The following is a 72,089-nucleotide window of genomic DNA, read 5'->3' as shown; positions in this document are numbered from 1 at the left end:
AATGTGATCAATAAAGAATAAATAAATAAAATGGATTCTATTAAAAAAAAAAAAAAAAAACTAAATTATCCAATGCGGTCATTTCATACAAAATCCCCTACGGGTAGATTCCATTCCATCATCAAACAGAACGGAGAGTAAAAAAAAAAAAGTACAAAACTATGATTGACACAAACCAGAGACTAATTCATGTAATACATCAGCCGGCGATGCGGTGCCCCCTAACTTATACTTTGCTAAGCTATACTTAACCGCAATTCCGAGTTAAGTGACGGTCATTACTGTTCCGGAGCTGAGGTCTTAAGTAAAAATACTTAAGTTTACCACAGGCCAGTCTCTAATCATGTAATTCCAGTTATTACTGGCTTTCGATTGAAAACAGATACGGATTTTGATCCGCAAAACATATTATTGTAATATATATTTTTTTTATACAACTTAGAATGGCAAACAAGCTGACGGCCCACCTGATGGAAAGTAGTCCCCCTTCTTTTCTTTCCCATATAAGTCCCTTATTTCTCTCATTTACTAATTTCCTTTACGCTTTTCAAACGTTCCCTACCTCTTTTTCTTCAATCCTTTTCTCCAAACCGTAGGTGGCGGAAACCACCAACAAATGCATTCCCAAAGAGATCTTTTATTTACTTTACTGAACAATTGATAAATATTTGCAGAGACATGCTTGCTTGTTCAAGCGCCGAACGGAAGAGAGAGAGAGAGTATCATACACAATCCTAGTTACATTTTCTTACTAGATCACAGACTATCAGAAACTGAGATCCCGCATAAATTATGACTAATTTTGAACTGAATATAAATATGAGATTTATACATGTAGCTTTCTAATATTGTATAAACTTCAGCCCAATACTAACAAATCAAGGATTTGAATGAAATTTGGTACACAGGTAGGTTATATACATTTTCCAATTAGCGTACATAGGCTACGGTGATCCCGGCATAGAATAGGCTACCCCTTCTTTTCTCGTGAAATGTCGTGAGAGGCGACTAACGGAATATAATTTATTGGTCGAGTAGCCAGCAGTGTCCCTCTTAAAACCTCACCAAAGCCTAACTGCGGTTGCTAACCCGCCTGCCAATTATGGCAACTATGTTGTAAATAGCAGGATGCAGCAATAAAACATATATGTATTTGAGATATAAAATAATAAGTTTAGTGAAAAAAATACGAGACATAAAAAATCTGACATAGAACAAATATAAAAATAATACATTGTTCTAAAAAACCTCAGTGTCAACAGCCAGTATTAAAACTCCAACAAACTAATGGTAAAATCCACCAGAGAGGAGGCCTATATTCAGCAGTGGACAGTTTGTGGCTGATAAGGTGATGTGAAGATATAAACAAATTTCTAAATTATTTAAATTATTATTTATGAAAAAAAAAATAGTAGTATTGCCCAGCCAGCCCTGTCTTCTGAAATAATGATTCGACGTAACCCTCAATAATATAATGACGCATCGACCAACTAGGCGCCAACATTCGGCTTTCGGCTGAGCCAAATAACATATAATTTACTGAAACCACAGCAGGCAGACAATCGCAGCGGTACCATTTTGTAATTTTTCGGCTAAAACGTACAAATTACATCTAGTTGTATAAATTATGTGTAACCCATTTATTAAGGTGCGAATTTGCCATATTTGTATGTCAAACGTTTGAATAATGGTTGTGTGGTGATTTCTTTGGCGGCCAGCTTTGGCGCCAATACTTTATTACCTGTTCCTTTTTTAAATTACAAAAAAAAAATATTTTATCTATGGGTGGGCTTCGTGAATGAGCCCTTTTTATGACTTTTTTTCTCTGGATCTGATTAGTATGAGTAATATTTAATTATTTTACGACTATCCTACATTATTATCGTCAGCTTGGATACCTCTGTCCCATTCGTGTTTCTGCCGTGAAGCAGTTGTGTTTATATGGCATTGTTTTCGGTTTTGAAATGTGGAATATGACAATAAAATTACAGGGTAAAGAGACATAACACCTTAGTCCTCAGAAATGGTAACGCATGAATGGTATCATGGACGACACAGTATAGGAACTCTGTTATTCCTATGGTACTGTTCATGTCTATAGGTGACGACTACCACTTTTCATCAGAAAGGTTGTAATTTTGTTTGCTATTCTAAATTACATAAAAAAAGTATCTAAGTGAACTGCTGTCACATAAACTTAGACTCTATTTCCTATTAAGTCTTACTTTCCCTTACTAATATAATAAATTTTAAAGTAACTTTTATAGCTTGATGGACTTAATGACTTAAACAATCCTCTTGAAATTTAACATAATACCTACAATTTTTTTTTTATAACACAGGAGGCAAACGAGCATGCGGCTCACCTGATAGTGACTACCGCTGCCCATGATCACCCACAACACCAAAGGCATTGCATTGCTGCCGGTCTTTTAAAAAGGAATATGCTCTTTTCTTGAAAATTATGATGTCGTATCGTTTCGGAAATACTTTAAAAGAAGAGAGGGTTCATCCCAACCACCTGGACGAGTGGCGGTCCTCCACCGTGCGGTTTTCAAGGCACTTTCTCCCACGCACAACCACTCTTTGGAATCAACATCCAGCAGCAGTATTTCCGAACTGATACGACAACATAACCTTCAAGAAAAGAGCATATTGCTTTTTAAAAGGCCGGCAGCACACCTACAATGTCGCTGGTGTTGTGGGTGATCATGGGCGGCGGTAGTCACTTACCATCAGATGAGCCGCATGCTCGTTTGCCCCCTGTGTTGTAAACAAAACCCCTCTCACAACCCCTCTTTGTAAGTTAGATTTGTCAGTATTCATATATAATAATATCAATATAATAATTTATATCGAGATTCCAAACAGTATTCAGACAATGGTATTCATTAAACCTGGCAGCCATGGAATCCCGATTCGCAGTCATACACACACGTAGGTGGACAGTCACATCGATGCGTCACAAAGAGCGTCGGGACCCCGCTAAACCATTAGAATTTCAAACGGATCGCTGGAAATCAAACGAGCCGCATTCGTGACTCGACCAATCAGCGGATCCATCGCTTTTTACGGTGACAAGTGTCCAATTATCCCTGATTGAAATAATAATAGAAGAGCTCGAGCGAAGCGCTTGCAGCATTCGAAATCAGAATTGTTGCGGCGGTGGACTTTGGAGCATGCCACTTTTTGCTGCACCTCACCCGTGAAGATTTTCATTTTGCCGGACCGCGTTTAATTTTTGGACGTGCCCTCCTCAGCGGAATTCCAATGCTTGCTGTTTTGCCTTATTATTTATTCAGTCGGCGTGTCTTTCATCAATTCTAAGGAATTATGGATGTTCAAGATAAAAAAGTGGAAGTGCTTAAGGCGAAACGGACAGTTTTGTTGGGCATACGATGTCAACGGGCAAATTTATATCCGACTGTTATTGGAGGCCTACGATTCTATGCGAAGAATTCAGTTTGAGTCACAGCCAAAGTATTTATAACTAGCCATCCGCCCCGGCTTTGCATGGGTGTGATGTAGAAAAAATATAGTGTTAGTGTGGAGTGATTAATAATATTATTACTGTATTCATCTAAAAGCTTTCCGAACTCCACATAATTGACTGGCAGTGAATTTATATGGTACAGAGGAATAACACCTGAGCCCTCAGGAATGGCAACGCACGGGGGGGATATTATGGGCGAAACAGTATACTCTGTTATGTCCATGGTACTGCTCATGTCTATAGGCGACGGTTGCCACTTTCCATCAGGTGGGCCGTTAGCTTGTTTGTCATTCTAAGTTGCATTAAAAAAAGAAAATTGTATATTTTTTTTTAAATATTAAAATAGTTATAGAAATCTATCTGTATAATACAGAATGACAATACTAACTTTTTTATAGTCCAAATAAAGATAATTCCATCAAACATTATTTTGTTACATTTCAGCATTTTTGACGAAAACTCTAAATGTCAAATTGATTTCTTCCGACATTTTGAACAATGATCGAGGTTTCCCCTAGAGACTAAGATTAAAGGTATCCAGACACGATCAACTTAAAGTGAACATGTTATATAATTTTTGGGAATGTTATGATGGAAATTTCCACCGTTATGCAAAGAAAGGTTATTCACTGTAGTATATTATGTTCACGTACTGGCCACTAGTAATATTGTAAAGTAAGTAATATTGTAAATTCAATAAAAGGCACTTCAAGACGCCGTAAACTGAATAGTTTGTAAACAAGTTTTAAATAGTCAAACGACGCGTAGAAATGTCAAATCAGAAGCTCGTAATACGAAATAACCGGCCAAAATACGGGCAGATGTCGTATAACTGTCACGTGACCGCTGACTGGCTGGTTTGTAGCGTTCCTAATATGAATTAGCAAGGCAGTTCAATTTACGCCGTAATCTGCTTGGAAATAAGAGTTCGTAATACGACTGCTGGCCGGTAACAAATTGTTGCATTTCTTTCAACGAACAAATCTTCGTTTAACCAACTTGCTCGCGTAACTACATTCACAGCTCAAGCGGACGCGAGTAATGTGAATAGAATACTGTATATTCATCAGCTGCAACGAATGCAAATCGTCTCCATGCATATTTCATACAGCCGCTGGATTCGAACCGAGCACTCTAATTAGGCGACCACCCACATCGCAGTTCAGCCTAACTGTGCTAATTCTATGAATGTGACAAAATTGATGACGTACAGTAAAAAAAAAAATTAAAAAAAAATTGTTTATATCCCCTGATAGAATGTTTTTTTTTTTTCTAAAACATAAGTGAAATGTTAGCCCCACTTGCGTTACTGGTATATAATAGTGGAGCACCAGTGAAGGATGATAGGTGGCGATAAAATCAGACCAGTTGTCCCATCATGACCAATTCAACAAGATAGTGAAATCCGTTATGCATATTTTTTCTTTTATTTTAATTCTTTTTTCAAATTAAATGTAAAACTTAAATATAGACTGTAGGTATATTAAGATGTTATTTTTCTTTTTTTTTTTTTATACAATTTAGAATATCAAACAAGCTGCCGGCCCACCTGATGGAAAGTGGTAGCCGTCGCCTATAGACATGAGCAGTATCATGGACATAACAGAGTATACTGTTTCGCCTATGATACCCCCATGCGTTGCCATTCCTGAGGACTCAAGTGTTATTCCTCTGTACCCAGTAAATTCATGCCATATCCCACCCTTCAAACCGAAACACAGCTATGCAAACACAACTGCTTCACGGTTGAAACACGAATGCGACAGAGGTACCCAAGCAATAGACTTTTGTACAAAGTCTCCCTCTGGTAAGTTTATTAATTAAATTATTTTCCATAGCATACTCATACATAATATTCTCTACAAAAAAAAGTTCCTGCATGACGGTATTTTTAATTTTGGAAGTTTATAAATGTTCATTGATTTTTAATGCCGACTGTACCATGGATATTTTTTTATTATTCATTAATTAAAAACTCTTTCCTTGTCTTCCCTAGTGAGTATGTGTATTCAAGTTTTTTTTTAATATCAATTCGACCTCTTAAAAATACATCGTTACCAATACAAAAAATTATACAACATATACATCAAGAGACGTAAAAAGTTAGCAAACGCGCTGTAGCTTTTCATTATGTGCAAATTAAATAGCATTTGTACCTATGCGTTCATTAAAAAATAAAACTTAACACTTAATCCATAAAGAGTAATTTCGTTAGAACTCCACAATGTGTAGTCACTCCAAAATTTGTGAAAGAAACATGGACTTTATTAAAACGCGCTAAGGTCGTTATAACACATATACGGCTATTTGCAATTGACAGTCGCAAACACTAATGTGGTGGCGAGTGAAAAAGTGATATCAATCATCTTTGACGATGATAGATCACATGTCGGGGAATAGGGTTGGCACAAACTTGTTGAACGTACAGTTAAGTCTCTCTGTGTCTATTTATAATAACAATGAATATAATTCATTGTCCTTAATTGCATTTTACGTATGTGACAGTTTCGTTAACATAAAAACGTAAGTGTTTCAATATTTTTTTTACAATTTAGGTTTAAATTGGCATTGATGCTCCTTTCCACTTTTAGTTTGCTGGATGACAACTTATTTAGATTTAAACTCGCCTTTGTTGATTTGCGTACCTCTTTCATATTTTTATCTTATTAGTAAAGTATAAATAAATAAATAAAATCTATAAAAAATTGTCCCGAAATATTTACACTTATAATTTATTTATTTATTATTTGTTGCACAATAAAATTTTGTACAAATGGCGAGCTTAATGCCATATGGCATGGCATATAATCTTATATTATATATATAAGAGAAAGCTAAGTAAATGACTTACTGATCCATATATCAACGTACAGCCAAAACCGCTGAATTTAGAATCTAGAATTTTACATATAGTTTTTTTTTTATATAACGTAGGTGAACGATAAGAAAGGAATTTTGGAAATTCAACCGCAAAGGAGGTAAAATTTTGAAAATCACACTTTCAGAGTCTGATACTCTGACTGAAATAAAAAAATACATATATATGTGAAATAAAAAAAAGGAATAAGATGAAACATTATCTTAAAATATGCCATTGGGCATGGCAATATTAATTTGTAGTAAAATTCCAAGATTTTTCTTAATCTATAAGATAAAACTCGAAAAATAACAAGTAATTTTTTTCCAAAAAAAAAAAACATCACAAAAGACCGCCAACAAAAAACACCATGTGTCGGCAAATCGATAAAATTTAAGTAACATTCAAACTTTTGATAAAATAAGACGGCGGTAGTTAAAACGCATTGCGAGGAGCTAACTCAATCTATCTTATCTTGAGTTTGAAAGCTTCACGTATTTGTAATCTGTTAGGGTGTCATTGATTTTAATCTCAGAACGAGATATGTGAATTGTTGACCTTCTTCCTGCGGCACCAACATCTACGCTAAAAGAATTGGGCATTACTATTAGACTCTTAGCCATCTGTCAGAGAATCCTTACATATTTTATTCACATTGCTAAGAAAACAGATAATAGTGTAGAAAAAAATATTATTAGTGGTAAAATAGATGACATAAAACACTCATAACGCAGTCTGACACGTTAACCTGATCAAACATGTAATAGCCTTTCTTTCAATGTACATAACGATTCGAATCTAATACAGAAAGATAGAAACATAAAGTTCAACCTAAACTATACATACAACAAAGACGTTGAACATTTCATATTCTTATTTTAACTATTAAACTGTTTTGTCTCTTTCTTTCATGCTAAATTTCCAATTTGAATAAAAGTGCTAAAATAGTGTAATAATTATAACTAAGATTGTGATCCACAAAAAAAAAACTGTCTTCAAATATAACAAAACCAATTATTTTGATCTAAAATGTAAAATATTCAATCGATTTTGACAAAATTTCTATAAGACTAATTTGGAAGTATATATTTTCAAATAAAATAAATCGGAATTCCGAATACCTAGTTATAGAATAGTTAGGAGGTAACAAATATAAAAAAAAATAGTAACAAAATGAGAACATCTATTTTTTGAAGTCGGTTGAAAATAGATTTATAGAAATTTTTAGTTATTATATAAGGGGATAAATCTATCCAACACATACATCAATAGTAAATTTTCATTACTCATCACTTGCAAAAATAACCTTGAAGTCCGAACTTCTGTAAATCGGTTAGTCACCCTACTTAGTGAGACATGTTCCACTACAAAATGGATGCCGAATATCGTTTTCAAAGAGTACGAGTAATTAAGTCGTTTTATGTTGAAAAGCTGTTTAAAATGTTGTAAATTACGATAATTTATCGTGCCTCTGTAAATTTTCAACACGAATAAGTGATTTTGTATGAGAAACATTTGTTCGTGTTTGTGTGAAGTGCTTTTTGTGGTTTCTTAATGGGAGTTACTTTGTAAAAAAGTTTAAACTGTTATTCGTTAAGATTTAAAGGTCGTTCCACTGCAAAATGTTCCCAGTTTCCTGGTGTATTTAAACTATGCATATAAATAAAATGGAAGTGTCTGTTTGTAATATTGAAATAACCGTTTTTTACTACATGTATATGAATATATATACAGTACATACACCAAAATACCATTTTTTACAATTTTTGTCTGTCTCTCTGTTTGTTCCGGATAATCTCTGAAATGGCTGGACCGATTTTGACGGGACTTTTACTTGCAGATAGCTGATGTAATAAGGAATAACTTAGGCTACGTTTATTTTAAAAAATCTTTTATTTTAGAAAAATAAAGTAATGTTGCAACGCCCAAGTACTGTCCAGTACTGCGCGCAGCTCACGCGCATGCCACAGCTATTGTCAATAAAAATAACTTTTGTTTATTTTTATTTGGAATAAGTAAAAATAAAATGAATTTAAGTAGGTGTCATAATAAAAAAAAACTAAAAAAATTAAAGAATCGACTGTAAGGCGGAACGAAATCCGCCGGGTCAGCTAGTTACGTAATAAAGGATAAATTTAATAAATTGTTTAATAAAAAAAATAATAAAAACTATTGTTTAGTAAAAAAAATGTACCGCTAAATAGTTTTTATATTAAGATTTTAAGCTAAAATAGTATTTAAATATTTTTATACAAGCTTTTACTCACAATTTTTTTTAATGCGTGACAATGAAATGGAAACCCCACCCGCGCTATCGGTATACGCTGGCGGGGCACCAGTAAAGGACGATAGGTGAGAATGAAGCAGGTCAGTTAGCCCATCGTGACGAATTCAACGAGAATTGTTCACGATGGTTTCCAGGGGGAACCACGTGGAGGTCGACCTAATAAGGCGTATTGATAGCAATAGGGCTGTCAAACTCCATTGCTAACAATCGTTAGCTTGGACACCATAATGCAGATGGCTCAGGACCGTTCCTTTTGGTGGTCTATGAGAGAGGCCTCCGTTCATCAGTGGACGGAGGACGACTGATATAATGTGAATGTGAATGTGAAAGGGACTCCATTTTCCGCACTTAGCCTCTCATTTGGGCCATTGTGCGTATGAGTCGTGGCTAGTGCAGCCAACCTAGCTCCGTCCAGAAGCGCAGAAGCTTCCTGGGTTCTTCACAGGCCTCACGGAGCGACCTCACCGTTCCGAGGATTTCTAAACGTTGATGGGCCACAGCCTCACATTCCAGGATTACGTGAGCTGCCGTTTCTTCGGCGTCGAAACAACCTCGACATAGAGGGCTGTCTGTGGCTCCTATTGTGTATAGATGTTTGTTTAATGGACAATGACCCGTTATTGTCCCTATCATTGTTTTGAGGTTTTTTCTGTCTAGATGTAATAAACGTTTTGATAGTCGTTGATTCAACATAGGTACGGCCAATTTTGATTGTCTGCAATCAGTAGCCTGTATCCATCTTTGGACTGATATAACGATGACAGCATTATTTAATTATTAAAAAGACTTGAGTTAAAATCTACTGAATACTTTTAGTTTGTAAGAGACAAATATTTATGAGTAAAAATTTTTTTGTTTTATTTTTTTAAATTTTTTTTACAACTTAGAATGGCAAACAAGCTGACGGCCCACCTGATGGAAAGTGGTAACCGTCGCCTATAGACAAGAGCAGTGCCATGGACATAACAGAGTACACTGTTTCGTCCATGATACCCCCCATGTGTTGCCATTCCTGAGGACTCAGATGTTATTCCTCCGTACCCAGTAAATTCACGCCATATCTCACCCTTCAAACCGAAACACAGCCATGCAAACACAACTGATTCACGGTTGAAACACGAATGGGACAGAGGTACCCAAGCAATCGACTTTTGTACAAAGTCTCTCTCTGGTTTTCATAGTAAAAAAAAAAAATGAAAAAAATAATAATATAGTTCTGCCAAATTATTATAACACAGATAACAAAAGTACTTTACACTATTTGCCTAAGGTATTGTTTCATCAAACAAAACCCCACATAGCACACCTAAGAAAACATTTTCAACACAAACGATGGAAATAAAATGAACTCTATCGATATGGGGCATAAAGCTGATTTTGCAATAGCGCCATATTCAAAATTTGAGTGTTGTTTAAATTTTAGACGGTGCTGCATTCACATCTGAGGCCAAATACAAACAGTAGCCAGGCCACCCGTGGATTTAGAAATGTCGATATCAAGTGTTGATTCTGTAAACACGATTAACTAGTGGGTCTCGCTACCATCATCCATAATACAAAACTGTACTTAGTATTGAGTGTTTGTGTAGGTTATGGTATAGAGATGTTCTAAATGAAATTAAATGAAATGAAATTTGCCAGAAACATTGTAGATAAGTTTGCATTTGTTAAGTTTACAAGATGTCCATTATGTTTCGCCACATCAAATGGCATGCAAATATTAACTATTAAATTTACCTATAGATAGGTTATTTTATATAGGTAAATTATATATTTATTTAATTTTCAATTACTTGTTACATTATACAATACACAAATCACTGCTGGTACCAAGTGCATACTTTTATCATGCATTATAAGCAGTCAATAAAGATATTATAAATAATAAAAATGTTAGAAATGTCAAATAAAAATAAAATTACAATCTAAATTTCAAACTAAATCAATGTCACAACACTAATATATACGTTTATAGTTTACAAAAATTCATTTAAATTGTTAAAATTAATAATAATACTAATTCCTTATTCGATGAATCGATCGACTAACTTTATTAAAACAGTGGTTTTAAACCTATTAGAACCTAGCCTAGTTAGAACTGTTTTAATAATAATGATTATTCTTTATTTAGACAACATAAGGTCCATTTTGTTAGTTATACATTTACTTAACCTATGTTAGTAAATGAGCGTTCCTAACGCTCGTGCATTGATAACCTGTCCCAACCAATATTTTAGGATGGGACAGTCCATTTCACCGGCAATTGTCTTCAGGACACTGTTTTAGCTAACACGTATCCTACCCAACAGCGAAACAATTCGTTTGCGCCGTATTACGTAAAAATCATCCGTACGTTTCACTCATTTATTTAAATAACAAATAAATTAACAGTTAAATGCATTTTAAAGCAGCTATTGTTGAAATCTGCAATTTTAGTAACGCATTATGAAAGTCTAATTTTTATAGATTTTTTTTATATTTCAGTTTTTTTTTTATACAACTTAGAATGGCAAACAAGCTGACGGCCCACCTGATGGAAAGTGGTAACCGTCGCCTATAGACATGAGCAGTACCATGGACATAACAGAGTATACTGTTTTGCCCATGATACCCCCATGCGTTGCCATTCCTGAGGACTCAGGTGTAATTGCTCTGTGCCCACCCTTCAAACCGAAACACAGTTTTAACTAAACTTGTGAAAGTATTTTTTATGATGTAGATATAAATGTAATAAACACAAAATATAAGTAAGAAAGGTAATTGCAGTTTTATTACATCAATTCATTTTTTTTTTGTATCATTTAAAATATCATCTATAAAAGGTAAATCGGCTTTTCTTAGCTTCAACTAGATGGCGCTGTGTCTAATGTCTAGTATCGTACTTATAATTAAAAAAAAAACAATAAATATTTTTTCGAGATGTAACATTTAAAGTTCACTGCCCATCACTAGCCTATCCACACCGACAATGCTCACAATTATCCCGTTGCTCTCGAGGCGTAGTTTGCTCAGCAGCCTGTCAAAACACACGAGCGCTACCGTGACGCGCCAGTCGACTCGCTTGAGCACTCGCCCGCAGTGCAAACAAGCCTCCGAGTGTTTGACTAGTCGGTGTGTTGATGTAATAATTTGAAATATTGAATGTTGGATTGTTTTATTGACAATTGTGAAGTTCGCTAAAGTTAATTACTGTTTTTTTTTTTTTTTTTTAATGGATGATAATGGAATGGTAACACCACCCGCGCTATCGGTATACACCGGCGGGGCACCAATGAAGGATGATAGGTGAGGATGAAGTAGGTCAGTTAGCCCATCGTGACGAATTCAACAAGAATTGTTCACGATGGTTTCCAAGGGGAACCACGTGGAGGTTGACCTAGGAAGGCATATTGCTAGCAATGGGGCTGTCAAACTCCATTGCTAACAATCCCTTTCCCTCCAGTTAATTACTGTTCGTAGTTTGAAGTATGTAAAAGTTTGAATAGTACATTCATTGTTGTTTACAAGCCTTTCCCCGCGACTTCGTCTGCGTGTCAAAATATCCATTGGCCAGAATAAAAAGTAGACTATGTTCATAGTATATAACTATATGACGTACTGTATAATAATATATAACCTAAGATTACATAGATAGAGCAAGAAAAACAAACTCACTTTCACAATATTGTAAAAAGGACCTGTTTTTTTTTTTTATACAACTTAGAATGGCAAACAAGCTGACGGCCCACCTGATGGAAAGTGGTAACCGTCGCCTATAGACATGAGCAGTACCATGGATACAACATAGTATACTGTTTCGCCAATGATACCCCCCATGCATTACCATTCCTGAGGACATGGGTGTTATTCCTCTGTACCCAGTAAATTCACGCCATATCCCACCCTTCATACCGAAACACAGCCATGCAAACACAACTGCTTCACGGTTGAAACACGAATGGGACAGAGGTACCCAAGCAATCGACTTTTGTACAAATTCGCCCTCTGGTAAAATAGAATACATATATATTATCACCTGTAAAATATTATCCTCATTACCATAGTAGCCGGAAAACCCCATAAATATTAAACCTGTTACAAACAAGTATTGAATACTTCAAAGTTGTTTACACAGGTGTGGTGCACATTCAATTCCCCATTGTCCATCTGGTAAGGTAATTGTTAATTAGTGAAAGCTCTTAACCTAATTTAGTTGCGATGACCACATTATCCGGTTTAACTTTTTAGTTACTATCTGCACGTTAAACTAGCAGTACGCGTTAATATTTGCATCTAAATGGAGTGAGTAATCTATTTTATTTCTTATTTAACAGCTGCGCTCTTGTCAGTGGAGCTCTTGCCAATCAGTACGAATTTCAGCGAGTCCCTTTTACCTCTTGATACGACACGACCAACTTTTCCCTTGATCTGCCTGATGTAACTATGTCTTGGTTGGGGGGAAAGGGATTGTTAGTAATGGAGACTGAGAATCCCATTGCTAGCAATATACCCAACCAGGTCGACCTCCTCGTGCTTCTTCCTGGAAACTATCATGGTTAATTCCTGATGAATTCATCATGATGGGCTAACTGACCTGTTTTCATTCTCAGCTATCACCCTTCACTGGTGCCCCGCCAGCGTATCCCGTTAGGGCAGGCGGGGTTACCATACTATTTTCACCTATCAAAAAAAAAACTATGTCTTGGTCTCTCTCTTCTCCTCCTTCCTTCTATCTTACCTTCTATTATAATGTTCATAACTTCGTCGTGTCGTATCAAGTGTCCTAACATTTTTTCCCTTCTGACCTCAATCGTTTTTACAATTTGTCTCTTTTCTTAATCCTAAGTAGGACCTAATTCAAATTCAAATTCAAATTTCAAATTCAAAAATCATTTATTTATGTAGGACATTTTAGCCGCTTATGAACGTCAAATTTTTACATTATAATTTTATTTTTTTCCCTACCGTCCAGTTCGGTATATAGATCCAACTGAGAAGAACTGGCAAGAAACTCAATTGAATTACTTTTTTTTTTTTAAAAGCCAATTTACAATGTATATTTATATAGGTTTATATTAAATGAAAATTCAGTGCATGAACAACTATTGCCATGCACACTCGTCATTCAAGTAATCGTTTAGTGAGTAATAGGCTTTGCTCAGTAAATATGATTTAACAGATGTTTTGAATTTATTTAAGGGTAATTTCAATATATCCTTTGGTATCTTATTGTAAATTTTTATACCTATTCCCATAAAAGACCTATTAACTTTTTCTAAACGATACTTGGGGACAGCAAGTTTGTCTTTAAATCTAGTATTAATATTATGAATATTGCTGTTTTTGGAAATAAGTCAAGATTTTTATGAACATATAGGATATTTGAATATATAAATTGAGAAGCAACGGTGAGAATATTTGCCTCTTTGAATCTCTCTTAATGAGTCACGACTCTTCATAGGACAACGGCACGTTTTTGTAATATGAATATATTCTTAATATCTGCCGCTTTTCCCCATAGTAATATTCCATAAGAGAGTAAACTATGAAAATAACTAAAATAGACTAATCTAGCAGTATCAGTATCAGTGTACTGTCTAACTTTACGCACGGCAAAAGCTGCTGAACTTAGTTTCGCTGCAAGGCTTTGAATTTGTGCACCCCATTGTGTTTTATTATCTAGTGTGATTCCTAGAAAGACAGTAGATTCTATAAATTCGAGAGATTCGTCATTTAATTTAATATTGCAATTAGTATTAAAACTTTTAGACAGAGAGAAATTAACACATTTTGTTTTTTTAGCGTTTAACATAAGATTGTTAGTTGTAAACCAGTGCAGGAGACGCCGCAAAGCACTATTTACATCGTCATAATTATTAGTCATTCTATTAACTTTAAAAATCAATGAAGTATCGTCTGCAAACAATACTATGCCGCATCTATCCTGCATGGCATATGGGAGATCATTAATGTAAACTAGGAATAAAAATGGACCGAGAATAGATCCTTGAGGTACACCCATTTGCACAAGTGACCCGTCAGACGTAGCGTTGCTAATCTTCACTTTCTGTATTCTATCAGATAGATAAGATTTTATTAAATTTAAAGCATTGTCTTTGACGCCATAAAAAGCAAGTTTTTTAAGCAATGTATTATGATCAACGCAATCAAAAGCCTTAGAAAGGTCACAAAAAACACCTATCACATCCATTTTAGTTTCCCATGCAGCAAATACGTGTCTAAGCAACTCTGCACCTGCGTCTGTAGTTGAACGACCTTTGGAAAAACCGAATTGACTATTGTGGATTAAATTATTTAAATTGAAATAACTGACAAGTTGCATAAGGATTATTTTTTCAAAAATTTTACTGAGTGCTGGGAGTATGGATATAGGTCTATAATTTATTGGGTCACTCCTATCTCCAGATTTAAAAAGCGGTATGATTTTACTAATTTTCATTATGTTAGGAAATTTACCTTCATCTATACATTTATTGAAAATAAAAGCAAGAGAGGGCGCAATAATTTCCATTATACTATCCAGTATTTTAACAGATATACCCCATAGATCCTCTGTTTTTTTATTATTAAGCTGTTTGAATATTTTCATTATTTCTACTGATGATGTATGTCTAAAGTTAAATACAGCTGATGACTTGCTAACATTGTCTGTTAGTAAAGTTTCAGCAGCAGACGGGGAAGATTTTAGAGCCTGTGTCGTAATTAATGGAATATTAGTAAAATAAGATTCGAATGTATGCGCGACCTCTGTGTCGGAATTTACCAATTTGTTATTAATATTTAAAGCTATTTTGCTATTTTGAAAATTAACTTTTCCAGTTTCGCTATTTATTACTTTCCAAGTGGCTTTTATTTTATCTTTAGATTTAGTTATTATTTTACCTAAATAGAGAGACTTAGCTGTATGACAAACCTTTTTAAATATTTTCGAATAAGATTTTACATGTTCATGAAATAAGGGATCGGATATATAGCTTCGTTTTTCGTAAAGTTCGTAAAGATTAGCCCTAGACTTATAAATACCAAACGTGGCCCAGTCACAAAACTTTGATTTTACACTAGTTGAAAATGTTTTTGTTTTAAATTCACTGCTAGCTTCATGTTCAATTAAATTAAAAATATGTTCACATACAATGTCCGGGTCATATTGAGGTACTATGACACTAGATATTTTATGTTCAATTTTATTTTTAAAACGTGCCAAATTCTTTTGTGTTATTTGTCTGCATGTAATTGTTTGAGTCCCTTTGGATCCCTTAGTTTCAATTATAACTTTTTGTCCGTAATGATCAGATCCAAGACAGTCGAAATTCATTTTCACCTTTACTTCACAATTACAAAAAACATTATCTATACAAGTGGCAGAATTTCCTGCGACCCTAGTGGGTTCTAAAAAAAGATTGTGCAAATTAAATGATTTAAATAAGTTAATCAATCTTAAGCTTATTGAGCATTCCGATAATAAATCAACATTAAAATCGCCACATACAAATAATGTTTTATTCCTCCGTGCGACTCGTCTCAATGCTTCCTCCATAGCCAGTTCAAAAGAATCAAAACAAGCCGATGGCGGACGATAAACGCAAATTATTATACAAGTAACTAATTCTACGCAAGATAGTTCAATTGTTTGCTCAATAGAAATATTTACAATGTCTTGACGGTTTTTATATTCTACATCATTTTTTAAAATAATAATTGACCCGCCATGAATGGCATTGTTCCTAGCAAAAAAACTAGCTATATTATAATGTTCAAAAGGACAAATTATTTCATATTGTTTAAGCCAATGTTCTGTCAGACATAACACCCGTACATTGTTAGATTCTAAGAAAAGACTTAATTCAAATTCTTTGCTGGAGAAGCCACGAATATTTTGATGAATAATGACCATATCCTGTGGCTTAACCAATGTCGTAGATGTTAGTTTAAATTAACACATGTCACATTATTAGTATAATTACTAATATTACTAATTAAACCCGTTATACTACTTATAATGGGATCATAAATGTTATACGCTAGTAAACTAGCAATAGTCTTTTTTTGTTTTTTAGGAAGATAAAAATTACCTCCCGTCATATAATAATTTGTAACAAATTTGTTACTTTCAAAATAAAATATATCATTACAATGATATGTCATCGAATAAATTAAATTATTTATACTATAAATGAACTTATTCTGTTCATTAGTCAGGGATTGAGAGTAGGGAAATGCGCATAATAATATTTTACCTATACCAAGCTCCACTATATTATATAATGATTTTATTAAATTAACTATATCAGATTTACGCATATGCAAACAATTCCCTAACGCTATTACTAGGGTCGTGTGAATATATATTTTTCATTTACTATATTTTTTATAATCTTATATATACCTGATCCCGGAAAACAATTATTTATATATTCGATAATAAACTACCTAAATCCTTGCCAAATTCATCTGAATAAACAATTGTTCTCCTGATGGTTTTATGTACAGTGCTGCATTTATTTACTTTTGTACTGTTTCGTGTGGGTAAACATGAAACGTCTGGCTCCGTGACGGATGAGATATCAATGTTCAACTGATTATGGTGGGACGGTTGGATATAGTTATCAGACTCTGGTGAATTACAGTGACATCTATCCGTAAGAGAAACAAACCGCTCCATGTTGTAGGTACCTAATTTTATTAAATTATCCAACTGATCAGAATATTCATGTATTTCATTCTTAGCTGATTCGTATTTCAAAGATAAATTGGACAACGAGTTCTCTAATAGTTTAATTTTTTGTGATAATTCATCTATTTCTAAATCTTTGTTATATATTTTTTCTTTACAATTATTTAATTCTATTGATAAGTCAATTTTTTGCTTCCTAGTAATAATTGATTTTAAACACTTTTTATGACTTTTCACTAAATTTTCTGATTTTCGAATAAATTTATTTAATTTTACATATTTTTTTAACTTCTTACTACTATGAATAGGTACTTTATTAGGACTATAGGAGCTTGGTGTATTTGTCAAATCTATGGTCACAAGGGGCAGAGCAGATGTTTGATCACTAGTAGTATTTAACATTTCTGTATACAGATCCATGGTCTCGTTATAACTACTCAACCGCCTGTGATCCAACAAAGATTTATTTTGTGATTGAACTTCCTCAAGGTGCCGCTCTAGATGAGTGATTTTCTGCAATGCTGACTCATATGTGTCTCTGCACAGATCATATTTATTTACAATTTCTTGAAGTTTTTCTTTTTCGATATGTAGAACTTCAAAGTCTGTACTGATCTTCACTAGGTCATTCTTCAGAGCCACATATTTATCAGACATCAACTTAATTTCAATCTCACTTTCATCTCGTTCCTGTAATAAGGCCTTATTTAATTCATTGGATTTTTTTAACTCTAAGAGTGTCACCTTGAGCTTAGCATCAAGATCACATGCTCTGCGGGACATCATTTTTAATTATTATGTTAAATATCTACGAAACAAGACAACAATGAATATTATTCAATAGAAGAAATACAGTGTTGAAAGTGCGCTATTTCCCTTCAATAAAATAATACAATAAATAATTTAATAATAAATAAATGTTGTTAGTAAAAACTTTAAATACCAATACTGTTACAAAAAAAATAATTAATCTTATATATTACCACTACAGTAAATATGTCTTAATTTGTCATATGATATCTAGCAATGGCTATGGATTACTAATATTGTATTGTTATTTAATAAAATACATAAGTTTAGTTTCGCACAGCTATTTGGAATATATTATCAATATGATAATAAATAAATTTTATGAGCTGTAATTATTGCAATAATATTTTATGTTAGTGGGTAGTTTTTTTTTTTTCCTCTCAACAACAACAACCGATCTTCACTATCGAATATTTGACTTTAATATTATTGTTTATTTGTAAATGGATATAGTAATAGTGAAGTGTAATAACTGTATTTAATTATTAAAGGAGTCAATAGAAATCCAAGACTTCTATTGTAAATTACCAATACTTTGACAGTTGGCGGTCCCACAAATTTAGTAACGTAGATTTTTGTCACAAAGAAATCACAGATTTGCACACCAACAACAATCGACGTTACTTATGACCAAAACTCACTGATTATATACACTAGTATCGTTATTTCACAAGTAATAAATTAAAAACAATAAATAAATAAGAGCCAACTGACAAAGACTGTTATCGGCAGTGTTGCCAGAGAGAAAAAAAAAAAAAAAAAAAAAGAGGGAGTAAGTATCGATTGCTTAAAATATTTTCAAGGTACCTTTTACACTAAAGTCCCTTAAAATAAGACTATCTCTAAAAACTTTAATTTTATATTATATTTGAATACTAAGTATTGGCCTGTAACTTTACACACGTGATGTCGTATTGCCTCTTTTAAGTTGAAATTTCCAAAAAAGCTTTTCCTTAGCAGTTGTTTAGATTAAAATAAATCGTACATATGCATTCCAAATTTAAAATTACTAGACTTAGAAATTTTACCTATCCATTGACAGTAATTTAGGACAAAAGTCGATTGCTTGGGTACCTCTGTCCCATTCGTGTTTCTACCGTGAAGCAGTTGTGTTTGCATGGCTGTGTTTCGGTTTGAAGGATAGGATATGGCGTGAATTTACAGGGTACAGAGGAATAACACCTGAGTCCTCAGGAATGGCAACGCATGGGGGGTATCATGGGCGAAACAGTATACTCTGTTATGTCCATGATACTGCTCATGTCTATAGGCGACGGTTATCACTTTCCATCAGGTGGGCCGTCAGCTTGTTTGCCATTCTAAGTCGTATAAAAAAAAAATAAAGAACTTTTATGAGTATTATTTATTACATCTGTGTATACTGTTTTCCTTAGATTAATAAGATGTGAAGATTAAAAAAAAAAAAAAGAAAAACTTAACAGTAGACAGTTACTGGCTGGTATAATAATAATACTGGTATAATTTTAGGCCAAAACATCGCAATTTGAGCACCAAAGTTGTTATAAGGAAACAACGTAGAAAAAGACAGAAAATCTTGGCGAAAGATCTATTTTTGGATTATGCGAAAAATACGACATTGCACGGACTGCGATATGTAGCGCAGAATGGACTTAGCGTCATCGAGAAGTAAGTACCAGAGGCAGACTGTACAAAAGTCGATTGCTTGGGTACCTCTGTCCCATTCGTGTTTCTACCGTGAAGCAGTTGTATTTACATGGCTGTATTCGCTTTGAAGGGTGGGATATGGCGTGAATTTACTGGGTACAGAGGAATAACACCTGAGTCCTCAGGAATGGCAACGCATGGGGGTATCATGGGCGAAACAGTATACTCTGTTATGTCCATGGTTACAGCTCATGTCTATAGGCGACGGTTACCACTTTCCATCAGGTGGGCCGTCAGCTTGTTTGCCATTCTAAGTTGTATAAAAAAAAAAAACACACACACAACCACTCTTTGGAATCAACATCCAGCAGCAGTATTTCGGAATCGATACGACAACATAACCTTCTGAGAAGAGAAAAGAGCATATTCCTTTTTAAAAGGCCGGCAGCGCGCCTGCAATGCCGTTGGTGTTACGGGTGAACATGGGCGGCGGTAGTCACTTACCATCAAGTGAGCCGCATGCTTGTTTGCCCCCTGTGTTGTAAAAAAATCTGTAATAATGGAATATATATACCTACCTATTACATACCTATTATTATATATTTATTTATCTATTTTTCAGTCTATAAATAAATATTATGTGTGAATAGAACAGAAGATAGGGATTGTCAGTAACAGGGTCAAACAGCCTCATTGCTAGCAATATACCGTATCAGGTCGACCTTTACGTGATTCCTGTTGGAGACCATCGTGATAAATTCTTATGGACTTCGTCACTATGGGCTAACTGAGCTGGTTTCATTCTCACCTATTGTCCCTCACTCCCCGTCAGTGTATATCGATAGAGCAGGCGAGATTATGATTCCATTATCATTGATAACACATCAAGTCGACACCTAAGCGGTTCGTCCTGGAAACCACGATTGACCAATTGACTTTCTTTCATCCTCACCTATTATCTCTCACTACTGCCTCGCCTGTATACATCCAGAATGCAAGCGAAGTTACCATTCAATTTTGACCCATAAAATGAAACAATTTAGATCGATTATTGTTTCACACGATGTGTTTTTGTTTCCAGATTGTTCTGGCTGCTAACCTTCATATTAAGCGTGGCGCTGTGTTTTCTATTAATACGCAATGTTTGGATGAAATGGCAAACGAGTCCTGTCATAGTCAGTTTCAGTGAAAAATTCGTGCCTGTCGAAATGGTGAGAAATGTCTTTATTTTTTATGCAACTTAAAATGACAAACAAGCTGACGGCCCACCTGATGGAAAGTGGTAACCGTCGCCTATAGACATGAGCAGTACCATGGACGTATCAGAGTATACTGTTTCGCATATGATACCCCCCATGCGTTACCATTCCTGAGGACTAAGATGTTATGCTTCTGTGCCTTGTAATATCATTGCCATATCCCATCTTTCAAACCAAAACACAAACATGCAAACACAACTGCTTCATGGCAGAATCATCAATGGGACAGAGGTACCCAAGCAAACAACTTTTCCCTCTAGTAATCATTAACTATCATTATTACAATAACATGAACATAACAGAGTATACTGTTTCGCCCATGATACCCCCCCATGCGTTGCCATTCCTGAGGACTCAGGTGTTGATGCAAATGAAGAGTTTATCAATGTATCTATCTACTAAAAGGAAATTCACGTAAATATTTTTCAATTATATTTTTTTAGACATTATTATTATTATTATCGTAATGCTGTGATTAATTCAATTTATATATTGCAGGTCCCCTTCCCGTCTGTGACAATATGTCCGGACATAAAAAATCGGGCATCGGTATATAATCATTCGTCTGAAGTCTCGATGTTGAACCACGAGAACAATTCTTACATTGAACAGTATGTCACCATTACCACCAACCACTCTTTTATTACAAACTGCGACATGCAATGTATAATTATTTTGTTTCATCATCATCAATCATATGAGCCGTTGACTATCCATTGTTGAACCAAGATCTCCTCCATAAAGGAGTTTTGCCAGTAGTTGCCACGCTTGGCAGGCGGATTGGTAACCGCAGTTAGACTTTAATGATGTGTTAAAAGAAACGCTGCTAATGTCTCGACCAAGTTCCCTTATTCGCCTCTTACGATACTTGCAGGAAAGGAAGGGATGGCCCTTTCTATGTCAGGACCACACGGCATGTTTGTTCGCTTGGGTCAAATCAATTAAATTAAGCAAGAAACAAACGATAAAATTTGTAAAAATCACACTAAATTTAAAACGACCGCCCCTCCAAAATTTTCCTTACACATATTTTCATTGTAAAAGCATATTTTCAAATATGTTTTAAATAGACTTGTTAATTTCTAATATGTATTTTTATAATTTCATTACCACATCTCGCATACATTTGTCGTTAAACGCAGAAAGAAATTGCTTTAGTAACTTTGATAATACTCTTTCTCCTTTTTGAAATCCGTTAAAAAGGTAAAGCTTTTACACTAATACATTCATTCTAGTAATCTTTTTTTCTCTCACTTCACTTATATGCAGGCTTCATTTAACACGAATTTGTGCCTTATATTTTAATTCTAATCACACTCACCTTAATAATCTCCCAAAAATCTAAACGATATTCGATGTAAAACGATTAAAATAATAAGTATATAGTTATTTTTAAACTTTTGCATTGTTAACACATATTTAAATACACTATCAAGACTTAGCGCGATTACAACAAAGATTTTTTTGCAGATAAATAGTACCTACAAACCTGCTTCTTTATTGTCGACGTTTCGACGTGGACTTAGATAATAATAGTGACAGTGTGAGGGTACCCGAAGAAATTACGCGGGCTGCCATACAAAGGCGCCGCTCACTTCAGTCTTGTCGTGATCACGACGCCGTGCGTTCACGTTCCACGTTGAAACGTCAGCAATAAAAAAGCAGGTATATAGGCACTAAGTACGTGTAAAAAAATGTATCGTGCAAAGTCCCGATAATGTATTTAAATAGATATATTGACAAGTAGTTGTATAACTGTAACATCTTTATTTTGTGTATTTTTTTATTACAGATACTCATATAAAAATTTGTCTGTGGACATTATGAAAGCGTTGGAAAAAGCACAAGACATAGCCCTCATTTGTGAGGTGCAACAGATGTACCCGACGTTTTCTCTAGACAGGCAAACGGGTAATGCCACAATTGTTGAAAATATATTAAAGGTATTATTGTTATTAAACTATTAGGAAATTATAAATTAACTAGTGACCACAGTTTCACACTAGTCGATAGATAGAAAAATATAGATCTGTGTATTATAACACTAATTGGTTGCCTTGTATTTGTGTAGTCCATGGAGATGGGGCATTGGTGATTTGTAACACAGGTTCTTCTAAACCTACCGCAAGCACTAGTCTCTCACAAAATTGGTCTTCATATTAAATTGTACCTCATGTTGTTACTTTATTCTACTTTTTGTGAAGAGAAAATAAACCATTCATTCATTCAAAAAAAAAATAGCTCATATAATTTGCCGATAATATTATATATATCAAAATGTTTCATGAATAAACTAGTTAAGTACTTTCTGAGTTTATCTATTAAAAATAAAAAAAAAAATAAAACTTTTTATAGATAGACAGATACTCTTTATTGTTTCTTCCAAAAGATTACAATAGTAAACTTATTATAGATACAAACAAGTACAAGAACTTATCGCAGTGAGAAAACAATGGGCTATAAGCTGTCTCTTTCAGGCAACCTTTGGATGGATAGGAGTAATTACAGACAGTTTGATCGTAGGCACGATTATAATATTAGTTTGAATTGTCATGTTTTTAAATAGAATAAAATTTAATTTTAGCAGTACCTTTGAGTTTTTAAATTATAATATTATGTAACTTAAATATGAATTTAATAAAACTGTACTTGTAAATTTAGGGTCGTCCTTAGAAAAGATAAATAATAAGGTATCTCTGGATAAGAAGCTTCAAATAGGGTTTCACTTCAAGTCTTACTCCTCTTTCAGTATTTAATTTTTTTTTCTTTTTTTAATAATTGCCTTTTACGACATCTTGGGCATAAAAAAGTAATATTTCATTGCATTCTTTAGACAATTGTTTGCTTACTGTTTGACTACTTCACTAACTTTTTATTCAATAATATAAAGACTCTTTGGAGTTACATACAAGAAATCTATATTAACTTATTCTTGTATTTAAAAATTTCATTTAGTTTTTTTTTTAACATTATGATCTACTAGTTTTGAAGTCAATAAGAGCCCTTACTTATAAGTTCGATTAGCGACTTATTATTTATTATTCAACATCTCATCAACATCAGGTGTCTCCACCAGTTTCGGATTACATTTTTCATTGTGCTTGGCGTGGTGTCCCAGCGATCGACTGCAGCGAAATGTTTTCTACTGTATTAACTGAACAAGGCGTATGTTTCAATTTCAATTCATTGGCGGCCAATGAAATATTTCGTCAGAAAAAGTAAGATGTTATTTCTCATTGAAAATTAAAATTTCGTTCCTATCAAATGTAACACGCACTAACATATGTATAAGGTGGGAAGGGACCGTTAGTAATGCGGAATATCAGTACCATTGCTAGCAATATACCCTATCAGGTTGACCTCCACGTGGTTCCCCTGGAAACCATTGTGCTGAATTCCAGGTGTATTCATCACGGTGGGCTTACTAACCTGCCCTTTCATTCTCGCCTATCATCCTTCGCTGATACCTCGTCAGCGTATACAATTAGCGCAGGCGGGGTTGCCATTTTATTATCAGCCATTGAAAAAAAACATGTATTATCATTAGTATATTCAAGATTGTTATTTTTGTTGTTTATATTGTACACAAACTCATTTTTTCTAAATGTGATTAAATGTAAAACCTAAATTTTAATACTGTACTTGATTATTTCAGTATACAAAAACAGTATAACTATAGTGATGCTTCGACAACAAGTAAATATTGGAGTTTAGATGGAGGATACCAAAAAAATCGAGGCCCTTATCCACGGCGTGGAGTGGTAAATTATCTTAATATGTTGCGTATTGCAAATATCAATTGCTATTTCAATATTTAAAAGTATTTACAATTTTTTACCTGTAATTACCTTTTATACCTTAACCATCTTCAGTTTTACCTGCAAGACTCAGTCTTTGGGTACCTACGTACGAGTAAATAAAGTGTAAAATAAATAAATGCAACACATTCATATGCTTTACTTAAGTATTTTAAACTAGAATAATCATCACATCAGCTGTTAATTGTCCTTTGTTGAGCATAGGCCTCCTCCTTAAGTCAGTAGTCGCCATGCTTAGTAGGCGGATCGGCAACCGCAGTTAGGATTTGGTGATATTTTAAGAGGGACGTTGCTACCTAAACCTCGGCCGTTACATTATCTTAGTTCCTTCTTACAACATCCATGAGAAAGGAAAGAATGGGCCTTTTTATGCCGAGACCACCCGACGAACTAAAATGGAAACTAGAATAATAGGAATACGAAAAACTACATAGCGAACATTTGAGCCTATAGAAGATCTAGATTACACAAAGTGCATACCTCTGGGTATCATATGTTTACCTAATATAATAGTTTTTACTCGTATTATAAATATAATAGCAGTATCTTCTAGATTTCAGGATCCATTTACGATTTGACCGTTATTCTTCAAGCACCCAAACAAGATCCGGATGAAACATGCAATGGTGCCCTCAAAGGATCTAAAGTAAGTAATATAATTCGTAGTCAAATAATTATTATATTATTAAAAGTAACTTTATAGTTACTTTTAATAATATAATAATTATTTATCCTTAATATAATATTTATATATTATATTAAGGATAGATACGCTCACTGAGTACAAGCTAATCCACATTTCTCATCAAAGACGGGTTCTAAGACATCTGCAAACTAAAATATATTTAATACAGTCACACTGTATTAAATGAGTACTCAAAAATAAAATTGGTTTCACTAGTTATATTAGACCGCTGAGTTAGAGTCATCGTTGGTGAATGTGCAATCCACAATGTGGAGGACCACTAAAACTGCATAGAAATGTTGCATCTCTGTGCGTCTTCTACCGAATTTATCCTAGGGAGTGCCCTGAGGAATTGTTCGAATTGATACCTGCTGCTGATTTTCAACACCGTACACCCCGTCATTAATTAAAATTTCATCCCAACCATCTGGACGAGCGGCGGTCTTCCACCGTGCGTTTTTCAAGGCACTTTCTTCCACGCACAACCACTCTTTGGAATCAACTTCCAGCAGCAGTATTTCCAAACCGGTACGACATCATAACCTTTAAGGAAAGAGCATATTCCTTTTTAAAAGGCCGGCAGCACACCTGCAATGACATTAGTGTTGTGGGTGATCATGGGCGGCGGTAGTCACATACCATCAGGTGAGCCGCAAGCTCGTTTTCCCCTTGTGTTGTAAAAAAACATACGCACAGTAAAGTGATATTTTATTTTTTCATAACAATGTTACAATTTCTCACTTCCATAGATTTTCGTGCAACATCCAGCTGATCACCCGCAATCATCGCTGTATTACTACGCGTCACTGCCCGGCCAAGTCTCATCTGTGGCCCTAAAATTTAACATGATCAGTACTTCTAATAGTTTAAAAAGTTACAGTCCCGAAGTGTATGTATTATTTATTTTTATCACACTATTTTGCACGTTGTTGGATAGCTAATAAGTACCAGATAATAATATTACAAGACAAAGTGACGTCCTCAAATTCGTTGCAGGGAGTCAGTGGATGCAGGTGGCTCAGGACCGTCTTTATGGCAATTTAAGGGGGAGGCCTATGTTTAGCAGTCAACAGATAATGGTTGAGATGATGATGAATAGTACCACATATTATAAATAATATTGTTTGAATAGGTATTTAATAATAATAATAAAATCATTTATTCAACTACAAAACATAATAATATTAATGATAACTTTATAGATTAAAATAATAATTCTGTGATAGCAGCTAAATTTGGGGACCATCCCCGCTTAGTTTAAGCTGCATCGTGGCGCTGCAGTGCTAATTTTCAATAGGACCACCACTCGATAGATAGCAATCGAGAAACAGAAATACATTTATAATTAACAATGTTACATATCGTAGGTTCGTTATTAGAAAAATGTAATATAATTATTTGCAAAGAAGTATCTTTAAGATCTGGAATGCAAAGTCAATGGAATTTGCAATCCAGGTGTTATTAACTACATGTTGCATGCTGTTTCGATTTTATATACGTTATTTTTTATTGTGCTCAGAATGGCAAACAAACTTTTGGCCCACCTAATGTAAAGCAGTAATCGTCATTAATAAGCACTATTGGAGTAGGTTTTATATGTTCATATTAATGTATGGAGTCCACATTGTGCTAAAATACATTTTGTTTATATTACTTTCTCTCTAATGTTAAATAAAATATAATATGGTTGTTATAAGTGATCTTTCTTATTTAAACAGATAATTTCTGCTTTTAGTTATTACGCTATACAGATCCTTTTCCCCTTTTCATTTAGCACCATAGGTATGACAAAATATATAATGATATTTTTATTGCAATTTATAATGACAAACAAGCTGATGGGCCACATTACGAAAAATAGTAACCGTCGCCTATAGACATGGACAGTAACATGAACATAAAATGGTTATAATGCTCACATACGTTATCAGTATTATTGCTATTTTGTATATATTTTACTGAACTATGTGTTATCTTGCAGATTTCCATATTACTAGTTATTGGATCAAATTTTTTTGTTTAATTTTGCTACCAATAATATGTGTATGACTGCCAACACTCGAAGATTGGTCATCACTATTACTACCAGAAGTTCCAAAACCTTCCATATTAACTATCAATCTCCGACTGATCTCCAATTGTCATTTTGTTTCCGCACGTTTTGCGACACGTATTTCTCTAAACGAGGCAACGAGGCATCTTCAGAGAAATTATTAGACCACTGCTCGGAGCCTAGTGTTAATAGTTCAGCGTATTTGCAGTTTGGGCACGGAAAAGTTAATGGATAATTCTAATCCAATAACCAGTGGTAGTTTATATATATTTTTTTATTTTTCAGACGTCAGTGTTATTTCCAACATGAAAGGTATTTGCGATATTTCAAAATATACACTTCAAAAAACTGCAGATTGGAGTGTCAAGCGAATTATACTTTTGAAAAATGTGGATGCGTCTGGTTTCATATGCCGCGTAAGTATGCATATTTCTTTTTATTCAATCTTCAAGATACTAATATTTGTGCATGCTTTTTTTTAAGTACTTTCAGTAATAAAGATTGGGTTCCATAAAAAAAAACAACTACAATTGTGACAATACTAAAAATAAATTAAAAATAAAATTATATGGGACCAATCTGTAAGTATATCCTTTTAGATAAAAAAAAAATTTCAAATCAGTTTAGAACAAGCGGAGTTATGAGGTAATAAACTTAAAAAGAATTATAACCGAATGTAATATTATCTACGTGACATATTCTAGTACAAATCAAGACTCGAAGGATTGTAAGTGTGCAGTGGATAGACAATGTCTGATACGTGATGATGATGATGCTGATATAGGTACTCAAGTACATGTTATTGATTATGACTGGGTTGTTTATATAGGAAGTGTTTTCTTTATGCAACTTAGAATGGCAAATAAGTTGACGGCCCACCTGATGGACAGTGGTAACCGTCGCCTATAGACATGAGCAGTAGTATGGACATAACAGAATATACTGTTTCACCTATGATACTCCCCATGCGTTGCCATTCCTGAGGACTCAGGTTTAATCTTCTTAAAAAGCAAAGAAGGGCTGGTTCATCTGCATAATAGTTTTCTTCTTTTGTATAAATAACTAGCTTTCCCCGCGATTTTGCTCGCATATGTTATTCAATTTCTTATTCTCTAAAATTTCATTAGTCTAACATCTAAACTAACAAAATTTCATACAAACTTTAACCATCGTTTTGTCCTCTTAGGGGTTCAGTTTTTTTAATTCTTTTCTTATGATTCATCCATATATAGAAACTATCTGCAAAATTTCAAGATTCTAGATTTAACGGTTTCAGTCGTGAGTTGATATATAAGGCAGTCAGTCAATTAGCATCCTCTTTTATACTCGTATAAATAGATTTAAAAATCTCATCTTTTATTTCAGTAATATAGAAATTGGATTTGAATATATATAAATTCATTGTATATGTAACATGTTTGAAACTATACTTTATTACAGATAATGACAGCGAATCTATTTGCACTGTAAATAAATTGGACTGCATTAAAAAAGCTATAGGTAATTGATTTAAAATATTTAGCCTTATATTTAGCAAAAGTTATCTAAAGCATCTATTCTGACTATTCTTCCAAATAGATAATTTTAGGTTTTAAAATTAGATATTACAATCTCTCTTCCTCTCTCTTTCTTCTTCTCTTTCTAATTCTCTTGTACATATTTTATCATCATCATAGCAATTAAATCTGGAAACAACATTTCTTACAGACTTTCAACTTTTAAATTTATTACTTCTTTTATGTGTTCCCCATTTTTAAACGGTTTTATTTTTATATTTGTATATTTTGTATATTCTTTTATATTAAAATCTTTTTTGTGTGTGTCTATCTATGTCTGTTGTTATTTGTGTGCTGTAAGTAATGCAAATAAAAATATATATCTATCAAATTTTAAAAGAATTGGATCTGAATCTTATTAATGACTAGCGACCCGCCCCGGCTTCGCACGGGTGCATCACATTGTAATAATCACATTAGAAACCTCTAAAATTATCAGTGTTTCTCTGCTATATTGTGCATGTATTATATATATAAACCTTCCTCTTGAATCACTCTATCTATTAAAAAAACCGCTTCAAAATCCGTTATGTAGTTTTAAAGATTTAGGCATACATATGGACGGATAGACAACGACAGCGACTTTGTTTTATACTATGTAGTGATATTTAGGTATTGTCATCATCGGTCTAAATTTTAATTGAATCAATGTTGCAGATGAATTCACCAATGAGATATTTGATGATTTTGTAGAAGATGAACCCGATCCGTGCTTATGTTTACCACCATGTGACCAGATCTCCTACGATGCAGAAATCCTCAAGACTGATTTCAATTTTAGTTCAATAATAAATCAATTTCAGAAATTAGCTGAAATCGACCTGTCTAATCTTATTGAGAGGTACAATGTAATATTATATTTATTAAAATATTTACCTTGTTTTTTTTTTTTAATAGCTGATTCGGAAATAGCTTTTGAATAACTTGTTATCTCATAGATCATATTTTTTTAATGGATGATAATGGAATGGTACACCGTCTGCGCTAACGGTATACTCTGGCGGGGCACCAGTGAGAATAAAAAGGCAGTTAGCCCACCGTAATGAATACGCCTAGAATTCAGCACGATGGTTTCCAAGCGGACCACGTGGAGGTCGACCTGACAGGGAATATTGCTAATGGGACTGGTAGTCCGCATTACTATTATATTTTTATAATGTTATATCTTCCATATTCCAACAAACGGGATAAAGAGGTTATAACGATACTATCTTCACCTTGCTTTGATTGACATACAAGTATAACAGTAGAATTAAAAAATATATATTTGTTTCCATTCGTATTAATGAATATTAAAACTTAAAAATAGCGCGCTCTATGTCAAACTTTAAAATCACTTTAGCTCAATGAATTTGGGCTTGTTTTTGGTACTCGATCTTGTGGTATACAATCTAAGCTAAGATCACACATAAGCTAAGAAAAATTACCGAAAATGTAATAAGCAAAAATTGGAATCAAAAAAGAAAATGGATTTTATTAAAGTTATAATTTATTATTTTGAGGGATTTTTTTTTTTTATTCTTATTAAGGAATAATATTACGAGATATCTTAAGTTGCTAGGTATTTATTTTTCATAATATATATGGTAATTGTAAAATAAACTTTTGTTGCAAAAAGCAACAGTTGAGTCTCTTCTTCAGTTGAGTCCATTCTTCCCAGCCGTAATTTCATTCTAAATTAATAGAAGAATCATACATTAATTGACAATTAAAAATGATTGTAATTAATTTAACTTGAATTTAATTAACTAATTTTGCTTCAAACGTGTTCTAAATACAGCTAACGTCTATGTTTTCAAATGAATTACAGTCAGATATATTTATTGATGCCTATTCATTTTAATGTAATAACTACCGGTTTAACTTACGTGTAAATAGAACGAGAAAGTACAACTAGTTTCTTGATCATTTCGTGATCCTTAATCACGAGCGGCTGTGCCACGAGCGCGAGCCTGACTGCGCGCCTCGGCCCGCTCAGCTAGTTTTTTGTTTACCTTATTTTATTTATCTTTCCACTACAGTAGTGACAAAGCATTTGCTACCTGTCAATCTTGGGTAGTGTTGAAAGTATTATTATGTCGTTACAATGTTTCAGTTACGATTATTCTCGAATTGACATCTACTTCAAAGAGCCGAGATTTGCATCAATGCGACGATCAGAACTGTTTGGCCTGACAGATTTTCTCGCTAATTGTGGTGGCTTACTCGGACTGTTTCTCGGATTTTCTGTCCTCAGCCTTATTGAAATTATATATTTTTGTACATTAAGGTAAGGCCTTAGATTTTATTATTAGTACAATAAATGCGAAATCGACGGATGGATATTTGTTAGTCTTTTACGTAAAAAGTACTGAATGGATTTGAATGAAATTTATTACACGAGTATATAACACCCTAATGTAGCGTATAGGATAGTTTTTGTACTAATTCTACCAGAGGGAGACTTTGTACAAAAGTCGATTGCTTCGGTACCTCTGTCCCATTCGTGTTTCTACCTTGAAGCAGTTGTGTTTACATGGCTGTGTTTCGGTTTGAAGGATGGGATATGGCGTGAAATTACAGGGTACAGAGAAATAACACCTGAGTCTTCAGGAATGGCAACGCATGGGGGGTATCATGGGTGAAACTGTATAATCTGTTATGTCCATGGTACTGCTCAAGTCTATAGGCGACGGTTATCACTTTCCATCAGGTGGGCCGTTAGCTTGTTTGCCAATCTAAGTTGTATAAAAAAAAAAGTGGGTGAAGCTCCGGGATACAACTAGTAAAATAGATTGGTAAAATAAAAGAGAAAAAAACATATGTAATAACATATGTTGCATGACTTTTAACTTATATATATAATAATTATAAATTTAGTTAGTTTCTAATTTAACTAAAATTTACTTTGTATTTATTTTAGACTTGGATTTACTTTGAAGAAAGATTTAGATCAAGAGAAAAGCACGCTAAGGAAGGACAAAGTTAATGATGCAGAAACGAATGCATCTGAATGAAATAAACTAAAGGGAAAAAATAAACATGGATACTAGCGATCGTATTATAGTACTTTGATTGTAATTAAATTTTACAAGTATTGTATGAAAACTTTAATAGTTAAAGACCAAAAACTAAACTAGACATATGAAAAGTCTTAACCATGTACAATTACTTCATCAATATATTGGTATACAAAATAAATTTTACATACCAGTATTTTGGTGAAACATATAGCTCGATGTATACACAATCTAATATCTAACGTAATCATGTTTAATGCAAATAAAGAACTTGAATTCGAAAACTGATATAGTAGAAAAAAAGAGGCAATAAACATATAGACAATATAAAAAGATACGTAATTTTAGTTTTTAACAAGTGGATGTACTAATTTTTGATCTATTAAAAAGGTTATCCCAAGAGACTACAGCATGGGATTCTTCAAAAGGGGGGTAAAGAGGTTTCTTCAGGGTCGGCAACGCTCGCGTAATACCTCTGGTATTGCAGGTGTTCATAGGCTACGTTAACCACCCACCGTCAGGTGGGCCGTATGCTTGTTTGCCACGTTAGTGGTATAAAAAAAAAGAATTAAAGTAATTAATGTTAAACTTTCACGTTGTTTATATATATTTTGACCACACGTGGCTACGACGTGGTGCAATCTACGTCGAAACGTCAGCAATAAAGAAACAGGTATGTAGGTAATATTTACCTGTAAAAGCTTTTACATCGCGTTAAGTGCCGATTGTGTATTTAAAATAGAATTAAAGTAAACTTAATAACCTATAATTTATTGTGACCTTTAATAATTTTATATTACAAGAAAAACTGTTAAGACATAAAAATATAAAAGTGACAGGTATCACTTTGTTCTTATTCTAAGTGTTGCATTTATATTTCTGATCCTTTAATATATCTCACTAATTTGTCATTCTTAATCGTAAAATTGTTATCTAATTTTTGAGCAATATTTCAATAGCAATTGTATAATATAATTACTCGTGTTTGTAGTATAAGAATCACTCAGCTTCTAGTGTAAGTCATATCTATGTATGAATTCTAAAACTACAATATACCACATAAATATATTGTCTCAATATATTTAGTCATAATATAAAGCTATGGTTTTCTTTTAATGCAAGCTACCAAGACACGTTCGATATTTATAAGTAAATTTTGAATTTAATAATAAATAAATAAAATATATTTAAGTATTTATAATGTTATTGTAATGATGATAGTTAATGATTACTAGTAGGAGACTTTGTGCAAAGTTCGTTTGCTTGGGCACCTCTGTTCCATTTGTGTTTCTACCGTGAAGCAGTTGTGTTTGCATGGCTGTGTCTCGGTTCGAAGGGTGGGATATGGCGTGAATTTACAGAGTACAGAGGAATATTACCTGAGTTCTCAGGAATGGCAACGCATGGGGGGTATTATAGGTGAAACAGTATACTCTGTTATGTCCATGGTACTGCTCATGTCTATAGGCGACAGTTACCACTTTCCATCAGGTGGGCCGTCAGCTTGTTTGCCATCCTAAGTTGTATAAAAAATGAAATAGTTTGTCATCATTATTCTTATATAGTAGATGGTATAATAAATAGAGGTATTTACTGGGTAAGTTACTGACTTCAAACTCCAGACATCTCTATTATTTCCATTAAGAAATTTATCAATCGACTTTAAACAGAAGGCGTTTTTCAATTCGTTTATATCTTTTTTTTAATGTTTGTAATCTCATAATTCTATCAGTTGTAAGTCGATTTCGAAAAAGGACTATATGCTGGTATATGGAAACACGGTGTCTTTAAAAATAAAATATAATTATAAAAAAATTATACAAAGCAAATAAAGGGAGCAAGTAAGCGAACGAGAAAACAACATAATCTGAGAGCAACTTCAAGTCACAAACAAAAATTTCATTTCAATAAAATTAAAAGGAAACAAAAATGTGCGTTGTGCACACTGATAATTAAACAACTTTTATGTTTACTGTAATATGAATTGGTTTTTTTTTTTTTATGAAACTTTTTATACAGATTTATACTTATATTAGAAATAAATAAAGTCAGGTATGGAATATAAATTTGAATCAACGTATCTGTTGTAAATTTCAAGTGTCTAAATTCGTGACTACTATACGTGACCGACACAATTAGTATTCATAATTTTTGGAACTACTTTTAAATATATCACCTTATGTACGTAAGTCGAGAACTAAAATTATTTTAATTGTAAATTCTAATTAAAAATAAATTAATAAACACGTGATTTTTTATTATTATTAGTTTTAATGCACCTTTTTCTGTCACAGTAGTACCCTGTAGTTTCAAATCATATAGATAGAGTGATTAATAAAAAGGAAATAAGAAATATAGCGTCAAAACAGGTCAAAGCTTAGTCAGCTAACGTCACTTTGGCTGATATAATTTTTACACATATTTTTTAAAGCAAAACATTGCGCGCCATTTTATCAGTATTGCAAGTAATTTGGTTAAAAAAAATCCCAGATCAGATCTATTTTTATAAATTGTATTAACCTGAGATTTCAAGTCGTACTAGGTACAGTGTAGTTACCCAGCAGTTTTATTGCCTTATCTTTTCTTCAAATCAACAATGTGATTTTTTTATGCAGCTTAGAATGGCAAACAAGCTGACGGCCCATCTGATGGAAAGTTGTAACCGTTGCCTATAGACATGAGCAGTACCATGGACATAATTATTTCACCTATAATACCCCTCATGCATTGCCATTCCTGAGGACTCAGGTATTATTCCTGGGTACCTAGGAAATGTAAATTCACTGCAGTATCCGACCCTTCAAACAAAAACACAGCCATGCAAACACAACTGCTTCACGGTAGAAACACGAATAGGACAGAGGTACCCAAGCAAACGACTTTTGTACAAAGTCTCCCTCTGGTAAAAAAATCACCCTCTGGTATGTATAAGGAAGCTACTTCGCCATATATCTATTACTTTATATAAGTCTATTAATTAACTTTTTTTTTATTTTAAATAAATTAATTTCCGCAGTAGAATACGAGTATCATCAATCAATTTGAATGACAAGCGTGCATGGTGTTAGATCATGCGTGGGCTTTTTAAAGACCATGTAATTTTAGACATAGTACTTTTAAATAAATACACATAATGTTAACAGAGATTTAAAAGAATAACTGTTGAGTTTCTTGCGATCTCTTCTTAACAGATAACAACTTTCCTAACCTTGCAGTAGATTAAAAAAACAATAACGATTTAAAAATGCTTGTAAATAAGTCTATTTGAACAAATATAATTTGAATTTGAATTAAAAAAAAATATATAAATATATAAGGGGGGTAAAGAGGTTTCTTCAGAGTCGGCAACGCACGCGTAATACCTCCGGTATTGCAGGTGTTCATATTCTACGGTAACCACTTACCATCAGGTGGGCCGTATGCTTGTTTGCCACCCCAGTGGTATAAAGAAAATATAAAACTTTAAAAATATCATGATATCTGCATTGTTTTTCTACACTATGTCTATATTTACAATAGCAGGTCTTAGTCGAAGCGTTCGAACTTACATAACCTGTTTGTCTGTATAACCTAATTTGACCTTAGGATGAGATTTAATTTTGAATCAATTTTTTTTAGTTTAACGCTATATTTAGCAGTGACTGCCAGTATTTTTGTAGTGCTCAAATTTTGTGTCTGTATTCTACGCATAAATTGGATATGTCGTGGGTATTCCAATGGAATTTACTTATTATTATTGACACAAAAAAAAAACAGTTTTAAATTACATTTTAATTTTGTTTTTTGTTTTTGTTTTCAAGTAATAATATTTTGTGTTTTGTTTGTTTTATGCCAATCAATATATATATATATATATATATATATAACTGATCGCTGTCCGTACATGGAATATATATAATATAAGAAATACTATTACAGGAGGCTTTATAAACGCAATAGAACCCAAAACAATTGTTTTAAAAATTTTTATCTGTTTTTCTGTACGTTTGTGCACGCTAATCTCAGAAACGGCTTAACCGATTTGAATGCAATTTCAATCATTTCAATCGATTCATAAATAAATAAGCTATATCAATCTAAAGAATCACACATAAAATGGTATAAAACAACCGATCTGTTGAATTGGCTGAAACTTTTCTTATTATTTGTATTGATTTTCGAAAATTCTGTCTACTCGCGCGAAGCCGGGTCGGATCGCTAGTTATTAATACAAAAAGTTAGTTAAAATTTTAGTTATAAATACTGCCATATTCCATCCATGCTGTAGCTGGGAACACAGTCCAGATAGCAGAGAGATGTGGGTTCGAATCCCATTAGACCGAATTGTAAAAAGAAAAACATTTATTTAAAAGATCTTGTAAACAATTCTATTTAAATAATCACGCTACTTTGTATGCGAATTTTCTGTTATGGGAAAACGAATGAAGTAAGCAACGCAACTGTGAAAACCGCACTCAATTTAGTTTAATACTTTTTATTTGATCCCAGTACAAACGTATAAACAGACAGACAGACTTATCAATAGACAGATTAAAAAACTATATTAAAAAAACCCTGGACTGGTATAAGCAAATACGTCTAGGCGTGGAAGGAGGAGGTAACAATTGGAACCGGGAACGAAGGTAGGAAGGAGAATATGGGATCATTAAGGGCATTAGATAGGACCGCTAGGAAATGTGTCTCATGACGCTGTCGGATTGGGAGCCACTTTAAACGAGCGCAGTATTCCGAGATATCGTCATAGTCGTAGAATACTGACGGATCTGACAAACATTACATATAAAGATCCGTCAGTATTCTACGACTATGGCGTAATGATCATATTTTTTGTTCTTATTAAAACCGTTTACATTACTTTTTTCTTAAATATCTACCATGTATATAGACATCGTTTAGTTACAAACTTCTTACTCGTGAATTAGTAAGATATTAAAATTTATGACTTAACTTTTCTTTTAAAAGACAAAATGCACCTGAAGCCCTTGAACCAGTGGAGTATCATAGGAAAATATGGTACTTGATATTAGAATACATGGAAAACTCAACAATACATGGTCTCAAATACATTTTTCCGAGTGTTCAAGAGCAAAGAGAGAAGGACAGAGAGAGAAGGAAATCACTGCAGCAGAAAGACTGCATTCTAAATGACTGTTTCAGCTTTAAAAGGTTAATTCCACAATCTCTTTTATAACTGCGTTCTCCATATAAATGTTTTATGGTATGTTATTAAAATTGACAACTACTTCTTGCTGGCTATTGTAGTAAAAAAAATGTACATATATATACATACATACATATATATATATATATATATATATATATATATATATATATATATATATATATATATATAGGTTTTAGAAATGTTTTCTCCCACGAACACTCAGGTTATGGAATGAGCTCCCTTGCGTAGAAAACCTTGCCAAGGTTTTCCCAAGAGACTACAGCATGGGGTTTTTCAAAAAGGGGGTAAAGAGGTTTCTTCAGAATCGGCAACGCGCGCGTAATACTTCTAGTATTGCAGGCATTCATAGGCTACGGTAACAGCTTACCATCCGGTGGGCCGTATGCTTGTTTGCCACCTCAGTGGTATAAAAAAAAAATGTCTTTATAACATTATTCTTTTCATAACACTATCTGTATCCCGCTGCTTCGCCCGTAGTCTTATCGTGATGTTGAATAGCCTATACAGTAAAGTCTATAGCCTCAGGTATTGTAATCCATGTTTGTATACCAAAGACAGTGTCATAATCGTCATCATTTCAGCGTCTAACATAAGCCTCCCCTTTGGGGGCTTTTGCCAGTACTTGCCACGCTTGGCAGGCGGATTGGCAACCGCAGTTACACTTTGAAAATGTTTTAAGAGGGACGCTGTTGCCCATTCCTCGCCCTCCCTTATCGCTTCTTACGTCACCCACGGGAAAGAAAGAGAAATATTCTATGCTGAGACCACAGGGGAAAGACACTTTTATTTGATATGCATGGATACTGAGGTATTATTATTTGATATACATGGATTCACGTCCTTAGGTGATAGTTGATTAATGAGTTTTATGAGATATGAAATGGAAACCAGGTATATGCTGACGAGGTACCACTCAGAGACGATAGGTGAGGTTGGAAGCTGATCAGTTGGCCCATAATGACAAATTCCATAATAATTAACCTCAATAATTTCCAGGGCGACCGCGTGGAGGTCTACCTGATAGGCTATATTGCTAACAATGGAATTGTTAAAACTCATTACTAACAATCCCCTCCTCCCTGTAGGTGGCACTTCCAATTTTCCATCAACATAAAAAGTAACCTTGAAGATGCCTCGTTCGGTGGTAAAAACACGAGTCGCGAAACGTGCGTGAACGAAATGGCAGTCGGAGATTGATGACTGATATGGAAGGTTGTAGAACTTCTAATAGTAATAGTGGTGGTCAATCTTCGAGTGTTGGTATACACACATACTAATGGTAGCGGAATTAAACAAAATTAAATTAAATAACCAGCGATATGGGCTTCCGCAAAGTAACGCTAAGTTCAGTAAAAAAATCATTTCCTCAGATTATTCTGGGTGATCATCTTCCTCTTGAGTGCAACGCTGTGCATCATGCTGATCAACAAAGTATGGACCAAATACCAGAACAGCCCCGTTATAGTGAGTTTCAGTGAGAAATACGTGCCCGTCGAAAAGGTAAGACTAGATTTAACTCGTGTCTTCTTCTGCATGACCAGGAGAGACCAGAGGGCCTACCATGAAAAGAAATTCCGAAGTTTCGGACCCAATTTCGTGTTTTCGTTCATACCTAAATCGGCCTAGTAAATGGAGCTTAACGTTACGTTCGTCATAAATCCTACCATAAAAGTGCAAAAGAATAATATTTTAATATTTTTAATGTTTTTAAACGGTAAGTATTATGTAATTTTAACATCAAATTTGGGTTTCATTAGGTTTCGTAATTTCGTAAAATATTTCCTGGTATGCCCTCAGTTTACAAATCCTTTTCCATTCTTAACACTAGCCTTTTGTAGTCAGTTCTAGTGGTTTGTAGCCGAATTATTTTATTTAATTATTCTAATTATACGCTAATAGCTTCTTATATTTTATAATTTCATACTGTTTAGTAATTCGTAATCACAAAAATTCCTAATTTTTACCTATATAATTTAACTTAAAAAAAAAACAGCTGAAGTTTACGAAAATGTGTATTCAACAATAGTTAAATTTAACTTTACTTGAATAATTGTTATTTCTTTCTTCAACATAAAACTTTAATGTTTTAAGTATGTGAGGTATTTTGTTTAAATTAGGGTATGATGAGGCTGACATATCCTTAAAGGATAAAAGCCTCTTAATAAAAAAGATAACAAAAAAAAAGCATAAAGCTATTAATTAAAAACAGAAAACAAATTACTCAGAATTTTTATATCAGATAGTTACTTAAAATTTTATTTACCAGAGGGAGACTTTGTACAAATGTTGTTTGCTTAGGTATTTCTGTCCCATTCGTATTTCTACCGTCAAGCAGTTGTGTGTGCATGTCTGTGTTTCGGTTTGAAGAGTGGGATATGGCAGTGGATTTACAGGGTACAGAGGAATAACACCTGAGTCCTCAGGAATGGCGATGCATGTGGAATATCATGGACGAAACAATATACTATGTTATGTTCATAGTACTGTTTATGTCTATAGGCGACGGTTACCACTTTGTGTCAGGTGGGCTGAAAAACAAGCTGACGAGCTTGTTTGCTATTCTAAGATGCTTAAAAACAAAAAAAAATATATAAAAATTTTTAGTAAACAAATAACTAAATAAAATTTAAAAAAAATTATTTAGTTATTTTTTTAGTTGTTTAGTTCTTTTTTAGTTCTTTTTTTTTAATTTAAGGTACCGTTTCCATCAATAACACTATGCCCGAATGTGAAAATAAATCCGAAGTACAATTTTACTGAAGAGTACATAAAATATTTCCAAAACGCAACATTTCGGAACGAGTGAGTTACTGTTTTTGTTATTGGAAACCTACTGCGAACTCGAGTTATTTATTTTTCTTAAGTAAATAACTCCTTTTATTTGTATATATAAATAATAGCTGTAACCCGCGGCTCCGCCCGATTACGACCCTGTCCGACCCTGAAGAAACCTTTTTACCTCATTATTCTCATAATATTTTATATATATATATATATATATATATATATATATATATATATATATATATATATAATGTATAATTAGTAAAATAATGGTAAAAAAAAATTAAACTGACTTATAAAATATAAGAAGGTAGTTTAATTAGTAATTTTTTTTATACAACTTAGAATAGCAAACAAGCTGACGGTCCACCTGATGGAAAGTGGTAACCGTCACCTATAGACATGAGCAGTACCATGGACATAACAGAGTATACTGTTTCGCTCATAATACCCCCCATGCGTTGCCATTCCTGAGGACTGTATATGTAACATAATGGCAACGCATAAAGAGGTACTCCTTATGAGCATCACAGTGCATTATTTATTAGTCCATGGTGTTTGTTCATGTATATTGGCAACAGTTATCAATTCCCACCAAGTGAACCGTCAGCTTGTTTGCCATTCTAAGTATCGTAAAATGATTATAATGTATTAATATTTTTTTCAGTTACAAAAACCATAATGAGACCATAAAAAGAGCCATGGAAGCAGTTCAAGATATCTCATTGATCTGTCCTACGCGTACCATACAGGGTATTTTTAACACTTTAAACTACACCATAGGCCGTGACTTCACTGATGGTACAATTATAGAAAATATGGAAAAGGTATATTGGTATCAACTCTTGGGTATTATTATTTTTACAAAAAGATGGGCTTTTTCAGGCAAAAAAAAAAATCAGTGGCACTGCGACTATTCCGTGATCTTTTGTGCTCGCCCCTTTTAAAGTTCGCTGCTAATTTCTATCAACGATAGGAGTTTTAAAATGTTTTTTGTAGCGATGTTTTTAACTCCTCAGGATATAAAATATGTTTTCCATAAGCCTAACTGCGGTTGCCAATCCGACTGCCAAGCGTAGCAACTATTGGCAAAACCCCTCCAAGGGGAAGGCTTATGTTGAGCAGTGAACCATTAAGGGCTGATATAATGATGTTATTAACATATATAGCGGTGTATAGCCACAGGCCAATTTTGTGATTTATCCCCCATCCACACTCGGTTAAGCGACGACTAATGCCAAGTGTGGCTTTAGCCTTTTAAAGCCTTTGAGCCTATATATGGATTCCATGTCAGGTTTTGATCCATGATTACGCCCAGGTACTTGATTTTTTGGAGAAGTCTCTTTGGAGAGATTTTGTAATTTACTGGACGCATCATTAGTTTGTCTATTTTCTTCCTTTTAGTAAATAGAATGCTTACAGTTTTATCAGGATTTACTGATATTTTATTGTCATTTTTTTTTATTATAGCTTTTTTATCCACTTCAGTGGCTTTTAAGCCTCCTCCATCTTTTTCCACTTCTCCTTATCTATAGCAATATTTGTCCAGGTTGTTTCCTGCTGTCTTTATTATGTCATCTGCCCATCTCTTTCTTTGCCTTCCAACATTTCTTTTTCCTGCTGGACCTCGCCACTTTGTTGTTTGGAGAGTCCACCTTTTATCTTTGTACCTCACTATATGACCTTTGTTTTCATTACTCCATTTTATAATGATGTTAAGAGCTCTTTGGATACGTTCTGATATAATAACTTCACAGAAACCTCTGGCCATAATTACAAGGTCATCTGCATAACCCTACACTTTGATGTGGTCATCAGTTATTCGTTCCAAGAATTGATCTAATTGACTGACTTGTAACGAAGTCACAGTAGAGGCGATAAGACACCTCCTTGTGGGCATCCTCTAGTAGCATAAATTTCATGTGATATATCATGAAGATTTGTTTTTACTATTCGCTTGGAGAGCATTGATTTTATTCATTGGACGGGTGTTTCGTCAACTCCTTTTTGGAAGAGATAACAGAATTTATAATAGAAACAATAGCTTCACAGTACGCAAACATTTTTTATATATAATAATTTATTTGCTCGAAATGTAGTACAAATTATCTTAAATAATATGAGCTATATATTTCGCCTTATCTAAAAGCATGCAAATTTTTATTTCGGCACATGCTAATTACTTTTTAGTAGCTTACGTATATTAATAGCCTAGTAGTAATCAATCTATAAATATGAAATGAATGAAATGAATGACGTAGGAATTTTAAACTGTTTCTTAAAAACAAGGATCTGAATAATTTTAACACTAGATATAAATACAAATTTGCTGTTTCGAAGTATCGTTTAGAAAAAGTTAATAGGTCTTTTATGGGAATGGGCATTAAATAATATAATAAGATATTTAAGAATATTTAGGATCTACCTATTAATAAATTTAAAACTGTTATTAAAAAAAAACAGTTATTGAACAAAGCCTATTACACTCTAAACGATTACTTGAATGACAAGCGTGCATCGTGTTAGTCGATCATGCACGGGTTTTTTAATGACCATATAATTTTAGACATACTCCTAGTCATCATTTCAATAAATATACGAGTACTTATAATATATGTATATGTTAACAGAAATTTAAAAGAGTAACTGTTGAATTTCCTGCGGGTTCTTCTCAACAGACAACAACTTTCTGAACTCTACAGTAGACTTAAAAAATAACGATTTAAATGCTTGTAAACAAGTCTTTTTGAAAAAAGATGATCTGAATTTGAGTCAGTTCTAATTTTCTAGGTTCATACTGATATGCACGAAAAGTTGCGTTGGCTCGACAAACTGTCATTGCGCCTCAACTATGCGACAATTTTAACAGAGGAAGGCCATTGTATCAATAAAAATGTATTGGCTGCTACAGAAATATTCCGTGAAGAGAAGTAAGTGACATAATGGGTATTACTCCTATAGTGCCTAATCCATTTTTTTCGAAAAATTTCCATAAGGTGATGAAATTCATGTTTTTTTTATTTTATGAATGCAATGTAATACATTTAACCATATAAAATAATAACTTGTTATCTTTGTTATTAAGGCTCAAAATATGTAGTTTCATTGAACGGATTTGTATTAGGACTTTATTAAAGATGAAAATGCAATGGTCACCCTGTATGTGCTATCGGTATACACTGGCGGGGTACTAGTGAAAGATGATAAGTTAGTCTGAAGTCTGTTCAATTGGCTCATCGTGATGAATGTAGATCTACTTTCGGTAAAGAGAGCTTTAGCTTTAGATCTTTAGATCATTTTAAAAAATCGTAATCATCAGAACAATCAAATTTGGATTTATCAGTCTATACATAGTAATAGTATTCGTAAAAAAAAAACCTTTTCTTTAAAAGTATCGTAAGTACACATTATATTTTAATATAATAACAACTAGGGTCAAACTTGCTCGCTAGAGTCACTGTTGCTCGTGACTAAAGGTCCTGAATGATCCGGAAACTTCTATTGAGAGATCGAGAAAGCTCGACTAAAATACACGTAAGTTAAACCGGGTATTATTATATTAAAATATTTTTCTTATGTAATGTTACAAGAAAATATGGAATAAATACATATTTAATTATCGATCTACCATATAAAACACACTAACACATTATCTACGAGAATATATATGGGCTTAACCTTATTGTATTAAAGCGACTAACCACTGACCTATATCTTATCAACTTTATAATGTTTCAGCCTCCGACCTAATTATCCACTGAGCAATGCTGCTCAACGTAGTAAAGGTTGGGATCTTGTTAAAGGCTACACGAATGGATCTGCAAACGTATATCCACTAAGGACGGTAATATTTGAAAGCTTTTATATATTATTTATATGCTGGCTTGCTACTTCTATTCCTCCTATTTTTATTCCCTTTCAATATTTTGCATTATGCTACTCGTAATGCCACTTTTACAATTAGCTACTCAAGAAAGTTTACTTATGGCTCATCAATTTGGCACTTTACAACCGGAGCACCCTCTAGCACTAAGAAAACAAAAATGTTCCTATATGCAATAATAATAAGATGTCAATTGCTGCATCATATGTAAATAAATCTATATTAGAATTAATTAAAATACTAGTGTTGAGCTAGCCCTTAAATAGTGTAAATCTAATATAATGGATTTAGTGTTAATACTCGGTACACTGGCATTTGCATCCAGGAGCAAATATCATGTATTTAAGAGGTCAGCAAAGTCACCATCTGTAAGTATTCCCAACTTTTCTACATCTTTCCCTAACAAGCTATATATATCATAGTATATTTACTTCTTATATCGAAAGAGTTTTGATTAAAGTTAGGATTTTCTGATTATGGATTACCTATTACAGTTTGATTTCTTATTTCTCCATTTAATTCATTTTTCAGACAGGAGAAGCTTCCCGTATAGTATTGTTTCTTAAATTGCCAAAAACAGACAAATATGACTTTTGCAATGCTGGCCTTACTGGTTTTAATGTAAGTTTTTTTTTTACAATTTAAAATAATGGTCAGATTCAGTTTGGTGAAAAATATTAAGTATCGATTATAAACATAAAGGGTATTTTAGATTGCACAGTAGATAATATAACATCCAATCCTCATTCGTTATCACTCCTGATAAATATGATTTTATGTCACCATATTTAGTAACCAACTGCATCCCGTAACTTTGTTCTAATAAATCAGTACATTAAGTAACCTATGCATTATGTTAGGATATTACCTACCTGTTTATTAATTTCATTCAAATCCATTTAAAATATTATCTGTTTAGTATGTTTTTGCATAAAGCGTTAGAAACATCCATCCGTCCCTACAAACGTTCATATTTATAATATTAATGGGATTTCATAGTCATATTCTGCCATTCAAATCAAAATGTAACCATGCAAACAAAACAGTTCAACTACAGAAACAAATAATACAAATGTATTTATACAAATTATTTCATATAAAGTTATTATCAACAAAACTATTTGTAAAGTCTTTTGGTCATGCAGAATTAAAAATAAGCAAAGATTGCAAAGCAACTAGTTTTATTAAAAACACTATAAGTTTGACAAACAATACAGAAAGATTCCATCCAAATATTAGTAAAATAAGCAAATACAAGTATTGCATTGCAGATTTACTTGCAACATCCAGCTGATCATCCACAAGCGTTGCGCCATTTCTACGTTGCATCACCAGGAAAGACCACATCTTTAGCACTTAAATTTCAATCTATAAGCGCTTCTTCAGATTTGCATAAATTCGGCGTAGACGTGTGAGCAGATTAGATTTTTTACAAGTTTCTTTTATTTAACTTTCAATGTATGTTAGTTATTTTGTTAAGGTCAAATTTTTCAAGCAAATTTTAGAACAATTTTTTAACATCTGATTAAGCTGAAATCTTGCACACACCTTCAAATCTAGTACCTAATTATTGAAAAATAATTCTTTTTTAATATTATTTGATTGTCATAACATACTGTACTATAAAATTTTTAATTAATTTTATATTTTATTCTCACTGTTTTGATTTATTTGCACTTAATTAACGAAGTTTAGAAGAAGAAAGATAATGATTCTCAAACGTATACATTGCATATTTATTTTTATTTTTAGGCGAAAATGTTATTTACCTGGAGAACGGTATCTTAAGTATTTTAAAATATACACACCCAATAACTGTAGACTAGAATGTCTGTCCAATTACACATATGAAACGTGTGGTTGTGTGTCATTCTACATGCCACGTAAGTATTTTCAATAGATAACGTTTTTTTTAATGTTTTATGTTTTAAGTACGCTCTTAATACATATGAAGTACAAACTTAAAAGACACTATAATTAATCATATAATAAACTCAATAACAGAAATGTATTTGCAGATGGTGAAAATCAGTCAATTTGTACTACAGAAAAAAAAGAATGCACTATTAAAGCTCGAGGTAATTTATAAAACTAATGAATTATTTCCCGACACTTACAAATAATTTCCAGAAATTTATTTTTTAGTAATTGTTCTTTTCTAAATCTCGTTATTTTATCGATTTCTCCAAAGAAAATTAACAAATAATAATAATAAAGAATACGAGTAAGTATTATGAACTGGTAAATAAATAATACATTTTTTAGTTTCAGAGTATAATGAGTACAAATTAAAGACAGGAAAAGCATAAACAAACTTATATAAAAACAAAAAAAAAACGTATCTTATCAAATTATCAAAAATACCAAAAAAGCAATCAATAGAAAAAAAATTTCACTGCCCATTGTTTTCTCATTGTGATTATTTCTTGTAATTATTTATATTTATAATAAGTTTACTATTGTAATCTTTTAGGAAACAATAAAGAGTATCTATCTATTTAATACAAATAATTTTCTTTTGATTTATATTTATAACAATTATGAAATTTCAGCTATATATCGGGCAGAAATATTTGAAGCGTATTCAAACGACCTACCAGACAAATGTTCGTGTTTGCTAACGTGCGAAGAAATTCTATATGATGCTGAAGTTTATGAATCTCCTTTCGACATTGAAAAACTTGCATCGCACTTAAGAGCAACGGGTTTTCAAAACAAAATGGATTTAGAAGAGTAAGCAACTGAACTTATTGCTGTACACACACTTCTCTTTATTCAAGCTGATATAGTAAACTAACATGATAATATTAATAACTCATTTATTTTCTACTATAATTTTCTTTTTCTTTCGCTGTAATTTGATAGTATATTTTGCACACTATTTATTATTTCTAACATAAAGTATCTAATTGATAATAAAAGATACACTTTCGTTTTTTATAAATTTTATTTATCTTGCAAAAGTTCATTTGTGGTTATTTAATTGGAGTTATATTGTTTAATTCCTCCAGTATTATTATTTATATGACTGCTAACACTTGAAAACTGACCATCACCATTACTACCAGAAAGAAGTTCCATAACCTTCCATATAAGCTATCAATAATATTAACAAAAATAACAATAAACAAACATTCAACTCCGAGCAACAACCTAATAATTAGCTTGAAGATGCCTCGTTTAGAGATAAAACACGTATCACAAAACGTGCATGAACAAAGTAGCTGTTGGAGATTGTTAGCTAATATGAGAGGTTGTGGAACTTCTGGTAGTAATAGTGACAGTCAATCTTCTTCTAATATTTGTCATGCCAATCATTCACAATCTGTTTATGAACCGCCTCTTTTTTAGACCTACTAATGTTTAGATGTTTAATTTTTTTTTAGATACGATTACTTCCGATTGGATATATATTTTAAGGAGTCCAGTTTTTTATCAATACAACGTTCAGAGTTATATACTATATCAGAATTATTTGGCAACATCGGTGGGCTACTTGGACTCTGTCTTGGAGTATCCTTCTTCAGTATTCTCGAGATTTTGCATTATGTTATCATTGGGTGAGTTAGTTATTTTACAAAATTAGTCTTTAGTACTTAGGATCAGCAACATATAAGGGTACCATGGATATAACACAACATTGTGTCAACATCCATGATAATGTTCATATCTAAAGACGACGATTGTTACCTTGCTGCAAATGGGTCATCAACTCATTTGCTATTCCAAGTTGCATTAAAACATGATGACCTTGATGATACATCGGTTTAACCTGCCGGTTAGATTCTCGAGCAATATGTATTAATTAGTCTGGATACTTTTCTAATATGATAATAAAATAATGTCTTTTTTAATAATAGATATTAAAAAAAGAACTCATTTAAATATCGCTGATATTCTTACATTATATTAACTATTATCTTTAAAACTTTAGAAGTATATGTTATTTGAAATGTAGTTTCAGTAAGATTTTGTTTTCTTAATTTTTATTTATGTTACAGATTTAAAGTAACAAAAGATGAAGTGGAAGTAACAATAGACGAAAAGTACAAAAGTCATGACATCGAAATAAAATAATCAGCCAATGAAAAAATTTATAAGATATCACAATTATATTTTATTTACGAACTAAGTCTCGAAAACAAGATAATATAATTAGTAATAAAGTTTTCAGTGTATGTATATTCTCTACAATTCAAGCTACAGCATTTTTGCATTGGTGTTTCTCAAGGCACAGTATTGAACCCCAAGCTCTCAATATATTAAAAATAAAGTTGAAAAGTGGTAATTTTAAATGAAATTTAAATATAATTTCAAAATATTTAACCGTATTTGTGATTACTATTAAAAATAAAGAAATTATATATGTTTTATTTAACTTTCAGTACCATATTATTGTTAAAAGGATTAAAAAATGATTACATGATATACTGATAAATATTGAAAAGGGATTTTTGTGTTGGGCATCATTTAAAAAGGATGGTCATCCATCTTTCCCAAATAATGACCAACGAGACCAACAAAAATTATAAAAAAGACATACATACTTACAGAAGACAAATGAGTAAAAAAGTTGATAGGGATATGTTAATAATTTAAGATGTAGTTCCTACAAAAACTACTCATTTGGATTTAAACGCTAAACTACTCAACAAATTTTAATAAAATTTGTATAGGACATGACAGAGAGTATATCATTTTACACAAAAAAAAATCCAAATCGGTTTTTAAAAAAAAACTAAGTTATGAGGTAAACAAACATTCAGCTAGATACAACCGAAATGAGAACCTGTTTTCAAGTAGGTTGAATATAGCCAAAATAAAAATATATATAACCATAGGTTCTGTTTGAATAGATTGATGATTACACATTTATTCCATTCATTCCTACTGGTAACAAATTAATAGAGACACGTGGAGAAAATCCACTCTTAGCCACAAGTGAGGAAACGATCCCAGGACAAGTGGAACTGGATATATGAAGTGAAAGTAACATTTAGACATAGTACTTTAAATAGATAGATAAACTTTTGATTTGAGCCATTTATGACACACGTAAATTTACAAATGAGTTTAACAATTAAATTATTTACACTTTTTAAAGTATACAACAAAAGATAAAATATGGTTTCGCCATGTGTGTCGCAGTGACCCAAATAAGCTACAGCTCAGTGATGGTTTTGCTTAAAAGCAAAGCACTGATTTTCAGCTGCAGCCTGAAGTTAGGCTACACGGACGCGTACAACAAACCCAGAGTGTAACCTGTGTAATCAATTTAATAGCCAAAGATAAAATTGTATTATATAGATACATACTTATATAAATGATGCATAAATAATATATTTCATTAATTAATTAAACATACAATATAAATAATTCACCACAATAATTATTATGTTGAAAGCAGTCGCTACCAGGCGACCAACCTAAGTTTTTGTTTCGTTAATAAATGCTGTTTTAATAACTTTTTAAAAATTAATTTGGATGCAGCTTGTTTCATTGGAGGGGGTATGTTATTCCAGCATTTAGTCGCCTGGTGGCGAAAACATCCGGTAAAAGCGACTGTCATATATATACACGTGTGTACATATCAAATAAATACACGTAATTTTAAGAAAGATTTAAAAGAGCAATTGTTGAGTTTCTTGCGGGCTCTTCTCAACAGATAACAACCTTCTGAACCCTGTAATAGATTAAAAAAAATGCTGATTTAAAAATGCTTGTAAACAAGTTTATTTGAATAAAAATAAATTTGAATTTGAAAGATATTCTTTGATAAAGCACAATTGGCATTTTATTGCTCGTACTATACTACCACTATATTATTCCTACCTATATTAGTGATAAACAAACATAATATTAGAATATATGTATGTATATTAATATATTTAAGTCATATAAATTAACAAGTGTCGACGGCATAAAGTACATTTGTCGAATGACCTGCACACACCCTAATTATATAGGGAATAATAGACGTAATTTAAACAATGATATCTCCCAAATGGCCATAATAAAAGACTAAAGTGTAAACTATAAATATTCATTATCAATTAGACGCGTCATATCTAATTAATTAATGGAAATACGAGTAATTTAACAACACTATCTAATATGGTGTAGTGTAACACAATATTTGATAGTAACCAGTGTTTAAAATATTGGTTCCTAGTATTCGTCCTTTTCAATTTTGGAACTTAAATTATTCATTATGTGCCAGTAATTTAGTAATAAGTTCTAAAAGAAATTTTGAAAAATCATTCCTTGATAACAATAATCATTGTAATACGATTATAATGCAGTAAGTATTACTATTTTATTTATTACTAACTATATACTGCGGCTTTGTGCATGTGAATCGGTACGTAAAGTACGCTAAATAGTAAAATAGGATATAACCTACCCATGTACCAAATTCCATTCAAAATTGTTTAGTATTTTTTGCGTGAAAGTTAATCGTTGTCAGTTCCTCTATAATCTAGATCTAGCCTTACAATCTTTCGCATTTAATAGAAAAGCATTATCGAAATAAAGTGACCTAGTCGCATAGTTAGTGGGAATAATTTAGAAAAGTTCAGCAATAGACAACTGACGATTATGGGGGGAGAAAGAATTGTTAGGAATGGGGATTAGTAGCCCCATTGCTAGCAGTATACTACGAGTATATCAGATCGACCTCCTCCTGGAAACCATTCGTATAGTAAGGAAGTAATAATTGAATGTAATATTACTCCTATTTAATCCTCTTTAGATGTGAAGGAATAAGAGACAGTTGTCTCCTGAATTGAAAAAAGTTTAAGGTCCTCGGCAAAGAAACTGGCCAATATAGCTGCAACAAAGATGCAGAAACATCTGGGTGTTTTTCAGCAAGTGCGTCACACTTCTGTAGACCTTACAATTGTGCTTTTAACTTCAGAGTCCGAAGAAAAGTCGATGTCCCCGAAATATAAAAGAAAGCATTTCGTAAAAAACTTTCCGGGGACATCAACTTATCTGAAGACTCAAAACCAAAATACTTCACCGGAATTAGATAGAAAATCACCTACCTGCATTATAGTTATTAATATTTATTTATTCTGTGGTTATTACATTGCAAGGAAAAGGGAGAATAATGCAGATCTACGGAGGAAAAGGTGGAAAATCTTGTTTAAAGATTTACTAAAAGATTACGCAAAAAATACTACGCTGCACGGTCTAAGATACCTCGCTGAGAAAAGTCTGAGCGTCGTTGAAAAGTAAAAGTTTTCACTTATTCCTATTATAAATAACGTAATTAGATATAACTTATAAATTTGTTGACGAAAAATACACATAATCCTATGTTAATGCGAAATTTAGATCACTATCTACTCGTACATATAAATTTTTATTAAAGTCTTTTGCAGTTGTCTTATGCAGATTTTAAATCGTCATCTTTATCAGAGGGAGACTTTGTACAAAAGTCGTTTGCTTGGGTACCTCTGTCCTATTCGTGTTTCAACCGTAAAACAGCTGTGTTTGCATGGCTGTATTTCGGTTTGAAGGGTGGGATATGGCGTGAATTTACAGGGTACAGAGGGATAACACCTGAGTCCTCAGGAATGGCAACACATGGGGGTATCATGAGCGAAACAGTATACTCTGTTATGTCAATGGTACTGCTTATGTCTATAGGCGACGGTTACCACTTTCCATCAAGTGGGCCGTCAGCTTGTTTGCCATTCTAAGTTGTATAGAAAAAAATCTATTGTAGTTTTCATAATATATTATATATAGAGAAGAAACTGTAAATAACTGAACAGTTACTCTACTTTTTGTATATATACTTAAGTGTATTTGGTCTGGCTTAGATATTAAATATTTTTCGAGTAAATACCATGCATCGTCGACATGATTTTCTTCAATTAATTGACAAATTGTTTACTCGTTACAATCATATTGTTAATTTTAAGTTATCTGGTGACCGTAGGTTATTTTGGCTGGTAACCTTCTTACTGAGCGTAATTTTGTGTTTCCTACTAATAAGAAATGTATGGATCAAATGGCAAACCAGTCCCGTCATAGTCAGTTTCAGCGAGAAATTTGTGCCAGTTGAAATGGTAAGTAAATTTTATACTGTAAGTATAACATAAAGCAAACGTAATACAGTAGAGTTCCGATTATCCGAACATCGATTATCCGAATGTTCGATTATCCGGACTTATTCTTCTCGACTCTAATTACCGATTTAGATATGGTATTATGTATTAATTGGTTAAATAGGTATTATGTAATCCATAATCTTTATAGCTCGTAATTTTTTTATACTGTATTGTCTAAATGACGTATGTAAAAACCATAATATGATAAAAAAGATATTTTTTTTTATTATTGTTTGATGTGACTTCGATATCGAATATCCGGATTTTCGATTATATGGAATATGCTTAGTTTTATTCGATCTGGATAATCGAGATTCTAATATAAATAAATAAATAAGTAAATAGTTTTTTTTTTTTTTGAGATATAAATGTATATTGAGAAAAACAGAGAAAAGAATGTATACGAGCTAGTCACCGAATTGTATAAAATAAAGAATAAAATATTACAATAATGTAAATAATATCAATCACAGATATATATTAATCCAACTATGTTCTTATACATCGTCGCGTGGTCCCGGCATAGAATGGGCCATTCCTTCCTTTCCCGTGGGTATTGTAAGGGAACCTAATAAAAATCAAAATATAGTTTTCTATTGTTTTTCTTAAATATTTGTCGAGAGCAAATATGCATATTTCTTTTTAATGACCGGCGGCATACCCGCAATTCCTTCGGTATTTCGAGTAAGTACTTATAAGCGATGGTAGTCACTTACTAGAAACCGCATGTACGTTTACCCGCTGTATTATAAAAAAAAAAAAAAAACAATTTCAGGTACCGTTTCCATCTATAACTATTTGTCCGGAAATCAAAACAAGAGCTACAGTATATAATTTTACAAAGGAATTTATTAAAAACTTTATAGACAGGTAAAATAATATTATTATTCACAAATTTATTTATTACACTGCAAAAAAAGATACTGTAAATACGAAATAGTCATATTGATAACAATTAAAAAAAACTATTGAATTTTAATCTAAGAACAATTGGATTAATTTTTTATAACATTTATTGATATTTGTATATTGTATATGTATTTATTTATGTAATATTAAAAAGTTATCAAATAATTTTCGGTTTTTTACACATGTCTTTACGAAGCACTTTTATATTAGTTAACGATGTCCTTCTATCGTGTCTGTTTCCGTAAAATTGACTCACTGATCTATATTTCTAAAATACTGTGTCTTCGTAATCCTTTATTGACTCCCGCGATACAGGTTCGCCTAGTGCGTGTGCTCACATTGTACATTTCTTGAGTTTAATAAATAAATTAATAAATTTACGTGCACTTTAGTCGAAAATGCTCGATTCGTTTCGGGACCATCCGGAATCCTTAGTCATGGGTGGCCGAAATGCGAGCGCCTTCCTAAAACTAGTTGAGCGTTCTCATCTAAAATATACGTAAATTAATAAAAAATAAAGGATTAATATTCTGTGGTGTCTTGACTGGTTGTGGTGCTGCTTGCTTATTTTAATTTTTTAATAATAATATAATGTGTAATTATGAATCTTTAAACAATAAAACTATTGAATTACAAATTTAAACAAAGTAATAAAATTCTTTGTTATTTTGTTTAGTGTAAATATAACAGATGAAGTGGAAGCAGCGAGAATAAAACTCCAAGACATAAGTCTAATATGCCAACTGAACGACGTGTTGTCCGATTTTAAAATCGGTCGTAAAACTTCAAATGCGTCGGTTATCCGCAGTTTTTTAGAGGTAACGCAATATTTATTTCCTGTCTATAATCTATAAGTATTTTACTGAACTAGGTTTTATCTTGCGAAAATCCATATCATTGGTTATTTGATCATAATTGTTTTAATTCATTTCACTACCCACGCACGTTTTGGTAAAACGTGCGTGAACAAAATGGCAGTCGGAGATTGATGGCTAATATGGAATGTTTAAGTCAATTTTCGAAATAATTCTAATCAAATAACATTTTATTTTAATTTAATATCTACTTGTTCAACTTACATGTAATTAGATCCAGAAAACTCGACTAGTTTCGGGATCGATCTATGATTCTAAGTCATGAGCGGCTGTGAAGCAGTCAGACTCGCGCTCGCGTTTCATCCTTTATAGGGGGAAAGGGTTGTTAATAATGGAAAAATTAATCCCTATTGCTCTCAATAAACCCTATGAAGTCCATCTCCACGCGGTTCCCCCTGGAAACCATCGTAACTAATTTATCATTGAATTCGTCACGATAGGCTAACTGACCTGGCTTTTCATCCTCACCAATCATCTCTCACTGGTACCCTGCCAGTGTATACCGATAGCGTAGGCGAGGTTACCATTCCATAATCATCCATTAAAAAAACCATCCATCAAAACTCCTTAAAAACTTTCGAATTTATTTTATTAATAGGTATTAATAGGTATCTTAGACACCCGTTCCTTTCCTGTGGATGTCGTAAGAGAACTAAGGGAGGGCTACGGATGGGCAGCAGCGTCTCTCTTAAAAAGTCTCCAAAGCCTAACTGCAGTTGCCAATCCGGCTGCCAAGTTACCAACTATTGGCAAAACCCTTAAAGGAGACTTATGTTCAGCAGTGGACAGTTAAATGGACAGGACTGATATGATGATGAATAAGATTCCACCAGCGTCAGGAATTTTTTTTTTCTATAAACTTAGAATGGCAAACAAGCTGACGGCCCACATGGTGGAAAATAGTAACCGTCGCTTATAGACATGAGCAGTACCATGGACATAACCGACTCGTTTGGTTCAGGTATCACCCACGATAGAAGACTATATGTTTATTTGCTCCTGGCGCGGAAACTCGACAGTTCCTTGTACGGATCTATTTTCCACCGTTCTGACGGATGAGGGAGTGTGTTTTAATTTTAACTCGCTAGCAACCACCGAAATACTCAACACTGATAAGTAAGAACTTGCATTTAATAAATTAGTTAACATAAATTTAATTAAATAAATTAAATGTAAATAAATTTCTTAATTTTTTTTATACAACTTAGAATGGCAAACAAGCTGACGACCCACCTGATGGAATGTGGTAACCGTCACATATAGACATGAGCAGTACCATGGATATAACAGAGTATACTGTTTCGCCCATGATACCCCCATGCGTTGCCATTCCTGATGACTCGGGTGTTATTCCTCTGTACCCAGTAAATTCACGCCATATCCCACACTTCAAACCGAAACACAGCCATGCAAACACAACTGCTTCACGGTAGAAACACGAGTGAGACAGAGATACCCAAGCAATCGACTTTTGTACAAAGTCTCCCTCTGGTAAAATCTATAATAATATTAGAAATAAGAAAGAAACAATAATTTTTAGTATTTATGTTTATTTGTAACAGGTTTACTCAAAAGTTAGTCAACCGATTTAAAATAAAGCTTCATTATCAGCCAGTCAAATAGACTACATATAATTTATAGAAAACAAATAGAGATCTTTAGGAACAGTACAATAATGTATTGCAGGCATTCATAGGCTATTTAAACTGTTTACAATCAAGTGGGCCGTATGCTTGTTTGCAACCTCAGTAGTATAAAAATATTGAGAAGAAGGAAAAATTTAACAAAAACCTAAATACTAAGGAATACTAAGGCGACATTAAAAGATAAATTACATATAATAATAATAATTTATATAAACTCTCATTAAAAGATATAATATGCTATAAAAAGAGCAGTAGGGCACTAATGGAGCAATATTATTACGATGTATAAATACAAAATAACAATTAACTTTAACTCGTATGTATAAGTGTATGTGTATGTATAAGTGTATGTGTGTGTAAATATATGCATAGATGTAGGTATGTATTTATGTATATGTATATGTGTATTTGTACAATTAAATATAATATAATTAATTTAATTTTGTCTGTTTAAAAATTGTCACAATATTGTACACTGCTGTATCCGCCGACATTGATGCTCCTATTCACTTTGGGTGTTGCTGGAAGAAAACTCTATCAAAGTTAAGCTCGCCTTTGTACATTTGATTACCTCTGTCATATTCTTATAACTGGTGTGTACAATAAAGAATTAAATAAATAAATAATTAAAATAAACTTTAACTCGTTTTAGCCATTCCTTTTACCATACAATGTAATAATCAGATATTTTTTCAGTATACAGAAGGACTACAACTACAGTACGTCTACAAGATTAAGCCATGGTTGGAGCTTAACGGAAGGCTACTCTAGAGATTCTGATCCATACCCACGACGAGGAATGGTGAATCGAAATATTTAATGACCCACTTAAACATAAAAACTAAAAATTCTACAAACCTACTTTAACTGTACTTTACCAGAGGGAGACTTTGTACAAAAGTCGATTGCTTTGGTACCTCTGTCCCATTCGTGTTTCTACCGTGAAGCAGTTGTGTTTGCATGGCTGTGTTTTGTTTTGAAGGGTGGGATATGGCGTGAATTTACAGGATACAGAGGAATAACACCTGAGTCCTCAGGAATGGCAACGCATGGGCGAAACAGTATACTGTGTTATGTCCATGGTACCTACAACCTAACAAACTAACGACCCACCTGATGGAAAGTGGTAACCGTCGCCTATAGACATGAGCAGTACCATGGACATAGAGTATAGTATTTCTCCCATGATACCCCCCATGAGTTGCCATTCCTGAGGACTTAAGTGTTATTCCTCTGTACCCTGTAAATTCACTGCCATACCCCACCCTTCAAACCGAAACACAGCCATGCAAACACTTCATACATGCTTCACGGTAGAAACACGAATGGGACAGAGATGTCCAAGCAAACGACTTTTGTACAAAGTCTCCCTCTGGATTCGAACGAAAATTTATACATGTGTAGTTTAAATCCTAATTTAATACCGAATCACGAGTGATACCGCGGGTTTCAGCTAGTCATTTATTACATTCACAATATATTTTGTATATTTCATAAAAATTACCTAATAAATCAATTTTTACATTTCAGGACTCCAGACATTTACCCGAATTGGACATCATACTTAAAGTACCTGATGATGACCATGACCGCTTATGCAACATCGTCAATAAAGGTTTCAAAGTAGGTTTACCTGTTTCTTATAATTCTACTGCAAATGGCAAACAAGATTGGTACACATAACCTAAAATGGTCACAGTTAACTATAAATATGAGCGCCCAACCAACACTTGGTTAAACTAGAGAAACGCTCTGCCATCCGTAATTTTAATGGTTGATAATGGAGTGGTAACCCCGCCTGCGCTATCGGTATACACTGGCGGGGCACCAGTTAGGGATGATAAGTGACGATGGAAGCAGGTCAATAAGCCCATCGTGACGAATTGCACTAGAATTACCCACGATGGTTTCCAGGGGGAACCGCGTGGTGCTCGACCTGATTAAGGTGTATTGCTAGCAATGGGACAGTAAAACCCCAATACTAACAATCCTTTTCCCCCCTGCTATCTGTACTACCGCGCACCATATTAATAACAATTTGATATTGTCCTCATGAAGAAGAGACCTTGTGAAATCTGATAAGAAAGTGAAACTGATAAGGCAAACTCGAAGATACGCTGGTTTTCTAGTCCTTCGGCTGCGACTCACGCAAATTTTTTTTATACCACTGAGGTGGCAAACAAGCATTCGGCCTACTTGATAGTAAGCGGTTACCGTAGCCTATGAACGCTTGCAATACCAGAGGTATTGCGCGCGCGTTGCCGACCCTGAAGAAGCCTCTTTACCCCCCTTTTGAAGAACCCCATGCTCTAGCCTCTTGGGAAAATTTCAGCAGGGAGCTCATTCCATAACCGGAGTTTTCGTGGGAGAAAACATCTCTGAAACCGCGTTGTACGCGACCATTTAGGCTGTAGGGTATGAGGCTGAACTCCCTGTCGATGGCGAGCCGTACGATGATAGAAAGTGGCCGTAGGCATCATATTGAATAATTCCTCAGAGCACAATCCGTTGTACAAGCGGTAGAACACGCAGAGTAATTAGTATAAAACAATGTTTATCTGTTTAGATTTTCGTGCAACACCCAGCAGATCTGCCCCAAGCATCTCAGTACTTCCACTCGGCATCACCAAGGCGGGCTACGTCGCTGGGGCTCAAGTTTCAAATGATCACAACTACCAACAGCTTAATAGACTACAGTCCCAAAGCGTATGTCTACTAATTACATTCATTTTATACTAGTTTTTACATGCGACTTCGTTTACGTTACCAGTATATGTTTACTGATCGGGCTAAAAATGTCCTATATCTTTTTTTTTATTATTTTTTATGCAACTTAGAATGGCAAACAAGGTGATAGCTCACCTGATGGAAAATGGTAACCGTCGCCTATAGACATAAGCAGTACCATGGACACAACAGAATATACAGTCTCGTCCATGATACCCTCCATGCGTTGCCATTATATAATAAGGTATCAAGGACCCAATATTTATATATATTTAGCTATATTTATACATGTCTCTATGTATGTATGTATATATATATATATATATATATAGCCTGGTACTAACTATAATAATTTATTATTTGTCATATTCATTTCTTTTTTCACTATATATGTTATGCTTTATATACATACCTATAAACACTTTTTCCTTTCGTGTTCTCAAGGTTGACTGGAAGAAATCTCTTCAAGGGATAAGTACGCCTGTGTATATTTTTGTAATAAGCTTATATCTATACTATAAGTGAATGTACATAAGCATATAAATAAATAAATAAATTTTCTTTTCAGCCGACAATGCTATTTTCCATCAGAGAGGAAATTATACTATTTCAATATTTATACAGCAAGCAACTGTATGCTGGAGTGTCATTCCAATGTCACATATGAAAAATGTGGCTGTGTAGCTTTCTATATGCCTCGTGAGTATTCTTACATACTAATGTAATAAAATTATAACTAGACATCATCATCATTGTCATGATATCAACCGTTAACCGTCCACTTTTAAATATAATAAATTTACAGAGTACAGAGGAATAACACCTAAGTCCTCAAGAACGGCAACGCATGGGGGGTATCATGGGCGAAACAGTATAATCTGTTATGTCCATGGTACTGCTCATGTCTGTAGGCGACTGTTATTACTTTCCATCAGGTGGGCCGTCAGCTTGTTTGCCATTCTAAGTTGCATAAAAAATAGTAATGAAGTATACAGTAATAAAGTATACTGTTTCGCCCATGATACCCCCCATGCGTTGCCATTCCTGAGGACTCAGGTGTTATTCCTATGTACTCTGTCAATTCACGCCATATCCCACCCTTCAAACCGAAACACAGGCATGCAAACACAACTGCTTCACGGTAGAAACACGAATGGGACAGAGGTACCCAAGCAAACGACTTTTGTATAAAATCTTCCTCTGGTTTTTCTATCTGTTTGTATATTTGAATTTTAAGTCCTGAACTTCTAACTCAATAATTGGTGTGTATTTTATCTTAATACGCTGTCTAAACATGGTGTATTCTTTTCATTGGCTTTTTCTACATTAAATCCATGTGTATGAATTACTAGGCAAAAATCATAAATGTCAGTAAACATATGCCGGTAACGTATATATTCACGTGCAAAAGTTAGTAGAGTGAATAATTTCTTTTTACAGATTACGACAGTCAGTCAATTTGTACAAGCGAACAAGCAGAATGTATTGGAATGGCTCGTGGTTAGTATTCTTTTTAAATTTTAATAATTATTCTTTTAAAATACATGACTACTGTACTTATATTAATTTGGAGATATTTGTTTATTTATATATATATATATATATATATATATATATATATATATATATATATATATATATATATATATATATATCATACATACAAGTACAAACTTAAACTATAACATGCAAGTACATTAATGTATTGATCAGGTAAACTTGCCACAACATGTGCACACAGCATGATCCAATAATAAATATATATATATATATATATATATATATATATATATATATATATATATATATATATATATATATATATATATATATATATATATATATATATATATATATATATATATATATATATATGAGGTAAATTATATATACTTTTTGCAGTGGATTTTGCAAAACGAGTAATCGACCAATTCATAGACGAAGGCTCTGATCCGTGCTCTTGCTTGCCGACCTGTGATTCGACGGAGTACGATGCTTATAGCGTCATATCGGATTATAACTTCAAAGATATATTGAAGCAAATTGAGACAATCAGAAGCAACAATCTGTCAAAATTTATTGAAGGGTAATATAAACATCATCATTGTCAACCCACCCTCATCGAACTGACCCCAAATAGATATAGAAAGAGGGCAGGAAAAAGAAGTGACTGCTTTACCGATGAACGACAAGATGTTTTATAGACACATTATATCGAAAAATATAAATTTAGAATGTGTAATAGTGTATATGCTTGAATAGATATTGTTTAAAACCAAGCAGTTATTTTTGATGCGCAAAGAATAAATAGTATTTGCGATTATCCCAAAAGGATAAAGCCAATACGAGACTTTTTTTGATGGGTGATAATGAAATGGTAGCCCCGCCTGCGCTAACACTATACACTGGCAAGACACCAATGAGCGATGATCGGTGAGGATGAAAGCAGGTCCGTTAGCCCATCAACGAAATAGAATAAATCACGATGTTTTCCAGAGCGAACCAAGAGAAAGTCGACCTGATAGGATGTATTGCAGGCAATGGATCAGTTAGACCCCCTTTCTCCCAGCCAATACGGGAGTAGACACTATCAAAATTGGCGGCATAATCTTTTAACATACCAGCATAAAAATGTAAACCTCTTTTAAGAAGCCACTTAAATAATTGATCTTTAAAAGGTTTCAGTATTCAAGAATAAAGTTGCACTTCAAAGAACCGAAGTTCGTGTCGATGCGACGTTCCGAGTTGTTTGGACTGACAGATTTCCTGGCCAACTGCGGCGGGCTACTTGGACTCTTTCTTGGCTTTTCCTTTCTCAGTCTCATTGAAATCGTGTACTTTTTTACGTTAAGGTAATTATACAATGCATACTATTTTGTAATTTGGAGACAGCTACGAAGTTTCTTTGTGTGGTCAAATCCGAAACGAGAATATCCGCAAAAGAACCAAAGTCTCTTACTTTGGCTCTTATATAGCCCGATGGATAAGCAAGCTGAAGTGGCAACGAACTGTTCACACCAGAGGAAGATTTTGTACAAAAGTCGATTTCTTGGGTACCTCTGTCCGATTCGTGTTTCAAGCGTGAAGCAGTTGTGTTTGCATGGCTGTGTTGCGGTTTGAAGAGCAGGATATGGCAGTGAATTTACAGGGTACAAAGGAATAACACCTGAGTCCTCAGGAATGGCAACGCATGGGAAGTATCATGGGCGAAACAGTATACTCTGTTATATCCATGGTACTGCTCATGTCTGTAGGCAACGGTTACCACTTTCCATCAGATGGGCTATCAGCTTGTTTGCCATTCTAAGTTGCATAAAAAAATATTACACTGACCCCAAATAGATTTGGGAAAAGGGCAGGAACAGGGAGATATCTATGTTTTATAATTTTCATATGAAAGTTATTAAATTAACAGAATATTGTTTGAAGCTATTATGTTTCTTTGATTTGATTATACTTGTTCTAGATGCGGATTCCTTTTGAAAAAGGATTTATTACAGAAGAAAAAGACTTCACCAAAGAACACAGATTGATACGAATGGATTGACAATGCTGAGATCAAGGACCTTTGTTATAATTAACTTTTTTATTACGATTGTACGATAATACTAGTCACGTTATAAAATTCATATGAAAAAATAAATATTTAAATAATTACACATTAAATATATTCTAAATACATAGAAGCCTATACTTGCCATGTGGTCCCAGCATAAAATTGGCCAACTCTTCCATTCCCATGGGTGTCGTAAGAGGCGACTAAGAGATGGCGAGGGTTGGGCAGCAAAATCTCCATTAAAACATCTCTAAAGCCTAACTGCGGTTGCAAATCCGCCTGCCAAGCGTGGTATCTACTGACAAAACCCTTCAAAGGGGAGGCTTATGTTCAGCAGTGGACCTCTTACGACGTCCACGGGAAAGAAAGGGACGCCCTATTCTATGCCGATTTATTCATCCATATGTCTTCAGAAATCACATTGTATGACTACATTAAAAAAAAGTCGGATACAAAAGGCGGACTTAATACTATATAGCATTCTCTCTTAGTCAACGTTTGGCAAAACAGAAATGTGATTATGCGGTGAAAAATTTAATATTGTATAATATATTGGTATAATAGTAATAAGATTTAAATGTTATTTAAATGTTTAAACCAGAGGGAGACTTTGTACAAAAGTCGATTGCTTGGGTACCTCTGTCCCATTCGTGTTTCAACCGTAAAGCAGCTGTGTTTGCATGGCTGTGTTTCGGTTTGAAGGGTGGGCGTGAATTTACTGGGTACAGAGGAATAACATCTGAGTCCTCAGGAATGGCAACGCTTGGGGGTATCATGGGCGAAACAGTATACTCTGTTATGTCCATGGTACTGCTTATGTCTATAGGCGACGGTTACCACTTTCCATCAGGTGGGCCGTCAGCTTGTTTGCCATTCTAAGTTGTATAAAAAAAAATAAGCATTGTAGTTTATTCTGTAAAATACATGGCTATACAGGGTGGAAGGGACAGGTTGGCTGAAACGAAAATAGCTGATTCAGATAAATGGTCTGAATCAAATGGCAGACTGTTTTCGCATCAGAAATGCGCCACAGCCATATAATTAAAGATTCTTAGTTTTGGCCAACGCGCAATGTATTTGAAATTTTAGGATCAACACGACGCGTGATACGTAGGTATCGCCCGATCACTGACGCTTCATGGGTAGTTTTCGAACTCTTGTTGCGTTAACCTTACACAGCTAATTCCGCGCGTCACGTTAGGATTTTCGTATGAATATTACATTGCTGGTTTTTGGTATTTCATCAAAAAATATTGTGTCTTTGTATTATAACATAATATCATAGATTACATCAATTTAAATGTAATAAAAAAAAGGAAAATGTTTGAAGATTTCTGAAAAGGATTTCCACTAGTTTTCAACTCAGAATAATAGTCTGATTTCACTGTTTCAGTTTTTGCCGATCAGTCTCTTACACCCTTATATACTGCTTATATACTTATATACTTACACCTTATATTTATACTTATACCTTATATACTTACACTGTATATACTGCTATTTATTATATAAGTTAGTTAGCAAACAGTTACCATTTTGCATTAGCTTATATGCCATTCTAAGTTGCCTATATATGTAGATACAAAAGCCTCTTTTGTCTGTCAGGTAAAAATAAAAAGCTTTATAAAGTAAATTATATTAATGTAAATGGATGGACGGACAGACATAGCCTTCGGCAACCGCAGCATATAATTTCGTATCAAATTACTCTGTTCTCGCTACCCACAATGCGGTTAGCATCGTAATTATCCAATCTCGTTATTATAGATATAAAAAAAATCTGGTAATAAGATGCTAATTCCGTTTAAAGTTAGATCGTGGATTGTATATAAGTTATAGGACTATAATTAGGAGTCAGCTAGGTATATATAATTGTGCTTACAAATTCCTATAATTTCGAAAAACGTTAGTAGATCAACCTATCTATTGATTGCTAGTTATATATCGCATGAATTGAGACATGAAATATTTCATGTCTAAGACTTATAGTCTATCTATGTACCAAATTCCATTCAAACTTGTTCAGCCGTTTAGATAAATAGCGACAGATGATGCAAAAGGCGATAACGTAATGACCTGGAGGTATTTTTTTATGTAACTTTGAATGGCAAACAAGCTGACGACCCACCTGATGGAAAGTGATAACCGTCACCTATAGACATGAGCAGTATCGTGGACATAATAGAGTATACTGTTTCGCTCATAATACCCCCCATACGTTGCCATTCCTGAGGATTCAGGTGTTATTCCTCTGTACCCTGTAAACTCACTGCCATATCCCACCCTTCAAACCGAAACACAGCCATGCAAACATAACTGCTTCACGGTAGAAACACGAATGGGTTAGAGGTGCTCAAACAAACGACTTTTATACAAAGTCTCCCTCTGGTAATTTATAATGATTGACTGACGATAACTAAGCGTGTTCCGAGGAATTATTCGGATTAATACCTAATACTGATTTTCACCATCGTTTAACCTGCCACAAACTAAAGTTCCATCCCAACCATGTGGAGGAGTAGCAGTCCTTCACCGTGCGTTTTTCAAGGCACTTTTTTCCACGCACAACCACTCTTTGGAATAAACTTACAGCATCAGTATTTCCGAACAGATACAACGTGATAACCTTCAAGAAAACAGCATTTTTCTTTTTAAAAAGCTGACAGCATACTTACAATATTTCTAGAATATTAGAAAAACAACGGTTCCTCATGGCTGGTGATAGTCACTTACCATCGGGTGAGTCGCATGCTCGTTTGCTCCTTGTATTATAAAAAAAAATAACAATAATGAAATTTGGAAGGAAATGGGAGAAACCTTTGTGCAGCAGACAATATAGGTAATGAAATAGAATACAGACTTTGTTAATCTGTAGGCTATCTACCTATACTATAATGCACAACAATATTTATATAAACATAATAGATAAACATATATTTAATAATAATATATTTATTTATTTAATTCTTTATTGTACACACCAGTTACAAGAATATGACAGAGGTAATCAAATGTACAAAGGCGAGCTTAACTCCGATAGAGTTTTCTTCCAGCAACACCCAAAGTGGAAAGGAGCATCAATGTCAGCGGATACAGCAGTGTATAATAATGTGACAATTTAACCATTTGGTACTCGCAGTTGGACTGTCTCTAGCACTTGTGGGTGATGCATCCATCCGCGTGACACACTCACAACATATTTTACAGGAGCGAGATCTCTCCTCACCGCCAGTCTGCTGTATCCCACCATGCCTAAAACAAACAGACTCGGGTATATCAACGGATAATAATTTTAATGTCGTATAGGTTCAGAAACACTGCTGGTAGAAGTTGATTCCAAACAGTGGTTGTACGTGGAAGAAAGTGCCTTGAAAAACAGCACGTTGGAGAACCGGGTAGGGTAGGATAGTGTTCCACATATCGTTATTATGTATTATGTGAGTGATTTTTAAAGTATTCGTTATTTGATCAACATATAGATATATTACAATTAAAATATATTATAAATATGTATTTATTACCCACCCATAGACTATGGTACTGTCACCTATAGACATAAAGTCTATAGGCGACGGGTACCACTTTCCATTAGTTAGGCCCTCAGCTTATTTCTCATTCGATGTTGCATAAAAAAAAACTAGTGTAATTGAACAGTAAGCAGTAAGCAGCTCCTTATCAGGTCTTACTCCATCAAATTTATCAGCCAGTTTATCTTAGTAGATATTATAATGGGTCGCAACCGGTCGCGCGAGACAATCGCCAATTTGATATCGAGTACGGTGAGTAATAAAAGAGAAACGATAATCGTAAGATTACCTAATAAATCGATGATTAATTAATCGATAAAGTTCATTTGCAATTGTTTAAATATCGATAGGTTTGTCGATAATATCGATTTAAATATGCGATTTAATCGATTAAAGAAATACATGTTGTACAATAGAAAAATTGAATAAATCGGTACTTTTTATCGATAAAAATGTTACTTTGATATGTTTCACGCATTATCATTCCTGAGAACTAAGATGTTCTGCTTGCGTACCTTATAATTTTACTGCCATATCCCACCCTTTAAACAGAAATATAACTATGTAAGCTGCTGCTTAGAGGTAGAAGAGGACCCTTTACCAGAGGGAGTTTTTGTACAAAAGGCGTTTGCTTGGACACCTCTGTCCGATTCGTGTTTCTACCGTAAAGCAGTTGTGTTTGCATGGCTGTGTTTTAGTTTGAAGGGTGGGATATGGCAGTGAATTTATAGGGTTCAGAGGAATAACACCTGAATCCTCAGAGATGGCAACGCATGGGAGGTATCATGGGCGAAACAGTATACTCTGTTATGTCCATGGTACTGCTTACGTCTATAGACGACGGTTATCACTTTCCATCAGGTGGGCCGTCAGCTTGTTTGCCATTCTAAAAAAAAACTTACTGTCTTTTTTTTTATACCACAAATGTGGCGAACAAGTTAGTAGGTAGCTCTGTCCACAGCCTGAGCGTTCGTGGGAGAAAATGTTTCAAAAACTTGCAGTAATAAATGTGATATGGTCGTAACATTGTCATCAGTAAGGGACATATGCCATTAACGTTTATTTTTAAAACATTCATTATTTTTCACAAGTGTATTATATTTTGATCTGTTAACTGCCTTTTACGACATCCAAGTGATGAAAAGAAGTGATGACACTTTGTATTCTTATCTCCGTCATCACCAGCACAGGTAATCGGTTAATGGATCGCTGTAAAGAAAAATATTGTTATGTAAACCACATTTGTTTCTTGTACAGTATGTTTACTTTATTAAAGAGTTGTGTTTTATTGATCGTAGAGGCTCGGCATTCTCTTTAAGTGTTTTATATATAGTAATATAATATTAAATGTCGTCAAATTTAAATTTTGTTTGACAAAAATAATTTACGTTTTTGTTCCGTATAAAGAACTCACTTCAATTATTACAAAACCAGTTATTTTGATTTAAAATTTAAACTAAATCTGTTCAAGATTTTAATGAAATTAATTTGAAATTAAATAAATTTATTTTGCTAGAATGTAGGTAGTTTTAGATGAAAAAGGTTCACATTTCCCATATACATTCTGCCAATTCTGTCAACATGCAAATTATTAACAATAAGAGAGAAATTTATATCTAATCTTTGAATATATATATATATAAATAATTCTATAAGACTAATTCATAAGTATGTTCATTAGCATACATGAAACTGTAAAAATATAACTGTTGTCTATATAAAATACGATATATATATATATATATAACAGGAATATAATAACAATATTTCTAGATAGTCTAAACAATTGTCAGCAATGACCATCATAGTAAATTCATAAAAATAAATCCCGTTATACGTATTTTATATATATACATATACGAACTATCTTAAGAGTATACTCGTACTCTTTCGAAAAATAATTCTACAATTGACAAAGAAATCGGTGACTATATACATGTATATAAAAAATTATAGAGTCGAAAATACAACTTCCTCCTATTTTGAAATCGGTTAAATAGTCATTGATAAGCAATCTTAATTATGACGTAACGCCAAGTCAATGTAAATTGAAATAGTATCATTAACAGCCTGTCTGATATCTTATTGCAATAAACGTCAATGTACTCATGATACCAATCAATCATTCACACACTCGTGACGTAACTACCGCATGGTAAATGTTAATTTTTTTTTATACAACTCAGAATGGCAAACAAGCTGACGGCCCACCTGATGGAAAGTTGTAACTGTCGCCTATAGACATGAGCAGTACCATGGACATAACAGAGTATACTGTTTCGCCCGTGATACCCTCCATGCGTTGCCATTTCTGAGGACTCAGGTGTTATGCCTCTGTACCCTGTCAATTCACGCCATATCCCACCTTTCAAACCGAAACACAGCCATGCAAACACACCTGCTTTATGGTTGAAACACGAATGGGACAGAAATACCCAAGCAATCGACTTTTGTACAAAGTCTCCCTCTGGGAAACTGATGATGAAATCAAAAATATAAATATTCTTTTAAAAATGTATTTTACCAATTGCCGTGTAGTTCCGGTATAGAATGGGCCATCCCTTCCCTTTCTGTAGGCGTTGAAAGAGGCGACTAAGGGAACCTAATGGTCGAAAAATGGGCAGCAGCGTCCCTCTTAAAATATTATTGTATTTTTTTTTTATTATCTCATAACTCCGTCAGTTTTAAACCGATTTGGAAAATTCTTTTTTTTGTCTGAAAGGATATACTTACAGACTGCTCTTGTAGAAATTTTAACAAAATCGTTTCAACAGTTTAGTTAAGAAATCAAAATAAATGATTTTTATTACGATTGAAATAGATTTTTTTTTTTTTTTACACTTAATCTTTTATTAATAAATTCAGAAGTCCAATTAATATACACATTTTTTTATTTTTATATTTACTAAATTTTAATGTAAAGTAGTACAAATAGCGGCCTTATTTCAAAGCAATCTTTTTAAAAAAAAAATGTTTAATATATTACAGATATGTATATTTTAATATATTTGTATATAATACAGTGTTGTTTCCCGTGACTTTCTATGCATAACTTGGTAATATTCTATATAATTTCTAGTAATAACATTCAAGAAATATGATACAAAATTTGCTAAGTTTTTATGGTTTCCTACAAGTTTGACCGTCATAATATGGAATAAAAAACAAATTGATAGATAAAGATATAAAATTACAATGAATACAGATTGAAACTAAACTAACTTATATCTTACTTAGTTCTCAATTATAATATAGATTCTAAAAATGTATGATATATTTAGCTAGAGATAAAAGTATTGTCACTGCTCCCTCTCTGCCTGGCCCGCAAGAAACTTAACATGAAGATAATCTTTCCATTAGTAAAGGGAAACAATTATATCTATCACTACTATTTTACTTATCTACCTTGCTTTATAAGTGAAACAATAGGTCCGTATATAATTCTATAGATTTAAATTCACATTATCTGCCAGTAGCCCCAGCCACAGTACGTATCTTGATTCACCGTCAATCAGTCCGCGTCATTACTTACAACTTTAAAATTGCCCCTCCAAACTTTCTTGACAACCAATTCTAGTTCTTACCCACAAACATATAAGGTATTAGATCCTTAACGAGAATGTATTAGTCAAAAGTAATAGAGTCAATCAAATGGAGACAATCGACGCATTTGATTGACAGATAAAAGAAGTCTGCTTTGGTCTTTGTTCGTAGATTACCGCATGTAATTGGATGGCGGTAGCCGTAGATTGTCAAGATTGCAGATAGGTTGGCCGATAAACTAGGATTTATTTGATGTAACCGATAATAAAATGTATATTTTTGCATATATATGATTTGCTGTGTGGTCCCGGCATAGAATGGGCCACCCCTTTCCTTCCCATAGATATCGGAAGACTAAGGGAACTTAAAGGTCGAAGGATGATAATGATGCAGCAGCATTTTTGAAACATCACTAAAGCCTAAAGGTTATCAACCCATCTGCCAAGCGTGGCAAACACAGGCAGTCCTCGACTTACGTCGTTTCGATTTTACGTCGTTTCAAGTTTTTTTTTTGATGGGTGAAAATGGTATGGTCACCCCGCCTGCGTTAACGGGATATACTGGCTAAGCACCAGTGAAGGGTGATAGATGAGAATGAAAACAGGCCAGTTAGCCCATCATGTAGAATTCATCAGGAATTAACCATGATAGTTTCCAGGGGGAACCGCGAGGAGGTCGACCTGGTTGGATATATTGCTAGCAATGGGATTCTCAGTCGCCATTACTAACAATCCCTTTCCCCCCCGTCGTTTCAAGTTACGTCGAACAATGTTTTGACACTATTCCTCAAACATCCGTAATTTTTTTTTATATCCAGCATAGAAGAATTCACTTATCGCTAGATCAATGTCAATGTTTTTTTTTTTCTATTTTGACTTCATTTGGATCCTAACCCTTGAGTTTTACATGTAAACATGTAAGTACGAAGACTGCCTATACTGGAAAAATCTACCAAAAGTGATGTCTACGTTCAGCAGTGGACAATTTTTTTTAATGGGCGAAAATGGTATGGTAACCCCGCCTGCGCTAACGGGATACGCTGGCGGGGCACCAGTGAGAGATGACAGGTGAAGGATGAAAAGGCAGGTCAGTTAGCCCAACGTGACAGATTCAAGTCACGATAGTTTTCATGGGGAACCGCGCGGAAGCTACCTGATAGGGTATATTGATAGCAATGGGGACTACCCTGCCCATTACTAATAAACCCTTCCCCCCAGCAGTAGACAGTTAATGGCTGATATGATGATGACATATATATGATTAAACATTAACCGAAGAATGATTTTTAAAGTCATCGACACGGGTTTACAATATTTTGTTACCTTCTCATTTCTACAATGCGATGTCGTAAATCGACTAAGACAATAAAGCATGTTATAAGTACAAGAGTGCAAGAGATGAAAAATAGACTATAATTATCTTGTCTTTTTTAGAACACAGGGAGCAAACGAGCATGCGGCTCACCTGATGGTAAGTGACTACCGACGCCCATGATCACCCACAACACCAACGGCATTGCAGGTGTGCTGCCGGCCTTTTAAAAAGGAATATGCTCTTTTCTTAAAGATTACGTCGTCGTATCGGTTCGGAAATACTGCTGCTGGAAGTTGATTTCAAAGAGTGGTTGTGCGTGGAAGAAGTCAAGCTTTTTATTTTTATCTTGTATGGAAAAACCAGTGCCGAGCGCTATAGTAGGAAGCAAAGGAAATGGGGTATCTCCGCCTGACTTTATTTTACTGCAGCCGTATTTGCAAGGCTATGTTTAAGTTCGAAGAGCATATGGCACAGAAGTTAAGGGACACAAGTAAAAAATACAATAAACACGTTAAATTTTAGTGATACGAGTAAGCTGCAGATTTTCACCATCGTACAACCCGCCATAAACTAAAATTTCATCCCAACCATCTGGACGAATGGCGGTCCTCCACCGTGCGTTTTTCAAGGCACTTTCTCCCACGAACAACCACTCTTTGAAATCAATTTCCAGCAGCAGTATTTCCGACAACATAACCTTCAAGAAAAGAGCATATTCCTTTTTAAAAGGCCGGCAGCACACCTGCAATGCCGTAGGTGTTGTGGGTGACCATGGGCGGCAGTAGTCACTTACCATCAGGTGAGCCGCTTGCTCGTTTGCCCCCTGTGTTGTAAAAAAACATTATAGAATCTGCAATATTCTGTCAAACCGTTAAAAAAGGTAAATGTTGGTGTAAAAATGGGAAAGGAAAACCTCTGTTGTTTTGGGCATGTCGTCATAGTCGTAGAACACTGACGGATCTGACAAATATTACATATATAGATCCGTCAGAACTCTACGACTATGACGATATGTAAAGTATGACGTAACAATAAGTGGTCTATATGATTTGATACATTGTGCGTTGTCTTGTGCACAACATGAATCTAACTGTTCAATCAAGTCTCTATAACAAGAAAGTTTATGAATAATAGTATCTGACACTATTCTCTCTGTCCTATTTCTTTCTCTCTCAATTTTGGAGGAGATAGGATAAATGACGAATTTTAAAGAACAATACCTAACTGAATATATATTTTTTTATTAAATACGCACTATTGAAAGGGACCATGGTTGTATTAAATTTATGACCTTTAAACAGTTGACGGACAACTACAAAAACTGATCGGACAGCCGCTGAGCTATCAATGTGTCCTTAAGAATTGACAAGATTTATTTCTTATTCAATTTAAAATTGTCGAAACAAAGCAAATCGTAAAGAATTCTATAACAGGAGACGTTGTCTCAAAAACGAATAACGAGGTGTCAAAAAGATGAATTAATTACATTAACATCTATATTGCATAAAAGTGTTTAATAATATACAATTTATTACAAATTATAGTATATTTTTTACAACTATAACTTATTTATTATGTATACAACATTATTGTAACCTTGTGGTATATCAATGTTAATTCCCCCATAATACTAAAGGGGTTTGGGGCTGTAACTCTTTAACACAGGTTATTATATCAACCTATGTAGGAGCCCAATTCTAAAACCACAACTACTGTGTCCTTTTAAAACTATAATATTAATATTAGTTAAGAAACTATAGTTATGTTTTTATGAATAAATCTCATTTCATTTCATCTTATCTCATTTCATTTCATTAAGCCCACTGCTTATCACGGTCTTCACAGGAGTTAGATATTAGCTTATATATCTATATATGCAAGTAATGAACTACCTTTTAATAAT

General features: G+C 33.6%; 3 protein-coding genes and 1 long non-coding RNA gene across 5 annotated transcripts; all 4 read left to right on the top strand.

The window, feature by feature from the left end:
• Positions 1-19,224: 19,224 nt before the first annotated feature.
• LOC128201226 (uncharacterized) lies at positions 19,225-21,733 on the top strand. Its single transcript, XR_008253122.1, has 3 exons — positions 19,225-19,768; positions 20,829-20,958; positions 21,505-21,733. It is a non-coding gene; the product is annotated as an uncharacterized LOC128201226 (long non-coding RNA).
• Positions 21,734-24,782: 3,049 nt separating this feature from the next.
• Positions 24,783-34,306, top strand: LOC128201225 (pickpocket protein 28-like). Its single transcript, XM_052897548.1, has 8 exons — positions 24,783-24,789; positions 25,385-25,470; positions 26,259-26,398; positions 27,848-27,978; positions 29,003-29,062; positions 29,776-29,959; positions 31,214-31,387; positions 32,021-34,306. Exons 1-8 carry the CDS (start codon positions 24,783-24,785, stop codon positions 32,112-32,114), a joined length of 876 nt encoding a protein of 291 aa, XP_052753508.1. The 3' UTR covers positions 32,115-34,306.
• A 1,446-nt stretch (positions 34,307-35,752) lies between these two features.
• Positions 35,753-48,313, top strand: LOC113515443 (pickpocket protein 28-like). Of its 2 annotated transcripts, XM_026899648.3 has the most exons (14): positions 35,753-35,821; positions 37,080-37,283; positions 38,673-38,802; positions 39,998-40,104; positions 40,754-40,913; positions 42,877-43,016; positions 43,825-43,930; positions 44,501-44,590; positions 45,241-45,380; positions 45,722-45,852; positions 45,988-46,047; positions 46,522-46,702; positions 47,356-47,529; positions 47,971-48,313. In XM_026899648.3, exons 1-14 carry the CDS (start codon positions 35,817-35,819, stop codon positions 48,044-48,046), a joined length of 1,704 nt encoding a protein of 567 aa, XP_026755449.2. In that variant the 5' UTR covers positions 35,753-35,816; the 3' UTR covers positions 48,047-48,313. The 2 variants fall into 2 exon arrangements, with proteins under 2 accessions (XP_026755449.2, XP_026755450.2); XM_026899649.2 differs by lacking the exon at positions 45,988-46,047.
• Positions 48,314-50,809: 2,496 nt separating this feature from the next.
• On the top strand, positions 50,810-61,779 carry LOC113515575 (pickpocket protein 28-like). Its single transcript, XM_052897547.1, has 13 exons — positions 50,810-51,204; positions 51,918-52,047; positions 52,865-52,929; positions 53,675-53,816; positions 54,835-54,989; positions 56,216-56,321; positions 57,050-57,142; positions 58,086-58,225; positions 58,815-58,945; positions 59,687-59,746; positions 60,149-60,332; positions 60,925-61,098; positions 61,713-61,779. Exons 1-13 carry the CDS (start codon positions 50,810-50,812, stop codon positions 61,777-61,779), a joined length of 1,842 nt encoding a protein of 613 aa, XP_052753507.1.
• Positions 61,780-72,089: the final 10,310 nt, after the last annotated feature.

The sequence above is a fragment of the Galleria mellonella genome, unplaced genomic scaffold (genome assembly GCF_026898425.1).
Source record: "Galleria mellonella isolate WM207_F2 unplaced genomic scaffold, CSIRO_AGI_GalMel_v1 utg37, whole genome shotgun sequence".
Lineage (NCBI taxonomy): Eukaryota > Metazoa > Arthropoda > Insecta > Lepidoptera > Pyralidae > Galleria > Galleria mellonella.
This window is presented reverse-complemented; position numbering and strand designations above follow the sequence as displayed.

Bases quoted from the DNA above. Each gene is read 5' to 3' on its own strand.
- LOC113515575 (XM_052897547.1), top strand. From the start codon at position 50,810: ATGCAGAAACATCTGGGTGTTTTTCAGCAAGTGCGTCACACTTCTGTA. The intron at 52,048-52,864 runs GTAAGTAAATTT...AAACAATTTCAG, and splicing joins AATTTGTGCCAGTTGAAATG to GTACCGTTTCCATCTATAAC. The intron at 52,930-53,674 runs AAAGGAATTTAT...TATTTTGTTTAG, and splicing joins GCTACAGTATATAATTTTAC to TGTAAATATAACAGATGAAG.
- LOC113515443 (XM_026899648.3), top strand. The intron at 45,381-45,721 runs GTGAGCAGATTA...TTTTATTTTTAG, and splicing joins CATAAATTCGGCGTAGACGT to GCGAAAATGTTATTTACCTG. The intron at 46,703-47,355 runs GTAAGCAACTGA...ATTTTTTTTTAG, and splicing joins AACAAAATGGATTTAGAAGA to ATACGATTACTTCCGATTGG.
- LOC128201225 (XM_052897548.1), top strand. The intron at 25,471-26,258 runs GTAAGTAATATA...TCACTTCCATAG, and splicing joins GTGCCCTCAAAGGATCTAAA to ATTTTCGTGCAACATCCAGC. The intron at 26,399-27,847 runs GTATGTATTATT...TTTATTTTTCAG, and splicing joins AAAAGTTACAGTCCCGAAGT to ACGTCAGTGTTATTTCCAAC.